Source organism: Setaria viridis, chromosome 6 (assembly GCF_005286985.2).
Source record: "Setaria viridis chromosome 6, Setaria_viridis_v4.0, whole genome shotgun sequence".
NCBI classification, from domain to species: domain Eukaryota; kingdom Viridiplantae; phylum Streptophyta; class Magnoliopsida; order Poales; family Poaceae; genus Setaria; species Setaria viridis.
In genome coordinates, this window is record NC_048268.2 from 16,822,171 (window position 1) to 16,894,259 (window position 72,089).

General features: G+C 45.5%; 2 protein-coding genes and 1 pseudogene across 5 annotated transcripts in view; 2 read left to right on the forward strand and 1 right to left on the reverse strand.

Moving 5' to 3' along the window:
- The window catches only part of LOC117861610 (aberrant root formation protein 4), a 6,422-nt gene extending 2,179 nt beyond the window's left edge, over window positions 1-4,243 (forward strand). The window contains exons 7-14 of the mRNA XM_034745184.2: window positions 79-232; window positions 337-396; window positions 486-754; window positions 828-899; window positions 1,479-1,556; window positions 1,816-2,013; window positions 2,786-2,837; window positions 3,898-4,243. Of these exons, the coding sequence (XP_034601075.1) occupies window positions 79-232; window positions 337-396; window positions 486-754; window positions 828-899; window positions 1,479-1,556; window positions 1,816-2,013; window positions 2,786-2,837; window positions 3,898-4,112 (1,098 nt within the window). The 3' untranslated portion in view covers window positions 4,113-4,243. The remainder of the gene's footprint in view (window positions 1-78; window positions 233-336; window positions 397-485; window positions 755-827; window positions 900-1,478; window positions 1,557-1,815; window positions 2,014-2,785; window positions 2,838-3,897) is intronic.
- A 6,943-nt stretch (window positions 4,244-11,186) lies between these two features.
- LOC117861082 (uncharacterized) lies at window positions 11,187-17,054 on the forward strand. 4 transcript variants are annotated; one of them, XM_034744552.2, is made up of 4 exons: window positions 11,187-13,915; window positions 14,250-14,332; window positions 15,968-16,201; window positions 16,314-17,054. In XM_034744552.2, exon 1 carries the CDS (start codon window positions 11,203-11,205, stop codon window positions 13,621-13,623), a length of 2,421 nt encoding a protein of 806 aa, XP_034600443.1. In that variant the 5' UTR covers window positions 11,187-11,202; the 3' UTR covers window positions 13,624-13,915; window positions 14,250-14,332; window positions 15,968-16,201; window positions 16,314-17,054. The 4 variants fall into 4 exon arrangements, with proteins under 4 accessions (XP_034600443.1, XP_034600444.1, XP_034600447.1 ...); XM_034744553.2 differs by lacking the exon at window positions 14,250-14,332; XM_034744556.2 differs by lacking the exons at window positions 14,250-14,332; window positions 15,968-16,201; window positions 16,314-17,054 and adding an exon at window positions 15,078-15,961.
- A 32,681-nt stretch (window positions 17,055-49,735) lies between these two features.
- LOC140223191 (protein FAR1-RELATED SEQUENCE 5-like) lies at window positions 49,736-64,946 on the reverse strand (annotated as a pseudogene).
- Window positions 64,947-72,089: the final 7,143 nt, after the last annotated feature.

Genomic DNA, 72,089 nt, shown 5'->3' on the forward strand with positions numbered 1-72,089 from the left:
CTTTTTTTACAATTTACTTTCTTTTCTTTTCCTTAATATGCTCTGTAATGGTGCAACGCATGCCTCTCTTATTTGCAGGCTCTTGTATCACGAAGCAGACAGCAGGATATTCTCTCTGCTTGCGGTTCAGTTGTTCTTCAGCATTTCAGATTTCTTAAATCTAGTGGGTTCACCTATCTCGGTCTACTAACTGGTAGTGATGCCTCAACAGCCACTGATAAGCTTTCCAAAGGTGTCTAACTCATCCAACTAATTTCCAGTTTTCTTTTCTGTTCAATCATCTGCGTTTAGTTTGCTTAATTCTCTACTGATGCATTAATTTGCAAAGTGATGTAGAGGAAGATGCTGATTTTTTGGAGTGTTTTTCCTTTGCTATGGATGGTGCTGCGCTTACAGGTGTGATGATAGTTACTAGCACAACAATTTCTTTTGACCATGTGTATTGTTCATATGCTCCTCGGCTACATGTTTCACCTGTTTTACAGTTGTGTGGACATATATGTTTGATGATATGTCAAAGTATGCTGGAGAAGAGTTGGAATTAGCACTGAAGGAAGTTCAGAGCAACCATATGAAGAAATGGGAATCAATTAACATGCTTAAATCTGTCCTATCCTCAATTAGCTACCCATGGATAATCAAATCCCACAGTATAAACTTATTGCTCAGTCTAGCTGGTGAAAATCATGTTGAAGAAACTGATAATCATGTAGATTTCACCTCTTATGCTCCTCGTATTTTTGCAACACTCAAGGTATCATTCTGACATTTCTAAAAATGTGGTAATTTTTTAATCTACTGTATAAACATTTCAAGGACATTGGTAGGCCATTGAAAGCGTCATGATGGCTGCTCCTGAGGCATTGATGCGTAAAAAAGCATTTGCTGCTTTGAAAAAGGCAAGTACCCTGTATTCCTTTATTCTATACGTGGAGATTTTTCTTTTAGTTTGCTCCTCAATTTTGGTCATATTTTTGTAACAAGTGCGGATAGTATAAGGGGGTGTTTGGATACTACGTGCTAAACTTTAGCAGTGTCACATCGGATGTTCGGATGCTAATTAGAAGGACTAAACATGAGCTAATTACAAAACTAAATCCACAGATGGAGTCTAATTCGCGAGATGAATCTATTAAGCCTAATTAATCCATCATTAGCAAATGGTTACTGTAGCACCACATTGTCAAATCATGGACTAATTAGGCTTAATAGATTCGTCTCTCGAATTAGACTCTATTTGTGCAATTAGTTTTGTAATTAGACTATATTTAATACTCCTAATTAGTATTCAAACATCCGATGTGACAGGTGCTAAAGTTTAGCACGGTGTTCCCAAACACCCCCTAAAGCTATGATTGGGACATAAAAAATCATATGGATGTAGCTTGATTTTGAATGTTATCTATACGTTCTATTTACTGTGGCATTGCCTAGTTTCCTTTTTTATATATATTTGCCCTTAACACTAATTTTCTCAGGTTATTTCAATGGTGCCCTCATCTCAGAGATTTGACATCTTACAAGCTCTTGTAAACAATAGCATGTCGCCATCCTTGGTAAGGACACTATTTATGTCCTCTGACACTAAGTTGAAGTGTTACATTCTTTATGTTTTGTAACTCCATCTTATTGATGCCATAATCTAGGAAGACAAAAAAAATTATAAGAATATCGTGGACCTTACTTAATCATTGACGTTAATCTTAATATTTTCTGATGGACAATGTGCTAGGAATGACAGAAACACTACTGTTGAAAATTTTAGCTTCTTTTTTAACTTCATCAATAAAATTCTGACTTCTGCTTCCTGTTCAGACTGCGATTCTCCTAGATATAGTGAGGGAAGAAGTTTCAAGAGAAAGTTGTCAAGCGAACAATGATCGTGTTGAATCTGATGGATTTCAAGATCATGGGGAATCGCCACCTTGGACTTCTCATGTGCTTGAGTTACTCGAGCTGATTTTGAGGCCTCCACAAGGTGGCCCTCCTTGCCTTCCTGATCACTGTGAACAGGTACGTTTCCTTTTAAGAAAATCCCTTCGACTGGGGAAGTAATCATTTCCTCTCTTAATGTAAAAGGATAGGATCTGATCCAACTCATCCAAACAAACCCTTAAACTTCTACGCAGATACAATTAGTTTCGCTCTTTGATTGCTTGTGCTTCAGTAGTTGCGGGTTTAAATCAGCAATTTTGCTTAGTTTCTTGATTGCACAAACTAAAATAGTTATGGAGCTTTTACCTTAAATTTCTCTGCTACTGTGCATATGCTTCACTTATTCTACTTCCTTCATAATGCATTAGGATGTATGCTGCAATATTTTACCTAGTGCACAAAATCCATGTTACTGAGCTAAAATATGCTATTTGAGAGCTGCAAGGACCAGATTGAAAGGTCCATAGTAGACAAGAAGGCAAGCATGCAAAGCTGCTGCCAGTTCATTTTGTCCTGAATTAAGTCGTGCCACACTGTTGGTTGTGCAGTTTTAGTAGTTATATATTTGTGAAAGAAATATGACACTTACTTGGTAATTTGCTGCTGCTTATCTTCGTAGTTGCCTTGTTTCCTTGCATGTGTTCAAGCAAGGTGGTATTCTGGTGCTATATGCTGGCCACTTTTTGGTTACTGGGGCGCGGGCTCAGTGGTTTATATTTAGAGCGCTCTGTTCTTGTAAATTTATACCTGTCTGCACTACTAATTGTGTTTTCAGTTTTGACAGCAAGGTGCGGTTTATGCCTAGAAAATAATCTGCTATGATATTTCACATTTTCCTTTTTGTATGCAGGTAATATCAGCTCTGAACTTGCTCAGATTTATTCTGATAATAGATTCAAGAGGTAACATCCAAAAGCATAATGATAAAACAATCTATCTTCAAATACTGATAAATTTGTCACAACCATGATTTGACCTTTGTTGTTTCAAAAGTCATGCTATGCCTATATTGCATCCACTACATTTCAGCTCATGCAGCAACTATCATTTCTTTATTGGAAAATGTCCAAATTACTACCCTCAAGTATAGCCAAAGTCTGGATAACCCCCTAAAGTATTATTTGGTTCAATATACCCCTAAACTATGCTATTTAGTTCAATTTACCCCTTAACACAATTTGTCTTTTTTGTTTCTCCACACACAAGTTGAATTTCAATTTGAAATTTTGCAGGGTGGTAGTGAACACCACATATATCAAAAAAATGTAGTATGAATTTTCATCATTATTTTTTGTATAATTTTGTGTCCTAAGAATTAATTTATTATTAAATATCATACCCTATCAAAATAATGATAAAAAATTCATGATGAATTTTTCTAACATGTGTTCTGATGTCTGCTATTATCTCCCAAAATTTTAACTTAAAACTCTGCTTCAGATTTTTCCAGGTTTTTTTATGTCAATGTAAATTTCTTATTTTGTGATTCTCAATTCTGGTTTTGTTTTCAACATGCCAAGTTCAGCAAATGCTGTGAACTTTAGCTTGCCAGGTTACTTGCCAAGTTGTGGCCAATTAACGAAATCATTGCATCATGCAAGTTCGTAATTTTTGCATACCAGATGTCCAAACCAACAGCTTGGTCCAAGTGTCCAACATAGGTTCCTTCCTAATTTTTGTTCTTGCACATACTTGTCCTATATCCACATTCGTGTCTGAAAGGTGGTAACAAACATATTTTGTGGCCACATACAGTACGAGTACGGGTCCCAAATAGGGTGTGCAATCAATTATAAACCTTTGAAGTTTTTCCATTGTGCTAAACTCACATAATGAAAGGATGTTGTTTTGACTTTGGAGATACCTGATAAGTGGATTGAAGTTTACATGCGGCAGAGTGAATCATGGAATATTTATGAATTGTGTGTTTGATCATCTTTTTTTTCTTCCTATTTTTGTCAGGACCAAGATCAGGAAAATTGTTCCAGAAAGAGACTTTGCACAAGGTGCACTCGGAGTGGCTGATCCCATTAAGACCAATTGTCACAGGGATTCAGTCAGAAAACGAAAAGGATGATAGTGAGATTGCAAATCAGATCGTGTGCTCAGTAAATCCTGTTCAACTGGTGTTGTACCGCTGCATTGAGTTGGTGGAGGAAAAGATGAAAAGTTTCTAATGTTTTCGGTTTCCACTCTTTCCTTACAGTACCAACCGCAGTATTGAGTAGGTGGTGAGGATGAAAAGATCTTGAGGGTTCAAACTCCATCATTTGTCTTGTGGTCTCAGTGCTTTTCAGGCCCTTTGCTAGCATGGTTTTCCTTGAAAATTTATTTAATATGCGTTTGGCAGAGCTCCCAGAGTTCTGCCAAACAGTTTTTTTAGAGAGAAGTGATCTTTTGTTGCTTCTGTGAAATGATTCTCTGAAATGAACTAAGAAGCTAGGAGTTGAAAAAAATAGTTTATCCTAATTCTGTGAAGTGATTTTTCATCCTGATTTTAAAAGTTTATGCTAAATAATCAAAGAGAATCACTTAATCACAGTATTACTCTCCTATTGAGAATTAGAATTGGATAAAGCTCTATCAAACAGACCCTAGGCTCTAGTTCTAGTATGTACGCACGAATATGTTATTATGGTCTATCCACGTGAAGCTCCATGCACTCGTGCTATACAGCAATCATGTGCTTCGTCTAGGGTTGCTGTAGGATTGCAACATGTTGTAGGCCATGATGAGCAGACACGGCATACCTCGTTAAAGGATTTGCATATTTGTTTAAAATCTAAGTCTATGCGCTGATGTAAAGCAAAGCTAACACTCGATGCATTAAAGTATAAAAAAAAACGTGTGCAAGATCCACCCATCATGTTCTCATTCTAGATAAGCATATATGGCAGGCTCGCTACACCCACGGGTAAGAACTGACTTTCGATATGCCCCCTTTTAATCTCAGTTTAATGTAGGTCCAAGAGAAAAGGGGTGTGCGGCGCTTTACTCCCGGTTGGTATTTGCAATCGAAACTAAAGGCGTCCTTTTATCGTGGCTCAAAAATCAGCCAAAAAGGGGTCCCCCACAGGTGGCTAAAGCCCTCGGACCCTTTTTATCCCAGTTTGTAATACCAACCGGGATAAAGGGGGGTTTTTAATCCTGGTTGGTGTTTCAAATCAGGATAAAAGAATCCCTCCACGAGTGGCTAAAAAAGAACTATATCTCTCAAAAATTTTTATCTCGATTTGTAATACCAACCGCGATAAAAGGGGGTCTTTTATCCCGGTTGGTATTACAAACTGGGATAAAAGGATCCCCAAGATTTAGTACAAAATGATTGCATCTCCTATATAGTTAGATGTGGTGTGTAGGTGGGATAGGAAGCTACGCGCGAGGCTTGAGGTTGTGAGTTTGAATCCCACGGACCGTGCACGCGCATATTTCGCGTGACTTGTGACTTGCGCGTGAAGGAGACCCCCTGAGGATTTAATTTTTTTTTGCTTTTTTTTTGCAAAATCATTTATCCTGATTGGTATTACTAACCGGGATAAAAAGGAGGCATGTCTTGCGCCTGGCGTGGCAGCCCCTTCATTCCCGGTTCGTATTACCAACCGGGACTAAAGGAAGTCTTTTTGTCCCGGTTTAGGGACCTGGAACAAAAGTTAGCCCCTTTTGTCTCGATTGCGTTATTTCGGATTGGATTTTGGGAGATTTTCACCCTACCAACCGGGACTAATACGAGTTTTCTACCGGTAGTGACCGCGCCACGCCAGTACAATAGAGCACATGAGATGACGTGATACTGTTCGGTGTACGCATCCACCTGCTTACAATTATGCCCAAAAAATTTTATTTTTTGTTGTGAATAATTAAAAATGTGAAGCAAAGGATCTTACATGTTAGTAATAATGATGTTATACTCATGTACAGTACTAACACATAGGAAAAGACATAAAATGATGATGTATTCTATTTGGTAAACTCATAAAAAGAGAAAACATAAAAAAGTTGTAATGATTGCATTCTCTTGAGTACAAATACTTAGGTAGACTTCGAATGGAAGTGATCAAATAATTTTTTTATCGAAGTCAGCAGCGAAAATCCTAACATATATTTTTTTATAATTTTTTATTCTAAACCCCTTTAATTCATTTCCACGGGAAATTGAACCTAGGCCTGTTGGATGCTTTGCTCTAACCTCTAACCTCTAAGCTAGAGATCTTTTCACCAAACAAATTTTTTATGGACATCTGTCAGGAGAGAGGGCACAAAAGAACTTGTGGTATCAAATGCACCATCGGGGCTGAAGTTATAGTGGTGTGAGGGGTGGGCGTGCCAGTGCTTAGGCCTAATTTGGTTTCTTTGCTTATTTTTAGCACCCATATTTAGATACTAATTAGAAGTTTAATAGAAGTATTAAATATAGACTATTTACAAAACCCATTACATAAGTGGAGGCTAAACGACGAGACGAATCTATTAAGCCTAATTAGTCCATGATTTGACAATGTGTTGCTACAGTAAATATTTGCTAATGATGGATTAATTAGGTTTAATTAGGCTTAATAGATTCGTCTCACCGTTTAGCCTCCACTTATGTAATGAATTTTGTAAATAGTCTACGTTTAATACTCCTAATTAGTATCTAAACATTTGATGTGACACGTGCTAAGGGGGCGTTTGGTTCCCCTGACTTATTTTTAGCACCTGTCGCATCGATGTTTAGATACTAATTAGGAGTATTAAACGTAGACTATTTATAAAACCCATTACATAAGTGGAGGCTAAACGGCGAGACGAATCTATTAAGCCTAATTAGTCCATGATTTGATAATGTGTTGCTACAGTAAACATTTGCTAATGATGGATTAATTAGGCTTAATAGATTCATCTCGTCGTTTAGCCTCCACTTATGTAATGGGTTTTGTATATTTAAACATTCGATGTGACACGTGCTAAAAATAAACAAAAGTAACCAAACGACCCTCGGTGGCATTAGGGCGGAGGCGGTCCCTGCTTAGTGGCATCAGGGCGGAGGTAGCGAGACCGCCAGAGAGGCTTAGGCCTTGTTTAGTCCAATTTGGGAGTGCCAAAGTTGGGAGTTTGCTATAAATACGCAACTGTAGCTATTTCGTTTGTATTTGTGAATTATTATCCAAACATTGACTAATTAGGCTCAAAAGATTCGTCTCGCAAAGTACAACAAAACTGTGCAATTAGTTTTTGATTTCATCTACATTTAGTATTCCATGCATATATCGTAAGTTTGATGTGATAGGGAATCTTCTTTTTCATAATGTCAAAGTTGGAGTTTTGGGGGAAACTAAACATGGCCTTAGAGGAACGACGAACGGAAATCACACCGAGACATCGAGACATCGATTTAATTTCATCGGGAGGCAAGGACAACGGCGCGGCATACGTGGCAGGTAATTTTTTTTCGAAATACGTGGCGGGTAATTAGGAGAGGCACGACCAGCCTACGTGTTCTCACCGCATAAACAGAAGGGCAACGTGGCATAGAGATATTGTGCGTATTCGCAAACAGTAGCATATAGTTTGGTATGGCAAATCTAGCGCTACGGAAGCAAGGCACGGCACAGAGGACGACACGTGGCGCAACACCATAGGGGAGACGAACGAAGTGGAGACGATTTTCATCATCGGTGAAGGATGGCACAAACGGACCCACCGCCCGCCGGGTGAGCCTCCCGCGTAGGGCGGACGCGAGCTATCGATGGCCGCCAGCGCTGCGACGAAGCCACGCGCCCAGGCAGCAGGCGGCGAGCGCTGGATGGCCTGCAATACTTTGCGCCATATGGATCTTACTATTACCATGTAGAAGAGTTTTCTCTGCACACCATTATATTTGAAATCTAACAAAATATGTGCGGAATTTAGCCAATTGCTACATTTTGGATTTAGCCAAATGTTATTTTCTGCGCGAAACCTAAAATAAAATGTGCACGTTGAAATGATCAAATGATTAGTGCAATATAAGATAAACAAAGCCCATATTTGTGACCCTTAATCCTACTTCAAGGGTCATTGGACAAAAAATTTTTTGCAAGGTGATATATACTTACTCTCAGTCTCTCGTCTCTCCTCTGTCCTCTCTCACTCTCCAGCTCTCAGCTCTCCTAGTCTCCTCCAGTTCTCCCGCCACTAGCCGCCGAAGACCCCCGCCCGACCATCCCCACTTCCCACACGGCCACACTCCCCAGGTGCCCAGGCCCCTCCACCGCCTGCTGGGTGCTGGGCTGCTGGCCGTGGCTGGTCGCCACCAGGCGCGCACCGGGCAGGAGTCTGCGCGCGCACAGGCACATGCCCCTCCACCGATCGTGTCACCGGCTGCTTCTCACGGACTCTCGGCTCTCGGGATCTTAGCATCTCAAAGGGTGCTAGAGGTTCCCCTTCTGCTGCTAGCTCGTCGGCAACGAAGAACAAGGGCCGTCTTATCCTAGAGCTGCCACTGCCATAGAATCTGTAGAACATCAGTACTTACTTGAAACATCGAACATCAGAAGCTTCAGCAGTAGAACCTGTAATTACTAGCTAGTGTTAGTACATGTAGTTGTAGTCGTGTAGATGCATAGATATGTTATCTGTACATGTAGTCCTCCTGCTATGAATCTGTGTTGCTTATTCACTTGCATGTGTTTTGCGTTGAACATGTAGTATGTGCTCTTTGTCTCTATGCTCTGTTTCGAATTCTCTCTACATTGCAATATGTTTGATTGCTTGAAAGATGTAGTTTGAATATTGAATCTGAATATGTCTTCGTGTGTTTGAATTTTTCTCTTGGCAGGATATAAGAGGTCAAGGTCAAGATGTAGTTTGAATATTGAACCTGAATTTTAATTTGGACTTATGAGTTGTGATCTGTTGGCTGCCTAAACTCTTGTCATTGCTTCACTGGAACTAGAACTGGAAGGCTGTGCGCCTGTGCTTAAGTGTTGTACTGATGTGCTTCACTGAATCACTGTAGTCATGTGTATCTATGAGACTTACTATGTATTGTTCATTTGTTTGCATATGAATTATGCATGGTTGCAATTGTTGCGTCGAGCTAACTGTTTGAAGTGGTTACATGTGTCGATGTTCCCATTTTGTGTTATCGATTCCCTATCATAATCGACATGTTCCTGATCGAAATATTCCATTCCCAATATCTCATAATATCGAATTCATTTTCTGTCCGGCTTTCTAGTTCCCGGCCAAAAAATACAAGAGCAGGAATGGTTAAGGCATTTTCCCGACTGTTCCCGACCGCTTTCATCCCTATATATCCTATCCTTCAAGGGCAGACTATGATTAATGACAACATAGTCATTGGATGAATGTGTTTTGCAAGATGTGCATTTGTAGGTGTTTTATAGATTCCAAGAATGAATTCCAAAGCTATGAAAATGAGAAGGAAAAGAAAGGTTTAGAAGAATTTATAGCATCCAAATGATAATTAAAATCTAGAGATAGTATTTTTCTAAGGCGTAGAGATGATGGTATTGAAACCACGATAAAGACACGTGAAGACTTGAAGCGAATCCACCGACACAATCCACCAATTCATACAATGATGACTAGCGAAGTCACTGAATCAGCTAGTAACCATGGGCGGCAGTAGGGCCAAGACAGCATGCACTATGTGCTCCGATTCATTTAGTGCGTACACGGAGTCACCACCAAATCAGTCGGTGTGATCAGCTCGGCTCGCGATCGGCTCAAAATCGGTTCTAAAAGTTTTCATATATATCACCGACCCCGGTGGTAGCACAGTCAGAGCGTCGGATCAGTCGGTGATGGGAGGCTATTGATGACAATGACTTAGGGGCTTCACTGATTGACACGATGATTGTCAAGAAGGGACACCGAATTAGTCAGTGACCATGGGGTATGGGCGTCAACTGCATAAGGTTACTTAGAACAGTATCATCGATTCATGCGGTGATGAGCATCTAGGGAGCACCGAATCAGTCGGTGATCACGGATTCTGTGACAGTTGGAGCAACGGCTAATTTAGGTTGAGGCTACAAATACCTATTGCCTGACAATTTGATGATTACAATTTATAGTTCAAACGAATATTACTATAATCTAGTCGCTTCATTTTCAATATCCAGATCAATGTAAAATTGTAATTTATAGTTTAAAGGAGGCAACTACGCAGAGGACCCTCTTGCATTAGCATTACGCAGAGAGCCCCTGGCACGCACTGATGGGCACGAAATCCACCCTGTGCCGCAGTGCCTTATCCATTCGCTATCCTCGCGACTTTTGTCTTCCTCGTGACTTCGCGACCCGCACGACTCTTTCCTCGCACACATTACCTGCGCCGATCCGCTTGCGACCAGCCTCCACCTCGCTGGCACCGGCGAGGTCTGCCCTACTCCTCCACCGCCCCTCCCCTTCTCCCACGCCTCACCAAATTCCCAGCTCCCCTGCGTCATCCCCACCGGACACGCCACCCACGCGGCTGCTGCCGCCACTAACCACTGTGGACACGACGCCCTTGGCACCGACCTAGCCCAACCGGCCTCCTCCACCACCGTGGCGGGTGGCGGCAGCACCGCCCGCCGTTCCGCCCACACCCCACCACTACCGCTGGTCCGGCAAGCCGCCCCCGGCCATCCCTCTAGGTCCAACGAGCATGGAGTTCATCCCACCCCAAAACCCCAAATTCGAACCCCAACCCTAACCTCGCCAGCCTCCACCGCCGGCCGCTCCGGAGCCCACCAACCACCGGAGATGGAGGAGATCGCTGGAGAAAATGAGGCGCTTGATGGAGGAAGTGTTACTTCCTCCTCTTGATTTGTTACTTTTCTTGTTCTTTTTCCTTTTTTATCTTCCTCTCTCCCTCTGATTGTTAAATTGGAAAGGCTGTCGTGATAAGCTTAAATCGAAAGACCTCTTCATTTAGGATTCGCGTAGTTCACAATATGACTCACTTCAAAGTTCAACCAACCCAAAACGTTATATAGCTGTCGAGAGGTAGGCCTTTTGAATCTTGATGACGCGCAAGCCTAAACCACTTCGGATCCGTCTTCTCTCTCTCAAATAAAAAAAATTCGGATCCGTCTCCAACTCAAGTCGCCACGCGCCACCGATCCCCGCCCACGGCACCACCACGCCCTCACGAGACTCGGACGCGGCCCTCTTCCCAGCCTACCGCGCCACGATCCAATCGGCTCCGTCCGTCCTCCCGCGCGCGTAATCTTAACCCTCCATTCGACCTCCCCTTAATTTCTCAAGGGCCTCGCCGCCCACCGTCCGCATCACACCATGAAACCACCACCGCGCCTCCACCCCCGCCGCCTCCTCCTCCTCCTCCGCCGCCGCTTCTCATCCACCGCCGACGCCGCCGCAGATGCTGCAGAGCTCGCCGGCGCGCTCGCTGCTGCGCCCTCGCTCGACGCGAAGCGAGACCTCTCCGCCGTTCTCCGCCGCCTCGGCGGCCGCGGCCTCGCCTCCGCCCTCTCGTCACTCCCGGCGCCGCTCCCCGCCACCTTCGCTCACCGCCTCCTCCAACACGTCCTCTCCGACTCCCCTGCACGTGCCTCCCCCGGCGAGGACCTCCTCACTCCTCGCGTCTCGGCGCTCCTCATCCCCTCGCTCGTCGCCGATCGCGCCGCGCTCCCATCCGCGCGCCGCCTCCTGTCGCGCCTCATCCGCCTCCACCCTCTTCCCATCGCCGCGGCGGCTGTAGCCGACGTCGCCTGCACTGCCACTTCGGACCTACTCATCCATGCCTGCCTCAACTCGCCCGCCCCTCGGCCCCTGTCCCACGCAACTGACGCCTTCCTCGTGCTCTCCACGCGGGGGGCCTCGCCCTCCATCAAGACCTGCAATATCCTTGTCGAAGCCCTGGGCTGTGCTGGCCAACTTGACGCTGCCCGCAAGGTGTTCGACAAAATGCGGGATGGCAAGGCTGTCGGTCCTGATGAGTACACGTACACGGCGATGATTAAGGCACTCTGCAGGGCTGGAGAGGTTGATGCCGCTTTTGTGATGCTTGCAGAGTTGCGGAGAGCTGGGCTGCAGCCAACTGTGGTGACTTACAATGTGCTAATGAATGCACTGTGCAAGAGCGGGAGGGTGGAGGAGGCCTTTCGGTTGAAGGGGAGAATGGTCAAAGGCAGGGTGAGGCCAAGCGTGGTCACATTTGGCATCCTGATCTACGGTCTCGCAAGGGGTGAGCGGTTTGGGGAGGTCGGGGCAGTGTTACAGGAGATGGAAGGTTTTGGGATCACCCCTAATGAGGTTATTTACAATGAGCTAATTGGTTGGCATTGTAGGAAAGGGCACTGCTCAGAGGCGCTTAGGCTGTTTGATGAAATGGTCTCAAAGGGGATGAAACCTACAGCTGTGACTTTCAACTTGATTGCGAAAGCTCTATGCAAGGAAGGGGAGATGGAGCGTGCTGAGCAGATATTGGATGAGATGTTGTTGTCTGGGATGACAGTTCATTGTGGCTTGTTCAATACTGTTATTGCATGGCTTCTTCGAAGGACTGCAAGACCGGACTCGGTGCTAAGACTTATAAGAGAAATGGTTGCCAGATTTGTGAAACCAAATGATGCTTTGATGACAGCTTGTACCCAGGAGCTTTGCAATAGGGGGAAACACTTAGAAGCAGCTGAAATTTGGTTCAAAGTGTTGGAAAAAGGTTTAGGTGTCAGTATTGCAACATCCAATGCGTTGATTCATGGCCTTTGCGAAGGAAATAATATGAAAGAAGCCACGAAGGTTCTAAGAGCCATGATGAATAACAGGGTTGAATTGGATAACATCACATATAACATAATGATCCAAGGTTGCTGCAAAGATGGTAAAATGGAGGAGGCGATACAACTTCGTGATGACATGATCAAAAGAGGGTTTAAGCCTGATCTTTTCACATATAATACTTTCCTATGTGCTTATTGCAATTTGGGTAAAATGGAAAAGGCCCTTGATCTGTTGGATCAGATGAAAAGTGAGGGCCTTAAGCCAGATATTGTGACATATGGCACCTTAATAAATGGTTATTGCAAAGCAAAGGATATTGAGAAGGGAAAGGAATATTTGACTGAATTGACGAAAGTTGGGTTAAAACCAAATGTAATCATCTATAATGCTCTTATTGGTGGTCACTGTAGGAATGGTAACATTTCTGATGCAATTGGTGTTCTTGGCACTATGAAGTCTAATGGTGTACAACCAACTGCTGTAACTTACGGCAGCCTTATGCATTGGATGTGTCATTCTGGTCTTGTTAAAGAGGCCAAGGCCATTTTTGCACAATGTATAATAAAGAACATTGAGCTTGGAGTAATTGGCTATACAATTATGATTCAAGGTTTATGCAAAATAGGAAAAATTGATGAAGCTGTTATCTGCTTTAAGGATATGCGTTCTAGGGATATACCTCCAAATAAATTGACATACACCACTCTGATGTTTGCCTATTGCAAATCTGGCAACAATGAAGAAGCATCCAAGCTTTTTGATGAGATGGTGAGCTCAGGCATTGTTCCTGATAGTGTTTCCTACAATACACTAATTTCAGGGTGTTGTGAGGCGGATTCATTGGATAAGGTGATAGCAATGCCTGCTGAAATGCCCTCAAGAGTTTTCAAACAGGATGGTTGTTCGTACAATCCATTGGTTAATGGAATAACTACACCCTGGTGCCAAAAAGAAGCTGCTTCCAGTGCTGAATGATGTGTAACAGAGGTACCATTGGGCATGACTGCTTTCTGAGACAGGTGTTAAAGTCCAAGTATGAACAGGAAGAACTTGGGAGAATATGTGGGCTCCCAACTTGCCTTCGGTTGTATGGCCTATGCATCTAGGAAACATGCCACTCATGGTTTTTCAACCTTTTACCGTCGAGGACAGTCCAACAGAAGCAGAAGGTTGAACAAAGTTTTGGAAGTGGTAGTATGCATGGTCAACAACCATACTGGTGAGCCATCCGAGGGCACCCACAGAATGCACTTCAGGTTTATAACTGGTATGTACACTCATATCTTTTAAATTTTAATTAGTTATTTGTTTATATTTCTTGTCTAGATCAACCCTGAACTGATAAATTTTGGTTTTATGAAAGACAAACTATTTTTCTGCTGAATAATCATGGCCTGTTTGCTGTTCATGCTAGTGAGTAACTGAAACAGGCTAAATCTTTTCTAGGTAAGTAATTGTTTTGTTTGTGTAGCTTGAGAAAATATTGGAATAATCTTTTTGTCGGCGGGAAATCTTTTTGTGGCTGTCAAGGGTAGAAGTAAAACAAGCATTCAGTCTTAACAGTATTTATATAGTTTGCTTATTGGCACCCATTTATACAGGCCAACATTGGTGAACTAAAACAGCAAGATATCCATGCAGGGATGACAATTAAATAAAATTACTAGGTGCAGGTGATCAAAAAGTAAGAGAATTGTTTCTTCCACGCAATGTTTAGACTATTATTGAAAAAGTAACTGTATTCCATTTTCGTAGGACTGCACCAAATTTGTATTCTGTACTATCATCCATATAAACAACCGAGACGATTCTTGTTGGTTATTCAACCTGTATTATTTAAACTTACACAATTTATAGGACTGTTGCACTTGTTTGCCATACTTACATGTCAGCTCCTTTCACTTGACTGGTACAAACTTTGTTCTGCTATTTTCTTTAGTAAGTTTGAGAGAAGCTCTGCTTGCTATATTCTGGCCAGGGCACAGTTCATACAGGCACCATATGTCTGGCAATTCTTTCATGTGCCACGGCCATGCACATGTTCACTTGGTTACTACCTGTCTTCAGGGGCGGGCTCAGGATTTTGGGAATGGGTATTCAAAATTTTCGAAGGGTGAATTTTTTTACAGCTTAAAGTGCAGATTCATAACACATAATCTAGAAATTGACATCAATATAGATGTACTAAATGATCAATACGACAACATCTCAAATCAGTACTTGCACTATTCTTTCTCTTCATGTTTCAGACTAAAATAAAAATACACAAATTTTAGAGAGTGCTCACTGCCTGCTACTGCCATCACATTGTCATAAATTTCACAAACAATCGCAAATGCTCATCTCAATATGTTGCTGAAGTCGCGTAGTCTGTACAAGTGTTGATGGTTCGATGCCGTGACTTGCTTTGCCAAATTGCCGAAACTCAGAGAGGAGAGGGGAGGTGTAGATCAGCAAAGGAATGGAGCGCTGTGTGTGTGGCTGTGAGCCTGTGATCCAGTGGAGGAAGGGGAATGACCAAATTGAGCTTGTGAGAAAATGAGCTGTTGGGCCAAGACTGCGGTAGAGGAGGGAAGGAGCGGACCAGGCAGGTTCCTATGGGCTTTTTGTAATGTCCTTGGGAATAAATACAGTTTCAGTTGCATAAACTATCTTTATCTGCTTATTTATCTAACATTGTGCTCTATGTGTTTCACTCCCTGACCTTTAATAATCCAAATTTTATTCTGATTGCTTTCTGTTACTGATTTGCTATTCCATTTGTGCTGTCTGCACTACCCCATGAAGCTGCTCTTTCAGCATACATATGGCACTATAGAAATATATTTGGTAGTTTAATCAGCAGTTCCTATGTTAACAGTTCATTAACATGATGCACATGAAGATCTTGAAGAGGTCTAAGATATATGTCAGAAAGTAAAACTAAAACAGAAAAGAACCTTTTTCATGTCATCTTTAGTTGTTAAACAGACAGGAATGCAGAATGGTTTTTCATTATTCAAGAATGAAAACTGAAATAACAGGGCTCAGTCGTCTTTCAACTTCACAATATATTTAGTGATATTGTGCAGCCATTCTCAATCAAACTTTGCATATTGGGTTTATTACCTGTTCACATGAGCTATATGTGTGTATCTTCTTGTTACCAACAACTTGATATGCCTTTGGAGAAAAATGAACTTGTGGCCTCATTAGTGCATGATATCTCTTTTGGTAATCTGTTGTCTGATGAAAACTTCTTATGATGCTTAATTTCATAATAGCAAAGTGATGAGAAGTAAAAACAAGGCTAATATATATTTTTTGTTTGCATGGTCAGGTTTTGAGATTCGTTGATGTATTTCATTCATTAACCTGGAGTATAGCGTGGGCTGTTATGGTCCCACCTATTGCATTGGAGAGGCCAGCTCTTAGTGCTGAACTGCAGAAACATCAGTTCATGTTTGCTACTGAAACCAAGCGTCCAATTTCTCGGGTATCTGCTTCTGTTGTTATTTGGGAGCATCTTAGTGCTAGTGATGCTGTGCAAATTGTCTTAAAGAATTCTGTAACTGTAAGTTCTGATAGGACATCAAAATCTTTTAATTGTTCCTTCATGGAGTACTATGTTTCAATTGCTTACTATAGGTAATTAACTAACACAAACCTTATTCAAATTCGTGCAGGAAATGCCTAATAGATTACTAAAGATTGCCTGTGAAGAAGCCATAGCGAAGAGGCAGTTCAGGTGGCATAAAGCCATTAGAATTATTGTGATTTCAATTTCACAGCAGGGACCAGGGTTAAGTAGCAACTATTCTTTGTCAACATCTAATCCTCCAACCTCGACCAATCTGAGCCTTGGGCCTTGGCAAGCTTATCATACCTCAAGGTTAAAATACCAGATCACTTGGTGTGGGCAGCACTGGTTGCTACTGTAATGCGATGTAACTATTCATGCGCTACTGTAGCAACCGGTATTTTTTGTCTGCCGTCCTGCCAAAGTAGTTTCAGTTGATAGCTAGGCATAAGGATAGTTTCCTTGTTACTCGAGTTTACTTCTTTATAGAATTCAATATGTTGAAGATAAGTAGAGATAGAGTGTGAGGTAAAGTCAAGCAATCCCTATGAAAAGGGACAAGATGTATCCTGTTATTCGTTATGCATCAAGAAGAAATAATTATCTCCAAATCCAGAATTCTCTCAACCCATTCTATACTCTTATATTGACCATCCAATGTTGTAATTCAAGTACGGCCATTCTGTCTGACCATCTTCAGCATGGTAGCATGACATCTTACTAGTCTTTTTGTTGGTAAATTGTAGAGTTGCATATCAGTACAATGTTGTAATAAGATCTCAAAGTTTTGAGAATTAGGGTGAGTTTGTGGTACTATGATTTTTGAGAAACTTATTTGGTTCTGGCTTGTGTGCCTCTGATGGCAGCATTTTTCGTTTCTATTTTTTTTTTGTCCAATTGCTTAACCAGCAACATGTCCATGTCTGACTTAGTATGTCACATGGAAATGTTGTGAAATAGTTCATGATGAACTAAGGAAAAGGATGAAACTGGAATATATACCACAGTACCACACTCACAAACTGAAAGTTAGTTGTGACAAGTCGGGAACTGGGAATATATAATACTCTTTGCAAATGCGATGCATTATTTTCGTCTAACATTACCTTTTATCCAGAAACTTTACTTTCTTCAATATGCTCTCTGTAGTCACAAAAGAGTCATCAACGTGTCACTAACACGTCATTTTGACCACTAATTACTAGTGCACAAAATATTTGCTATGTATAGCAAAGTTGTAATCTGATTAAACTACTTGTCAAGAAAAATCTAGCTATATAATTTTCAGAAGTTTAATTGGATTGACGATCAAAGATTAAACATGTTGACTGAATGCGACCCAAAATAACATTGCCTACTTTGTGACTGGAGGGAGACTCTTTGTGGCTTTTTTCTTTTGGAAAAATGGTGTGCAGTTGTACAGGCCATCAACTACAGCGACGTGTGAGCTCAGGTTTCATGTGATGATGTGAAGAACAGGGATCCCTTAAGGTAATTCATTTTTTGTGGTTGTGAAATTTCTAACTTGTTGTATAGTATAAGCATTTATGTTAGAATTTTGCTCCAACTAGTAAAGTGCACGTGCGGCACACACTTAGGAAAATCATGCTCCATTCACATTAAGTCAAAGACAGGTGCTGTGTGTTGAGCAACACAGTGAGAGCATTGCACAATTGTGGGGAGCTGAACAAAAGGTTTTTTTGTGATTGTATCGTTTTTTGTGATAATTTCAATCCGTAGATTATCAGGTCTTAATTAAAAACAATGTTGAATATATATTTTTTCCCTGATAAATAATTTACATAGCTTCTAATCTTGGTTGCATCAAACAGCTATCAGCACATCAGACCTTGCTAATCTTGTGTTACATTTGGATCTTCCCTATTCATCATATGACTGTGCTGAATTTCTTCCGGGATAAACTGTACAACAAGTACAGTAAGTGTCCTGAAAAAACACTAAAATACAGTTGTTATATACCTGAACTATCAGGTCAAATAGATGTTTGGATCTAATTTTCCATATTGGACTGTCGGGGGTATAAAGAATCAACTGAAAGAGTAACATATAGGAAAATTATGTAAACAATTAAAGTGTGGCAATAACCATGAAACAATTCGCTTCAAAAAAAAAACCATGACACAATTGAACATGCATGCGCGGCACGTGTGGGCTTTATGTTGCTATAGTAGTGAGATAATTTCAAAGAAATAGCCGACGTGCATAGATTCATCTTACCTTTTAGCTATGGTAACGATGTAGCGAGATAAATTCTATCAATGAAATCACATAAACCCATGATTTAAGAAAATCTAAAAAAAATAGCAATACTCAGGAACAAAGGTAGCTGCGTGTTTTAAAAGTGCTGCACGTGTTTTGAAAAAACCTTAAATATTTATGGATCCACCATAGTTGTTGTTCTTAAAAAAACTAATAAGTAAGATTTTTTAATAAATCTAATAAAAAAGTTTATTTTTGTCTTAATATGTGAAATAGCTTCGTGCTAAAGTGTCTCAACTTGCAAAAAGCAGGTAATGACTCATGCAATACGGTTGGGTTCAACCACATGCCGGCCGAACATGCGCTTGTCCCGTAGCCACTTGCATCGCCTGTGACCATGCACTGCTTCGTCGAGGTTGAGGCAGCGGGGATGGAAAGGGCTGCCCTGCTCGGTAGGGAGAGGCGGGTGGCAGTGTAAGCCGCGTTCATCGAACTAGGATGTTTGATACGAGATGCTAAATTTAACGGTGTCGTGTTGGATGTTTAGATGCTAATTAAGAGAACTAATCATGAGTTAATTATGAAACTAATTGCAGAACCCTGTGCTAATTCGCGAGATGAATCTATTAAGTCAATTAATCCATCATTAGTAAATGGTTACTGTAGCACCACATTGTCAAATCATGGACTAATTAGGCTTAATAGATTCATCTCGCGAATTACACTCCACCCGTGCAATTAGTTTTGTAATTAGTTTATGTTTAATACACCTAATTAGCATATAAACATCCGATGTGACGGGTGTTAAACTTTAACACCCTGAAGCCAAATAGACCCTTAGTGAGAGGGAAGGGAGCTAGGGATTGCATGGGCGCCAGCAAGACAGACGGAGACATAGGGTCCTCACTGAGGGCTCCCATATAGGATTTTCTTTGATTGTTTAGTACCATTTACTTGAATTGAAGATTGTAAAATCAGGAGTAAAATTCTAGATGACACTATTAATTATTTACGTACAGTTCGATAATTTAATTTAAAAAGCATATCAAAAATCATTTTCGTTCTCACTTGAGATCTACCCTTCCGTGGTCTATCTCTTCTACTCCAGTCTCTCCTGCCCTATTTACAATGGGTAAATATTGGGTGCAAACCGGGTTTCCGGTGCAAACGTAGAAACCGGATTTTCATCCGTCAAATGCAAAACGTACCGTCCACATGAGATCCCTAGATCCGTAACGTGCGATTAACCCCCACACCCAATTCGGATATTTCACATGTAACATCCTATTTGATAGAACACTTTCACGTCAACCCCTCCTCCCCTCTCTTTACCTTTCTCTTCTGAACGATTCTTCTTCCTATCAAATAAGAAAAATTGGATTCATAGCATCCAAAGGATCAACCTTTGAATATATACCATCAAAATGTTGGCCTCCATCAGCTTTGGTGCCACCGCCATCACCGAGTATTAACGAGTGCCACCACCCTCTGGTTCCGCCCGATGGACGTGCCGCCGCCGCCGGCAGCCTAGCCGCCGTGAGTCCCGACCGCAACTCCTGGAATCAGAGGCATTTCACGGTTCATTTTAATTTAAAATATATAATAAAACATGACAATTAAGATAGTGTAAACCAGACCCGTATATCACCCAGTGCAACTGGGCCGACCGCACCAGGCTCCCAATTTTTTGGAGCCCTATGTAGTCAACGTTTCTTGGTAATTAATTACCGATTGGAATTGCTGCTGATCCCTCCAATATGTCATTTTGCTTGGTAATTTTTGGGGCTGGAGATCTTGATTTGTTTGGTACTCATTTCTAATATACTCACTCCTCGCATCAGGTTCAACCACGAGCATTTTTTTAAGCAATACACGAGCAAAAGTTCCCCCTTTATTGGTTGCCATGAACTTTATCTCATCTTTATTGGTCACCGACAGCCTATTAATTTGTCATGTCTTCTAGAATTAGAAAATATGATTCTGATGATGAAATGTTCAAGAAGAAAAAAGCTCAAATTATTCGCTTAGACTCAAAAGGTTACTCTTGACAGATTTGTTGTTAAAACAATGTAAAACTAACAATATATCGGTAAGGAAGAATCGTCCTTTAGTCCTCCTAACACTTGTGGTAGTTATAGGATGAAGACTATATATACTTTGGTTATTTGCGTATTATAAACCTTCATTGTGCGTTTCGCACCAGGACCTCCAAAACTTAGGTACGGTGTAAACAGGAACATGATGTATCATTGTATTTGCAATGAACATAAAGCATACAAAGCATACAGTAGTATTATGAAACATAAGAATTGAACAATAAAGTTCAAAAAGATATACCCTAAGGCGGGACCAGTTCCGGAGGAACCGAATGCGCCGTTACCTGACATTGATAGTCGAGCTTGTTTGATGTAGTCGTTCAAGAGTTGACGCAGTGTAGAGCTGAAGCAGTGCAGATGCGTCTCCGGGAAGTTGTCGTAGACGAACAGTGAGCAGTCGCGCAGACGCGCTCCCCAAAAACTTGATTGCCCTTCTACTCCTCGGGTGTAGAGTCTCTGGTGAAGAGCGCAGCTTTGGAGGCCTGCTCTTCCGGCAAAGTCTGTGCACACAGATCGCCGGAACGGAGATGACAAAAGCGCAGCACAGCAGTGGACAAACGCTCTGGTGGTCAGTGTTTTCGCGCACGAAAGAATGAGAGGCAGTGAAGCGTCCCCACATTAGCGGAGACTAAATGTGACACAAATATCAGTCCTAGAAGGCTGATAACACATTTATTCAACAGATGGTTCAAAAACCGTACAACTCTCGAAGGAGCGGGCGGGCAAGCCACACCCAAAGGAGAAATAAACCAAGAACGATACAGATCCAAGTTGCAGTCTAGTCGGACTTTAGGTTGCAATCGGAACTAAGCGACAACGGAAGCATTCTGCAAAGACCAACACCACAGGAAGCATTGGGTGCGAAAGAGACCTTCTACTCAAAATCCTCGGCGACGAAGTCCGGGTCTTTCTCTGAAGCAACAAAACAAGGGTGAGTACAAAAGTACTCAACAAGTCCAACCCCATCCACGGAGGGGGATACAATCAAGAATATGCATAGGATATATCAAGGATAAGGCTAAGGTTTATTTGCCATAAAGTTAGGTTTATCAAAACATGAGGGGTTCATTTTTAAAAGGGTTTTCACAAAATATTTTCTTTGGTAACCGAACTAATAAGAGGGGTTGATCCTACACAAAGGATCTAATTTTTAATGCTACTGGACTCCCAGTCCATGGTAGCTGACGGCACAACTACCGAACACCTTTCAGAATTCAACTCACACCATGGAAACCATTCATCACCCAAACACTAGTTATGTGTCCAAGTTGTAACTTGTCCAATGTCGTGGACACGGCTATCCGGATAGGTTTTAACTCTATAGAGGTTGTACACTTTACCCACAAGTAGGGTACCACAGCACGATCACCTTAGTGTCGGTGCAGATCCTAACAAAGCCATTACCCACCTTAGCTAAGACTGACTAGCCAACATAGAAGCAACCAAGGGGTTAACGACCTTCCAACGAGGTCCTAACCGGGATCTAAGTTCACAAAGTTTTTAATCCTTCTCCATGGCCTCCCATTGCTCACCAGCTCTCCTGATGGCTAACAAACCAGCTAGTGGGATTTATGCTAAGCCATCGCCCACACAACGGTCGAGTGGTTGCACGATAGTGGGTTAGGCAAGATGGCACATCAACTCGGTCCTTAACTGTGATAAGATGGATATCTCCCAACCTTGCTCAACCACAAAGGTACAAGCCCAACTGATTGGCATTTCACACAAGAAACACCCATCCATCTCATCTAAGCATTTCCTTCCTTTATTTCTAAAAACCCATTTTCTCATTTGAAAACACTCACACATTTATCCTTTAAATAAACCATTGTAGTCATGATTGAATTGAGTAACAAGGTCCTAAGCATTGTAGCAGTGATTATCATACAAACAGAGCAAATCATATTTAGAGATAATTATAGGACAATCAAGGAATGTTCATAACAATCAAGGGGTGGCTATCCAACCGTGTTTCAACAATAAAACAATATGCAATTTTGTAAAATAGGCCAATAGATTATGTTTGAAAAACTAGGAATAAATATGCATCAAAGGGTAAGATTGGACTTGCCGTCCTCGTAGTTGGCTGGGAGTTCTTGCTCGTGGTGTTGGTCCTTGGGCTCGGGCTCGCTGTCAAATTCCTCCTTGTGCTCTTCCTCGGGTACTCCGCGATCTACAACACACATAATCGGGCACACAATAAATAAAAGAAAATTAAAGTTTTACCCGTTGAGCTTCGAACAGAGAACGCGAACGGAAAATAGAAGGAATGAGTATTTTCATGAAATTTGGATATGACTTGGTGGAAGTATATTGGAGGATGACGTGGTCGAATTTGGGATTAATTGGAGGAAATTTGGCGCGTGAAATGACGAGATAACCGTGTATTTAGGGGTTAAAACAAAGCTTTAGGACTAAACTGCGAGAACCAGAGACTTGTTTGTAACGATTCTTTGGGAGGTGGAAGGGTATATCTGTGAGACATCTTTGAGAGAGGTGGGAGGGTTATTCCGCGAATAAAAAGAAGTAGGGGGTTAGATCAAAATTGGGGGGAGGGTTTCTTCTTCTTCTTCCTTTGAACCGTGACTTAGAGAGGAGAGAGGAGGGGCAACCGGTGGCGGGCGGCCGGCCATGGCTCGCCGACAGCGAGATTGGGCGGCGGGGGAAGGTTGCCCCTTACCTTGGGCGGGTGGTGACGGGATAGGGGCGCCGGCGACAGCTTGGCGAACTGGAGGCGGCGGTGGTGTTGGCAGCGCTTCTGGTAGCGGTGGAGATGGCGTTTGGCGCGGGGAGCGGGTGAGCTTCGTGGTGGAGTTGAGGCTCAGGCACTGGCCCTTTTATAGTGGCGAGGGGGAGGAAATGATGAACGACCAACGATGTGGGGGCCGAGTCCGGCGAGCTCGTGGTGGCTGGTGGAGGTAGGGGCTGAGGTGCCGCCACGGCGAGCAGCGCCGGCGTCGGTGCCGGGCGCGCTACCGCGTGTGCAGGGGGGCCGGCGTGGTGGCAGGGGGGGCGCGGCAGCGAGGCAAGGAGGGGCCCTGGGGGCGCTGGCCGTTGCGGCTAGGAGGGAGGAGGCAAGCGCCGGCCAGGGGCCAGGGGCTTGCGTGCGGTGCAGAGAGAGAAGGTCGGTGTGCCCAGCCAGGAAGGAGAGGAAGGAAGAAAGAAGAAGGAAGAAAGGAAGAAGAAAGAAGGAAGAAAGAGAAGGAAGAAAAAGAAAATTGGAGAAAGAGAAAAAAAGAAAGGGAGAGTCGGTGGTGATTGCGTAATGTGGTTGGAGCACGCGCGGCGGTTTGTCGACCGGCACACAGCGAGATTTGCGGAGAGGATAAAAAGGAGGGTCGTCAGCTTTGGGTGCCGAGATGGCAAAATCGCTGGGGAAGATTAGATTTTCAGGAGCTCAACGGTTGAAAGATTTTGAAAATAATTTTTAGTGGGTGATTTAAGTTGGTGATTTTTACGAATGTTACAGTCAGTCTCTCTCTTATAGGTAGCATAAGACCTTTGGACACCCAGGTTAATGCAGCAAATAAAATTGTCAGTTTCTAGTAACTGCCAGCCCTTAGTAGTCGTCTGTTATTGGTCATTTGAATCGTCAGTTACTAGTCACTGGATGAGTCTTCAGTTACTGGTCATCATCGCTCGCTCGCTTCGGCGAGCGAGCGCGCGCGTGGCATCCTACTATCCCTCTATCAACTTCTCAACAGGTGCAGCACAGCTTCACCATATAAGTTGGTTAGGGACCCTCTTAACTTCCAAGTTAGTTTTATTTTTTTTAACTACCACCACTAACGAGCTTTGGAATTTATTTGATTAATTAATCAATTGGACCTGCCCAATTATTACAACTCCCCCGCCTGCTCCTCACTTCCTGTTCTACACCTCTATGTCTTCGCTTCTCTCCGTTTCCCACCTCACCAGCCGGTCCCTGATCCTGCTCATGCCGCCCCGTTGATTCGCCCTTGCACTTGCTGGTACCATCTCCCTGGCCGCGAGTACCTCTTGCATACTCACTTGCAAGATTGACTCTTTTGCTTGCTGCTTCTATTTTAGTTTTTCATTGACCTTGCAAGCATTAATCTGCTGCTCCTTCATGCTCTTCCTCCCTGGCCTTCCCTCGTCGCCCTTCCCAGGTACACGTCCGCCATAGCTGAGGTGCCCCGACCCCTGTCTTCTCGGCGAGCAATGGAGCAAGCACGCACAAGCAGCACCACCATTCCTCTGTGCTTAATCCCCCTCACGCAACGCAAGCATCAATCTCCTCCCGGCCCTCCCTCTCTCCTACCTGTCCATTTTTTCCCCAGCGAGATGCAAAGAAGCTGCAAGCCATGTGGTGAAGCGGTGGGGAGCGCACGACACTCAGATAGCGACGGCGGCAGCAAAGCTAATGGAAAACAAAACAGAGTGCTGCATAGCTAACGTGGCCATCTTTTGATGGTAAATATCTGAACTAGAATCTTTTGATGGTATATATCTAAAGGTTCTTCGGATGCTATGAATCCATTTTCTCATCCAAATATTGTTGCTCCTCTCCATTCACCGCCCGCCATGCCTCGCACCCACCGCCAAGTCATACCACTCTTGAGTCCAAGGCAGCAGCCGCACACAAGGCGGTGCGGGGGCAGTGTGAGTCGGCCATCACGCTCATTGCGACATGCAGAAGCTGCGGAAGAAGACACGCTTCTTTGCCGTGCTGTCGCGCTCGACGAGGACATCCGGCGCCTATAGGCAGGCCCATCCCTGAGGGGGCCGCGGGGCGGGGATTTGCCGCTGGCGTCTCGAAGATGTCCGTCACCCGAATGCCATCACACCGGGATGCCGATTCACCGAGCCCACCCTCGTCAGTCCTTGAGACTACGACTCCGTGAGTTCTTCGTCATTGCCTCGTTGGCTTTTTTATCATCGATCCGCGACGATCACCATCTATCAATCAACAGTCTCGACCCTCTCTCTACTGATCAGTTCAATCATAACTATACTGTTATACAATTTTATTAATTTTTGGCACCATCAAATAGGATATTTAACTATTTGTCATTCTTACTATTGGCGCTAAAAGTTAGCCGATTGACTCTGAGCGTCGGACACACGACCCGGGAGAATCTGCTTAGCTCCTGTTCGGGTGATCGTCCTGGTACAGTTCGCATGGCGTGCCAGCCAATCTGACCTGTTGATTGGCAAGGAAGAAACGTGTCAAATTCCAGGGGTTGCGATCAGCTAAGGTTCCGATCTCGAGGTAGCGTATCAGCGAATCGGCCGATTTGCTATAACAAGATAATCGGCTATGATACAGCCGATAACTACACAACAATTATAAAGAAAACTACTGGAGTAAACTAGACAACGCTACAAGAGCAACACTTGAGAATAGGTCTAATCGGCTATGCAAGAATAATAGATGAAGATAATGACAATCAAGCAGAAAGTTCTAATCTCAAGCTGGATAACTGGTGATAAAACTAGAACGACAGGTAAAACCTAGGATTCTAGTAAATATCGATAACTGGTGAATAAATCTAAATAAAACGACAACGATGCGCCCGAAGTTAAAGCTTAGATATTACTCGATAAACAGAACTTACAGAATCGGTCGGAGATTGTGTCGATGCAGCCCTGCCAATCCGTATGAACTCGTGAAAGAAGAAAAGTATTGGCGAAGTCGCCGACTTGAAAGTAAAGTAGGAGGAAATAATAGATTGTTGTATTGATTGATGTCTTGTTTACAGATCTCTATAGGTGGCTATTTATAGCCTGTTACAACCAACTTCTTAACCGACTAGGATCTATCTCTAATTCTAAACAAAAACAAATATTTACAAGTACAACTCGTATCGGATTTGGTCATTGCACTCCCACGGGCCAATCCCCCTTCATCTTCTCTTTCTGATCCACTTTAAGCCCATATTGGTCCAACTGCTCCAACCTTCCAATTGGCCGATCTCTACCAACTCTATCGACCAGAACACTGTAGCGCTAAATCGGCCGATCTCCAACTGTAGCACCAATAGGCCGATTTCCAATAGTGACTTCTCATCTTGCCACATCAGCCAATCCTTTCCTTCTTGACGCCGATTCCATACGTGTCAAAATCTGGCGTCAACACATGCCCCCCAGTTTCGGAGTAAAACATAATCTTTACTTCAAAATTCCTTTCAGCTTCCCTTCTGAAACAAACGCATTAAAGATATCCTTCCGTTTCGCGGTCTTATGCCTGATGATTGCAATCTTTTCGAAACGGGCGCCTGAGACAACCACTCCCCCAAAAATCGTGTAGACGGCACGGTAAAAATCCCGCCTTTACCCTCTTCTCGGACCATCCTTAAATACCAGCACGTCCCGCACTTTTCTTCACAAGCCAATAACTTCCTTTCTTGGCGCACTAGTTTCATCTCCTCCAGCGCCTCCTTAGTTTCCAATCTCCTCCTCCGGCGACTCGTTTTCATCCACATTCCACACCATCTCCCCAATGGCGACGCCATCAGGAACTTCACCAACACCAGAGATCCCGGCGGCGGCTCCAGGGGTGGCGGAAGCAGCTCCATCGGCGGTGGCAGCAGCTTCGTCGGTGACAGAGGTCCCACTAACATCTTCGGCGATTGTAGCTCCACCAGTAGTTCCGCCAGTCACGATGACCTTCATCCCAGAGGTATTTATTGGAACTTTTCCTTTTTACCGTCCAAACATCTTTTTAGATCTATTCTTAGCTCTTCTCTCTTTACCTTTTTAGGCGGTTAGGCACCAAATCACCATTCGCCTTACCAAAACTCCCGGTCTCATCTGTCTAGGCCCTATGGGAAACCCAGATCCAACTGATTTAATCAACTTGGAAACCCATAGGATTCCATTTAAGCAGTCGACCATGGATTTAGATCATTGGTCAGGCACTTTTAGATCATGGCCGAATGAAACCCCCGGCTGGAAAGAGTGGTATCAAAGGATAGCCAATTCTAAGAGGGTTCAATGGGATGAACGAAAAATCGGCTAGTGCATCGACTTGTCCTTGTCCTAGATGGAAAGGAATGAACCCTTACTGATGGCGTCTTCCTATTTTTGGTCCGACGCCCTCAACGCGTTTCTCTTCGGACATGGGCCCATGAGCCCCACTCTGGCCGATGTCGTAGTGTTGACCGTCCTTGACATCTCTTCTCTTGATACCCCTTTCCGCTATTTGATCAAGCCGACCCATGGGATAGAAACAAAAGGAATCGGCGGGTGGAAGGGGTTCATCAGAAACAACATGAGGATCGGGACAGTCACGGAGAGGGAGTACGCAACCTTCTTGATGATGTGGCTGGAGAAACACCTCTTCTGCGGCAGAGTAGTTGGTCCATCTTCCAACACACAGGCTTTAGCCCAAGCATTATCAATAGGAGCTTCTATTCCTCTCGGGAAACACCTGCTGGGATCAGCCTATCACATGCTGCATCAAATCGGAGTCAAATTATCCAAGGGAGAGCCGATTGGAAATCCAGGTGGCCCCTAGTGGTTCATCAATCTATGGCTCAATTTGTACATGAGCAAGATCTCGCAGCAACGGGTGGAGCACATGGCTTTCCCCAACATTGAATCGGCGGAAAACCCCACCGTATGGCGTCGGTGCACCTCCTTCGGTGAAGCAGCATCGGCTTTCTCTGGTTGCCAGTTCTCCGCCACCAAGGTAGCCGAATACTTCAGATGTTTCTATGACAGCTTCAGTGAGGAGACCACCAGCTGGTTCCCGTACCAGAGATCAGAACCACTTTTTGAGCTCCCCCTTGCTTTGACTCGATGACCAACACTTTTGACGATGAGCTCACGGATGATTTGATTAAGCTAGGGATCTTACCGGCAAATTTTTTCTCAGGGAAGGACGCCCCTACTTATAAGTTTTAGAATCCATCCGTTGCGGCACGTCATTTCGGCTTGGGTCAGCTGCTGATTTATGCTTTCTTCGCCGGTCGTGCAAAATTCCGGGACGAGCTCACTAAAGGTCTCAACTATAGTCGGCTGTACGACCGGGTGCCTGATTCCAGTACCATTGACTTGACCAATTGGATAGTGGCCCCTTTTACTGTCCAACAGTTCAAGCTATGGTGGGTAGAATGGAAATAGCGGGCCTGTTCGCTTCAGCTTATTCAGCTAGCTTATCAGCCACAAAACAGTATTTTCCTCTCACAACAAATCAGCCGTTTCGGCTTTTCAGCCGGCTTATAAGCTGAAGCAAACAGGCCAAGCATCTCTTCTGTGCCTCCCCTGCGATATACTGCAACATCCTGGACCTCGACAACATTGACCCGAACGCAGAGGTACCATTTTTTCTCAGCCGATTTTGATGCCTTTTCCTTTTTCATACCACTAACTCTCATTTTTCTTACAGTCTGAGAGTCGAATCCCTCCAAGACGCAGCTGGAGCGGTCGGCTGATAGAGGATTGTTATCCGTACACAAAATTCCCCCTTATTGGCTATCACGTTGTGGCGGAACCGCCCAACTTAAGCTGGTTTAAGTGCGCCTAATCGCTGTCGGAACAGCAATTATCCGAAACGCACCTAAAACAGCATAAGTCCGGTAGTCCGTCGAGTGTCCCTAGGACTCCTCGAAGGATCCACGGCATGTCTCATAACCATACATCAGGATAATATCCGCGATGGGATAATATCAACAAACATTACATTTTTACATATATATAAAAGGTACGAGTTATTACAGGACATAAGTTGAAACAAACTTAGTGATGCAGTGTTAGACAAGCTCTAAGATTTAAACATAAATAGTTCAGGAGAAGATGCGCAAGTAGAACTTTTCTCTAGGGTATTGTGAGACTCAGGTCAATACCCTAGGGCTTCGGGGTCTCCTCCTCTGTAGACTCCTATGGAGCTTCTGAAAGATAGCCACAAGGGGAAAACCCTGAGTACGGGGTACTCAGCAAGTCTTACCCGACTAACCAATATAATAGTTTTCTTTGGAATGCATGCTAGCATTTGGGGTGTTTGGCTAACATAGCTTTTGCTGAAAAGCTTACTATGAGTAATGCCTTAGTTTTATCTTTTATTTGGGTTAAGTCATTACCTAACCATTCTAAATGATAACAGAAGTAAAAACAACCATAGTTGTGAAATCATACATTAATTGATAACAGAAGAATACATATTGCATGAATTAATACTACGATGCTCAACAGTGATCAAGTGCATTCATAACCGAGAATTGCGGCGATCCGGATCTAATTACATCCTGCAGGAGAGTACCCTGATCACCAGCGTTATACGACTGTCCAGGTCGTATTTAACAACCTCTCGATTAGCAAAACTCAATGACTAGGAATACAACTACCCGGACCCAGGGATGCACCCCCACATGGGACCCCACGTCTGGCCCGATCAACATGTGAGTTTCAGGCTACACCCCTGCCACTCTCCAGCACGTCAAGCGCGGGTACGAAGTATTCCTGATCATAGATTTTACTAACCTACTGGGCTTTACTGGTCCCATACCCATTAAGTGATCAGATGCTTATCACTTGATCAAAGGTTAAGACAACGAATCGGGCCTTAACCAAATTAATCTAGCAGACAGAACTATATCTCTAGCTTCTGTCCGTTTTCACTTTCCAAGTTATCTTCCATAAGCAACATGTATGAAAAAGTTTTCCTTAAGGTTGGTAAACCAAGCATGTAAGCAAGTAAGCAATTCTAGACTTGGGTATCTTCTAAGGTTTGAACAAGTGGCAAAGATGTCCTTAAAATAAGGTATGATCATACACAAGAATAGGTTTCAAGCAACTCCTAGACTTAGTGCATACATAAAGCAAATAACCTATAATAAGTCACATGAAATAACGACTCCAAAATAGATAGGTATAAATGCACCGGGGCTTGCCTTGTTCGCTAAAAAGATTAGTAGACTCTGACGGGTTGGCTTCACAGGGAACTAACTCAAACACTTCTTCGGACTCCGAAGGTCCTTCTGAAAATTCCCAATATACTCCTTCCGGTGCTTCGGGATCTATGGCATAATATATGCAGGGGTTAGAAATGCAAAATTTTGAATAACAGACTATACAACTTTCCTTCATGATAAAGTTGCAAGCCAACAAGGACTATATGACTTATCATGATAAAGTTGCAAGCCAACACACAAAAATCCAAAAAGATTAACCTACAATTTTATTTTTCTTATTTAACCCTCCTTATAGCTTTTTCTTTTATTTTTAGAAAAAGTTATAATTATTTTCTAACTTAAAAATCTAATTTCCTATGAGTTAAGAATTATTTGTGATTAAGAAGGTGTTATTCATATTTTATTCATTTTATAAATATTAAGTATTTATTTAATTACCTTAAAAGGAAGGCATTAAATAAATACCCGAATTTTTATTATTTTTCTAGGGTGTAAAAATTTTAATGCATAAAGGAAAATAAAACAAGCCAAACAAAATTGGTTTTACTAATTTTGGACACTCCTATAAATTTCTGTGATTAAAATGGTGTAAAACGGATTTAAACTAATTATTTTTCTAAAGGAATCTAAATTTTTCCCGAAAATCACCCGGGAAACTTTTCTTACTCAGCCCCTCTCTACCTTTTCTCACGCGCACTGGGCCCCACGGTGCGGACCCACCGAAACACTGCTCCACTGACCCGCCGGCCTTATTCTCCCCTTAACGGGCCCCGTGGGCCGTTTTCTTTTTCTTTTTTCTCCTCCGGCCCGACACCGGCCCAACGGCCTTCTTTCTTTTTCCTCCTTTCTTACGCGAACGCGGCCTGCTTCACTGGGCCTCCGGCCCTTTTCTTTTACGGTCGACCGCGCGTGCGTCACTGGGCCTCAAGGCCGCGGCCCAGCAACCGCCCGCGCCCGGCCTGCCTGCTTCTGCTTCCCCCCTTCTCTCGACTGACGCGCGGGCCCAGCTCCAGCGCCTTCTCCTTCCTCCCGCCAAAACGCACCCGTGACAGGGGGCGGCGCGGCTCGCCGGACGGTGCCCTCCCGGCGGCGGGACTAGGCCAAGACACCACCTCTACACCTTTACGCACCCGTGCGCGGTGATAGCTCCCCGGGGGATGACCGGAGCCATCTCCTCCACGTCGACGGGCGGCGACTCCCTCGGTCAGTCGTGGTTACTCACGACGACGGCTCACCCGACTCAAACAGCTACCCTTACACCATCCTAGGACCCTAAGGACTCGACTACGACTACTCAAGAAGGAAGAGAAGCAGCACGAGGTGGTGCTCACCGTGAGCGGGCGGCGCGACGGCGGCGGACAGAAGCAACGGTGAGCACGGTTACTTTGGCATGGATGTTGGACAACAACTGGTTTGGAGTGTAGCTGGGGTGTCTGTGGGGGAGTGGACGAGAGGAATCGACGGGAGGCGAGACGTGGCTGTGGAATTTTGCTCGGCGGCGGTGCTTGACAGAGGAGGTGCTGGCGGCGGTAAAAAGGACGGCGGTGAAACGGCGGCGCGGGAGCAGTAAATATATGAACGGTTTACCGTGCGCATGGATGCCACCGTGGTCTACCCCTAGGCTTGCGTGGTGAGGAGGTGGCCTAGTCGTCGTGCTGGCGGGCGACCGAGAGCGGCGGCGGCGACACGTCAAGCTCGGTTCTGCTGTTCATCCCTTCGCTGACTTCTGACGCCCAAAGTTCAGAGCCTCCCCACGGTAGAATTTCAATCCAACGGTGCTCCGGTGTCCTAATCAATGTTGTAGATAATCTCGAGCTTTTCAATCTGTCTATAAACCTTTGTCCGAGATAATCATCAAAAAGTCTTCGAATTTTAAATTTTCTCGGGCAAATGTCTGAACCCCTTTTATCCTTTCATTCAGTTTCGTCAGTTACCGACAGTGACATTAGTCTCACTTGGTGATTTGATTTAGTGATCTAATTCCTCTTCTTCCAGTCCAACTTCTCTCCATTGATGTTCTACAACATCCCAGGGTTCCATTTTGCTCATGAACATGTACACCTTTTAATCTACATTCCTCTGAAATCAACCCCAAAGTCGACCATATAGTGTCATCTTCAGACTTAGTCATTTTCAGTATGGCAGTCACCTGTGACAATGTGCTGACTTTGAGCTCAAATTCGAAATTGTTCCCTTCCATGTTCCTGGCCAACAACACCCAAATCTTGTAGTCCAAAGTTCATACTTCAATATGGTATAGTTGTCCTGGTGCACTTATTTGGAAATCTTGCAGAATTCAATTTTGAAAACAGACTCTGCTGCTGTTTTTCTGAACTCCTATTTTCAGACGGTGAACAGTAAACACCCTTTTCTTTTTCTTTTCTCTGATTCCTTTGAGATAATTAGCACCATTTCAGTTCCGAATTTTTGATACTTAAGTTCTAAACACTCTTACACTTGTATTCCATATTTTTGACAGATTTTTCTGAATTTCAAATTTGAAATTCAAATTTCGACCAAATTTGACCCGAATTTGATTTTCGGCCAATTTCTTTTCCTTTTCTTCTTAATTTGCTTTTAATTCTTTGAAGTCATTTAGATGACTAGATTGGCAGCTATTACACACGCCCCCTCCGTTGATGACATCACTGGCCGATTGAAGTAGACGCCGAGGAAAATCGTAAAGAAGACAAGCCGCCGAGTGCGTGCCCGTATGGAATCGGCCGATCCACCGACGGCTGCATCAGTGGAAACTTTGGCTGCGCTGACTCTCCCGGTCATCGAGGAGGTTGACCCTCAAGTTGCTACAGAAGCTGGAACAGCTGCCGCATCTCTGCTATTAGAAGCCTTTCAGGTAACCTTATATTCACGTCCTCTTGAGTATACTCCCGATACTGAATTTTTCCTTATATTAGGCTACACAAATTGGCCCGGTGGCTTCAGAGCAATCGGCAGCGCCCCAAGTAGAAACCGGAGCACTAGTGCTTCCTCCCACTGAGGTACAAAATCTCTTAACTCAACTTTTTAATACTTGATCAAAAGCTTGACTGATGCTGATGTAGGCCCTTGAGACGCCAACTGCACCTTCTCAACAGCCATCGGCTAGGGAGACTTCTCGAGAGGCCGGCCCGAGCAGAGCGCTAATAATTGTCGAGTCCTCCTCCTCTGATGAGCCAGTAGCACCAGCTCCTGAACCAAGGGCAGCACTCCCGCAAGTACAAGTGGAAGAAATCCGCCTCAAAGAAGTAAGAGATCTGTCACCCGAATCGGCCGATTTCCTATTACCATCGGCTAACTTATTTTTCTTATACTCACTCCTTTGCAGGAACAGGACACTCCCAATAACAGCCTCTTCTCTTTTGCGGTCGTGCTTTCTGATGATGAGGAGGTTGCTTCACATCAAGTTACCCTGAGCTCAGTCCCTGATGATGTCCGCGCCAAGCTTGAGAGCATACGGACCCTCCTTCAAGAAGACATCGGTCGATTGGTGGAGGACGCCTCGCTGATTCGGCAGCTCTTCAGTGATGTCAGCGGCCGAGTCCCAGAAGAGGTGGAAGAAGCCCTGGCGCCCACCGCATATATTGAGTCGATGCGGATCCCAGTGTCAGGGCTCTGCGCCATATGGTCGATCGTGCCAAGCTGACCAAAGCTCGTGAGGAGGAAGACACGTACAAGCACCGGGCCCAAGAGGTACACCACCGGATCCATTTCCTTGAGAATTCCTGCTCGGATATTGTTGGTACTATAGATCGCCTCAAGTGCCGAAGGGCGAAACTTGCCAAGGAGATGGAGTGGGTGACCAAGGAGATAGCCATTGAAGAGAAGAAACTCCAAGATCTCCCCTCCGTTATCGCCGATCTAAAGCAAGAGAGGCAACACTTTGCCCATGAGGCCCTCAGACTTCATCGCCACATGCCAGAGGTCTCGGGATCGGTGGACGACCACCGGCGAGTTCTAGACTCGGCTGATCAAGTTAGGCGACGAGCGATTGTGGCCATTAATGCCCTTCTGGGATGAACTATAAAAGTACTGGCCGTTTTGTAAGAACATTAATATCTTTTGACCGTTTGACGTACGAATTCAATCTTGACCCGTCCTTCGTGGCGCCCTTTCATTTATTACCCTTTTTATTCTGATGGGATGCGTCTTACCCAACCTTCACCCTCTTTTCTTTCTATAAGTACCAGGACCCGTATTGCTTCCAAGGGCACTCGCCTTATTCACCCTTTTTCCCCTCTGATAGTTTTTCCCATCAGGCTATTTACCAAGATGTCTTATTCATCCTCCTCCTTCTCTTCCTCTTCCGTCAACCAGGTACGGGATTTTTCCTATATTCTTTCTTCTCCGATCTGATCCTTTAACCCTTTTGACGTTAAACGGTTATATGTTAATTTTTTTAGCCGAGACATCTTAGCCCCGAACTGGAACGGGCAATCGAAATCATGCACTCCGATGAACCGCTATCGCAGGAAGACAAAGATTTGATCAAAGCCCATCGTGAAGAACATAGAGATCATATCCCTGCCGAAGTCCAGTGGATCTGGGATCACATTGACGGCAACTGCCAAAGGCAGCCGCCAGTCGAAAGGAGCCATCCACTCCCTCGCCCGGTCGCCCTTGAAGACGCTGCGGTGGGAACGTCTCGACCGCTGCTGGATCGGAGCCACCCTCTTGCATGCCAGATTGAGGCTGAAGCCGCGATGAAACATGTGGAGGAAAGAAGCACCCGCGTCCTGATAGAATTAGGTCGGATTGAGAGGGAACTCAAGAAAAAGCATGGTTAGTATTTTTTGTTCTAAGGACGACTTGTACTGTGTCGGCCATGTACCTTGTCGTTCGTTTGGAATAACAAATCAGCCAGCCTGAACGATTATTTTCACCTTGAGGCGATTTTATTTTTTACATCGGTTGCATGATTATCCAGGAGCTAGTCGTGTCATCTTGATATGCCCCGCAACCACTTATGCATCGACCCATATACTGGGATAGTATCTTTTTAGGTACCTCCCATTCAAGGCCGTTGTGAATTCTTCTCCTTCGATCGTCTCCAGAATGTATGCGTTTCCCGGAGCGCATCGGCCGATTTTATACGACCCTTCCCAAGTGGGAGACCACTTACCGAACTTAGGATCTTTAGACCCAATCAGCAGCACCAACTTCCAGACCGGATCCCCTTGGGAAAATTGCTTGACTTTAACCTTCTTGTCGTACCACCTGGCCACTCTCCTTTTATTTTCCTCAATGCTGATCAGGGCCCTCAGTCGTTGACCTGCCAAATCGTCGAGTTCCCTTTTCATGAGTGAGGAGTAGTCATCAGCCGCCAACTGATCCAGAAGCGATGTACGTCTTGACCCCGTTCTCAACTCCTAAGGCAATACTGCTTCGTGACCATACACTAATTGATAAGGGGATATCTTGGTAGCCCCGTGGCAGGCCATCCTGTACGCCCATAATGCTTCAGTCAAACATAAGTGCCACTTTTTAGGTTGTTCCTCAATCTTCCTTTTGATCAACTTTATTATCCTCTTATTGGAAGATTTTGCCTGGCCATTATCTTGAGCATAATATGGAGATGAATTTAGCAATTTGATTCGCATATCGGCAGTGAATTCCTCGAACTCTTCCGAAGTGAACATTGTCCTCTGATCGGTTGTGATAGTCTGAGGGATGCCGAAGCGATAGACAATGTGGTCTCTCACGAAATCGACCATAGCGGCCGATGTTACGACCTTTAATGGAATCACCTCCACCCATTTGGTGAAATAGTCTGTGGCTTCTAAAATGAACTTATGTCCCTTGCTTGATGGAGGATAAATTTGTTCGATGAGGTCTATTCCCCAACCTCTGAACGGCCATGGCTTGATTATCGGATTCATGGCTGATGTGGGCGCACGTTGCACGTTTCCAAATTTTTGACAATCCTAACACCCTTTATAATATTTGAAGCAGTCTTCAAGAACCGTTGGACAATAATATCTGTTATTCCTAATCATCCACTTCATCTTATGGGTCGATTGGTGAGCTCCGCACACGCCTTTGTGGATTTCTCCCATCAGGATTTTTGCCTCCTCTGTTCCCAGGCATTTGAGCAGAACCCCATCAATTGTTTGGTAGAACAAATCATCTTCTAGTATTACATACTTTGTGGCTTGAAAACGCACTCACCGATCCACTTTCTTGGAAGGGTCCTTCAAGTAATCGGCAATCTCTTTCCGCCAGTCATCGGCTGCGAGTTCCAGAGTCATGGCGCCTTGAATCGGCCGATACCCAGATGTGTGTTGGGTGTTGGGGATACATCAACAACATCTCCGAAGACGAGTCTACAGCCGACGCCCCTCACGGTGAAACCTCCGAGCAGCGCAACCAAAGAAGGGCGCGCAATGCTACTCGAGCCGAGCGACGACAGTTGATGGCTACAAATATCCCCATTACAAATCTTGAAATGGCTTTCAACGCAGTCCAGGCCTAGGAGCACAATACTCCACTCGCGGCTATCACCTCAATCAATCTTTTAACAACATTGATGCCTCAGGATAAGGATAACGCAGCCACAGCTCAACTCGTGCAGCGCGGCAACGGACTGATCGCACAGCTCGTGGAGCAAGCTTACAAGTTACTTGACAAAGAATTGCCAATCCCATCTATTCCTTCCATCACAGCTCATCAAGAAGGTAGCAGGGGAGCTGCAGATAATAACACCCCCCAAGAAACGACGACGCAGTCAACCAACCTCGGCAACACAGCCAAGGTCCAAGCAAGCATAAAGCCCCTGCTCAACATAAGGATGTTGGTGAGGTCAGTTGCACCAACTTGGTTAAAAACATCCGCCCTACTCGGAAGAACCACGAAATGTCAAACTTCAGTAATTTGCGAGAAATTCTTAACAGTCGGCGCGAACGGGAAGTGGACAGCTACAACCATTTTCCTGCTTTCACAAACCGGGTAATGAAAACAAAATTACCCGATAAGTTGAAGCCAACCGGAATCACCAAGTATGATGGCAAGCAAGACCCAGTTCAATGGCTACGATGTTACTCGCTAGCCATCCAAGCAGCCGGGGGCAATAACGACACCAAAGTTATCCATTTCCCCATATGCATGGAACCCGCACCACTGACCTGGCTCGAGTCACTCAAACCCAAGTCCATTAACTCTTGAGTAGACTTGACAAAGGCTTTCACCAACAACTTTGCTGGCTCCATGGCTAGACCAGGCAACAAGATTGACTTAAGTCAAATTAAGCAAAAAGAAGGTGAGACCCTACGCGATTATCTGCGACGGTTCTTCGAAAAGAAGGCTACCATAGTCGACATCTCCGAAACAGACGTCATTGAGTGCTTCCAGAATGGACTCTATGATCGATGAACATACCAAGACTTTGGTCGCCGACGACCAGCTGATGTCAAAGAACTCAAAGTCATGGTGCAACAGTGGGCGGATGAAGAAGACAAAGAGCGAGAACGGTTCGGCTCCCACCGTAACAGCAAACGCAACAACAACCACAACAATGACCCAGATAGAACTCGGGGGCTAAGCACCAATCAATACTTGGAATATCTCCAATGGCTCAGCTAGCTCCCAGGCTCGGGGGCTGGACGCTACAAAACCACTCGACGTGGCTCCAACGACTTACCTGGCGCATAAGCACGGGGGCTGGACGCCGCAAGACTACTCGAATGATGACCTGAGTGAAGATTCAAGACCCTCGGATTGATTATTCAATCAATTCAAGGCTCGGGGGCTGATAAGCTACACCCAACAATCGATTTTTTCAAGTCGAAAGAGGAAGATTCAAGATTTTGACCCTCAGCCTGATTCTACGATTCAACCTAAGGCTCGGGGGCTACTCCTTCTAGAGTGCGACTTTCGCTGCCCTCCATACATGAAGACTACAATATCATGTTTATCAAGACTTTGAGCACACCATAGCCTCATGGCAGCTTTGAGAAGCATTGAAAGATTCAGCCTGACAAAGTACTCGAAGAGCACCAAGACTACTCGGCGAATATCTCAAGACTACTCGAAGACTGCTGCATTCGACTATGAAGCGCTCGGGGGCTTGTCGAGGATACATCCCCAATACCCGCAAGGAAGGAAGAACTCGGACTCCTACTAGGATTCCCCTGTAATCCGACTAGGACTAGTCCCGTGTACTCCTATTAGGACTCCTCCTTGTAATCCGACTAGTACTCTGCCCCCTGGAGTATATAAAGGAGGGCAGGGGTACCTAGCTCGGCAGGACACACAAGGACAACTCCGGTTCATCAAATACAAACCAAGACACAGGATGTAGGGTATTACGCGATCTAGTGGCCCGAACCTGTCTAAATCGTGTTCCTTGTGTCACCATTGATTCCTTGATTCTCGACGACCCTTACTGCACAAAAGACCACCTAGGGTACCCCCTAGGCGGGTTGGCGGTCTAAAACACTGACATTGGGCGAGCCTATTAGCCTCCTGATTATAGTTTCTAGGAATATGCTCAATAACTGCGGACTTGAATTCCTTCAAAAGTTGGAGGCAATCTTCGTAGTAAATTCTCAAAACATCATCTTTACATTCGAACCTCCCTGTCAATTGGTCTATGATGAGCATGGAATCCCCAAAAATTTCCACGGCGTCGACCTTGATCTCTCTCAACAATTGTATCCCTTTCAGGACGGCTCGGTATTCCGCCTGGTTATTTGTAGCTGATGCTTCTATCAACAGAGAGAAATCATAACTTGCCCCTGAGGTGATATGATAATGATGCCGATTCCTGATCCGGCCCCGCATGATGAACCATCAAAGTATAGAGGCCACGGAACCGGTTCCACGACAGCGACTTCTGGTCCGCAGTGCTGAGCGACGAAATTGGCCATGACTTGACCTTTGACAGCTTTGGTCGATTCATATCTTAGGTCAAACTCTGACAAAGCCAAGATCCACTTTCCAATCCGCCCTTTCAAAATCGGCAACGATAGCATGTATTTCACCACATCATCTTTGCATACAACTATGCACTCTGCCGATAATAGGTAGTGCCTGAGCTTGGTGCATGAGAAGTAAAGACACAGGCACAGTCGCTCTACTAGGGAATATCTTGTTTCGGCATCCAGAAGTCTTCTGCTAACATAATATATCACCCGTTCTTTTCCTTCGAACTCCTGTATCAGCGCCGATCCGATAGCTCGTTCATCAGCCGATAAGTATAGTTTGAACGGCTTGTCAGCCTGCGATGGGACCAATACAGGTGGTAAGATTAGGTATTGCTTGATGTCTTCCAGTGCCTTGCGTTGTTCTTCTCCCCATACGAACTCTTGGTCGGATTTCAACTTCAGTAACGGCGTGAAGGCTTGAATACGCCCGGACAGGTTGGATATGAATCTTCTGATGAAATTGACTTTGCCGATTAAGTACTGCAACTCGGTTTTATTCTATGGGGCCATGACTTTATTGATAGCTGCTATGATTTTCCGGTTGACCTCTACCCCACGCTCATGAACCATGAATCCCAAAAACTGCCCGGCGGATACGCCGAAAGCGCACTTGTTCTTGTTCATTTTCAACCCATGCTTCCTCGTGCATTCCAATACTTCCCGCAAATCGGCCAGATGTTCCCGGTGTCCTTTTGACTTGACCACAACGTCGTCGATGTAAATCTCTACCACTACGCCGATAAGCTTGTGAAATATATAATTCATGGCTCGTTGATATGTAGCGCCGGCGTTCTTCAACCCAAAGGTCATTACTACCCACTCGAATAAACTGAGGTGGCCCGAGCATCTGAAAGCCATTTTCGCAATGTCTTCTTCGGCCATTAATATTTGATTGTACCCGGCGTTTCCATCCATAAAACTGATGACTTTATATCTTGCGGCGGCATCTATTAACACATCGGCTGTCGGCATTGGATATCCGTCCATCGGTGTAGCCTGATTAAGGTTCCTGAAGTCAATGCATACGCGCAACTTTCCATTTTTCTTGTATACAGGCACAATATTGGAGATCCACTCGGCATAACGGCACTGCCGAATAAATTTTGCTTCAATCAGCCTTGTAATCTCGACCTTAAATATCAGGTAGAATTTTAGGATTGCACCATCGTGCGGGCTGCTGATACGGCCGATATCCCGACTTTATGGGCAACCGGTGTTCAACAATGGACCGGTCCAGACCAGGCATCTCATGATATTCCCAAGCAAAACAATCTTTAAATTCCTTCAATAAATTTGTCAATTTACATTTATATTCTGCGTCCAAGTTAGCACTAATGTACGTCGGCCTTGGCTTGGTGCCATCACCTAAATCTATCATTTCTAATGAATCGGCCGATGTAAACCCGTGCCCCAGCTTCCCGTCTTTTTGAACGAACTGATCCATTTAATCTGAATCTTCAGAGCCGACTGCTCGGATCGGCTGTAGGCCAAAATCGGACACTTTCAGGAAATCGGTGTCCCAAGTTCTTCTGGATATGCACTTGACGTGTTCACAGCTCCATTATTGTGCATCGGCCGCAGCAACGTTGTAGGCGGAATCGGCGGTGACTATTTTGATGTTATCGCTGACCCATTGTACGAGGCATTGATGCATTGTGGACGGGATGCACAATTTGCGTGTATCCAGTCGCGACCGAGCAACATATTGTAGGACCCTTTGCCATTAATAATAAAGAAAGTGGTGGGAAGGGTCTTACTGCCGATGATAAGGTCAACGCAGAGCGCGCCACGGGCGGGAGACACGTTGCCTTCGAAGTCTTTGAGCATCATATCCATCTTGGTCAGATCTTCGTCGCTTTTACCCAATTTTCTGAACATGGCATATGGCATGATGTTGACTGCAGCGCCTCCGTCCACTAGTAGTTTCGTGACTGGTCGGCCGTCGACGTGCCCTTTGAGGAACAACACCTTGAGGTGTTGTCATTTTCATCTTCGGGTTTCTCAAAGGTGGCTGCCATTGGCTCCAAAGCCAATTGTGCCATCTGTTCCTTCGCCTCCGACGTGTCGTGCTGATCAGCGGGAGCCATGAACTCCATCGGCAAGATGAACACCATGCTGACGTCAGCTGCCGATTCCTAGTTGCCGTTTTCTTCCTTATCGCTTCTTTTAGGGCGCCAAACTCGAGGTCTGTCACTTTTCTTATCCATCATCTGTTGTTGCTCTTCTTCCTGTTGTTCCTACTGGCGCAGGCGTTGGATCCTTCGCTTTTGGGATTTGGTCAACCCATCGGGGCACCACATGGGGTTCACAGGTTTTGCCGGTAGTCTGGCACGTTCCCATTCTGGTTCCCGCCCCAGGGGATTTTCATCTGACACCCGAGCATCAGCCATCTCTTCCAGCCGATCGTGTGCGCTGACTCTGCCCCCTAGTCGGTCGTGCTGGTCAGTTCTGCACCCCGGCCTATCGTGTCGCTCACGTCTGTCCTTGGGCTGATCATATCGATCACTTCTGCCCCCCAGCCGATCACGCACTGAAAGGCGCCGATCCTCTTGCTCGCGCCAGTTTCTGCTGATTGGCTCTGATTCTCTATCCCTGGAACGAGACCTTCTGAATGGGCGATTGTTGTTATATGGACCGTTGCACTCTGGGCAATTATCGGCCGATGGCAACCTAAGGTTATTTTCCCAGCAATGGATGAAGATCGGGCATCGCCAATGATCCTCGTGTCGTCGCATCATCTTTTCGCGAAATTTTGAATTCTCCTATTGCCGGTGGTATTTGCTGAGCAAAAATTGGGAAGTGATGGGTCTGCGTGGTCCTTCCGATCCTTCACCTTCATCATCCATCCATCTCTTCCCTTTGATGTCTTCGGGCGTAGCTTGATTCCTGGGGTCCATAATGCCGCTCTTTTTAGCCGATTCCGATGTCAACACTTTGGTTTGAAGCACATTTCTTACCGTATCAACCATGTTGGTGGGGAAAGGGTGCTGATCAATGTTCATTGGCTTTGCTGGCTTTGTCGGGACCTCGAACTTGAGCCTGCCCTGTTCGATGGCCGATTGTATCTGCTGACGAAAGATATTGCACTCGTTTGTGTCGTGGGACGTGGCATTGTGCCATTTGCAATATTTCATCTTTTTCAGCTGCTCGGCCGATGGGATGGAATGATAGGGTGAGAGCTTGATTTGTCCTTCTTGGAGGAGTAGGTCGAAAATTTTGTCGGCCTTTTACGTGTAAAAATCGAATGCCTCCGGTTCCTTTTTTCCGAAAGGGCATGATATCGGCTTCTTTCCTTTAACCCACTCTGCTAGGCTGATTTCCGCCTCCTCCTCGGATTCAGACCCCTCCAAATACGCCACCTTCTTCTGAAAGTTTCTCCACTAATCAAAAGGGTGTATCTCTTGACCAGATAATCGGTGCACGATTTGACTCAGGCTTTCGAACTCCTGGGAAGCGTACTTCTCTTTGATGTGCGGTAGGAGCCCCTAGAAGGCAATATCGGCCAGCTGCGCATCAGTCAGGACCAGGGTGTAGCACTTGTTCTGGACCTCTCTGAACCTCTGCACATAAGTGGACACTGGCTCGTTGCTTCTCTGCCTGAGGCTCGTCAGATCTAAGAGCTTCATCTCATGCACTCCCGCATAGAAGTACTTATGGAATTGCTTCTCCAAATCGGCCCAAGTAACTATGGAGTTGGGTGGCAGCGTAGTGAACCACTGGAAGGCTGACCCGGATAGGGATGATGAGAAAAGACGCACCCGCAGAGCATCCTGTGTAGCCGTCTCTCCGCATTGGATGATGAATCTATTCACGTGTTCCACAGTTGAGGTGTCGTCGAGCTCCGAAAACTTGGTGAAGTCAGGAACTTTGTACCGATGGGGAAACGGCAGTAGATCATAGGCTGGCGGGTATGGCGTTCTATACGTGTAAGTCTGTACTTGCGGCAGGTTTTGCAGTAACGTGGCCGGCTGAGTGATTGGCGACTGGTGCTTCAGCAAACCGGCCGCCTCATCGTATAGTATTATCGGCGCCGCACCCTGTAGCGCCTCAGCAGTATCTGCCCTCCTGCTGACTTCTGACGTGGCTGGTTGATACTGTGAGATTGTCAGCCTAACGGTCGATTGGAATGGTGCTTGGATCGGGGAGCCTCCATAACTGGCCGATTGATCTTGGACGGCCGCTGTTGATGGTCCCCCCAAGGCACTGAATTTAATGGTAATGATTGCGCGGAGGAAATCTGAGCAGTTTGAGGTGGCGCTTGTGACTGGAGGTATGGCGCACCGTTGTACCCTGGGTGCACTGGTGGCAAGGAAGTGCCGGGTCCTCCATGTTGAGCTTGGATCGGCTGAGGAGCCGAGTGAGATGTGCTTGGGAAACTCCTGACCGGGGCTGCGATAGGTGGGGCGTACGCCGGCTCCTGATATCCTTGAGATACGCCATTGGCTAGGGAGCTGATGACGGCATTGTATACCATGTTGGTTATCACCGAGGATTGATTGATGAAAGCCTGGTAGACAGACTGCTGAACCATCTCGGACATCTTACCCGAGTCCTCGGCGATTGTGATTTGGCAGGGAGTTGGAAAAGGAGCTTTCTTGATGGTTTCCCCGCTCCTGGTACGACTGAAAGATTGCAGGCATGTTTTCCAGTATTGTTCTATCTGCCTTTCCAACTCTTCCTTCTGGTCGTCCTTGAGGTCTGCTTCCGTCACCTCGATGACGTTGTGTTCGGAGATTTCGGCAGCTTTCGACATAGTAGAGGTTGAAGTGGTCCCACCGGGCGTGCCAAAAGTGTGTTGGCGCTAAAAGTCAGCCGATTGACTCTCAGCGTCGGACACACAACCCGGGAGAATCTGCTTAGCTCCTGTTCAGGTGATCGCCCTGGTGTAGTTCGCACGACGTGCCAGCCAATCTGACCTGTTGATTGGCAAGGAAGAAACGTGTCAAATTCTAGGGGTTGCGATCGGCTAAGGTTCCGATCTCGAGGTAGCGTATCAGCGAATCGGCCGATTTGCTATAACAAGATAATCGGCTATGATACAGCCGATAACTACACAACGATTATAAAGAAAACTACTGGAGCAAACTAGACAACGCTATAGGAGCAACACTTGAGAATAGGTCTAATCGGCTATGCAAGAATAATAGATGAAGATAATGACAATCAAGCCAAAAGTTCTAATCTCAAGCTGGATAACTGGTGATAAAACTAGAACGACATGTAAAACCTAGAATTCTAGTAAATATCGATAACTGGTGAATAAATCTAAATGAAACGACAGCGATGCGCTCGAAGTTAAAACTTAGATATTACTTGATATACAGAACTTACAGAATCGGCCGAAGATTGTGTCGATGCAGCCCTGCCAACCCGTATGAACTCGTGAAAGAAGAAAAGTATTGGCGAAGTCGTCGACTTGAAAGTAAAGTACGAGGAAATAATAGATTGTTGTATTGATTGATGTCTTGTTTACAGATCTCTATAGGTGGCTATTTATAGCCTGTTACAACCAACTTCTTAACCGACTAGGATCTATCTCTAATTTTAAACGAAAATGAATATTTACAAGTACAACTCGTATCGGATTTGATCATTGCACTCCCATGGGCCAATCCCCCTTCATCTTCTCTTTCTGATCCACTTTAAGCCCATATTGGCCCAACTGCTCCAACCTTCCAATCGGCCGATCTCTACCAACTCTATCCACCAGAACACTGTAGCGCTAAATCGACCGATCTCCAACTGTAGCACCAATCGGCCGCTTCCTTAAGAATGGCAAATAATTAAATATTCTCACAAAACTTTCTAGTAGCAAATATGTAGGAGCTTTCTTAAGAATAGGAAACGCAGAGGTGATATTCGTAAGGACAAGGATTGGAGATCAGGGCATTTTTTTTCAGGGAATCCAGTCTCCTGTCCATGAATCATCCAATCAGAACCAGGTATTGATTAAGGTTTAAACTCATAGGTTTTTTCCTAAAATCAGTGGCACTCAGACTAAATTATGTCATTGTGTTTTTCTTTGATTTTGAACCACAACATGTCATCTAAAAAATATCTATCCGGGAGTGAGTAAAGGAAGAAGAGAAAACAAGGATATGAGATTATAGAATTCCAATATTGTCTCCTTACGCTTTTTGACCTTTTCGTAGTGACAATATTATGCTAGCTAGTCTAATGATTGTGCATAATTGCGTCAAATCTTAATTTTGTGATCATTGTGATAGATACTGATATAATATGTCACCTTTAATTCGCCACTGGTTACAAAATTTAAGAGTGACTGAAATCGTCAGGGCAAACATGGAAATTTAGAAAGCGTTGCAGGGAAACATCTAGCCTTTTCTTTGTACAGTTAAGTTTTGCAAACCTCTAGTGACTTCAGAAACATATTTAATTGCAGGTTCGGTGGAGGAGAGATCATTGATGCAATTATTTTATACTTTGAAAAATTAGGTTAAAGAGCACACTTCAGCTCCACAGTGCCATGAAGAAACAGATCACTGCTGGCTACTTTCATCCTGGTTTTACTCAAGCAAGTTACTCAAGTCAAGAAGCGTAATTAGATCTGCTCGCCAAGCATCTACGTATTTAGACACATTATAGATTTTACATATATCTAGTCAAACTCACACCAAAAAACATACTGAAGCAATACATCGCGATAAAGAAAAATGAAATGATAATTGACAGATGTATGGGTGTAACACAAGATATTCAAATTTTCATGATGTATGAGTTGGTCAATTATGTATTACAATGTGGCAGATTGTAAATCCGATTGCAGTGTGTAAATTGGTGCAATTTATACAACATTTTTCCTTATCTATACCTAATATTAAAGAGAGGATGTTTCTTTCAATCCTTCAACCGTCGTGATCATTTTGCGAAACCCCCCCCTCAAGTTTTCAGTAATCAACCCGCAGTCCAATTTTGAGGGGGTTAAATGAGATCAAGCTCAGGTGGAAAAAGAAGAGAAGAGAGGGGGTTAAATGAGAAAAAGCTTCTCCTTTCTTAAGAGGCGACGGAGGGGATTGGGCGCGGGTAGCGGCTGGAGCGGGACGCCCCGCCGCTGCCCCGCGCTGCCCCTACGCGCGGCCTCGGCGATGAGGTCGGTCGGGCGCTTGGCGGTGCGGGAGGGGGCGGAGAACAAATACGAGGCTTGCGGGCAGCAACGCTGGGGCACGGGCTGACGGCGTGCGCTGAGGAGCAGACTCGAGGGGACCAGCAGCATGGACGAGGCCGGCCGGCCTGGGGTGTATGGCAACAACGACGCGGGACGGAGGTACGGGCTGCCGTGCGGTTTTGGGGCCATGGGACGTGAGGTGGAGGGAGGCGGTGGTGGGGCCGGCGGACTACGGCGTCGGGAGCGGAAGCAGTGGGGGCTGGTGGAGGGAGGAAGCTCTGGAGGTGGCGGTTGAGCAGAGACGCTAGCGGTGGACTGCCGCCTCTCCTCCCATCGCAGCGCTACCCTACCATCTCTCCCTCACGTGCGTCCTCTATGATGCTCTTCTCAGTGCTCCCAGTAAGGGAGATGGCAGCGCAAGGGCAAGATGCGGCGCGACTGCAGCATCTCCTCACATCCATGGGCCGCACCTTCCGGCATCCTCATCTCCCAGAGCCCTCCCTTGCAGGTTATCGCAGCCCCCTCAATTTGATGCATCCATAGATTGATTTGGTTGATCTGCAGTTCGATTTTGTGCATATGTATTCCATTTTGGTTTGTTTTGTTTCGATTTGGTCATTGTAGGTGCTTGATTTGGTGATGAGAAAGCTGATTCGTCAAGTTTATCCTAAGACAATGAGATTTATCGGGTGAACTAAGGGTATCAGGATGATCCTACCATGGAGAAAGCTCATAGGTCCATGCCCTTCCTTCTACTTCAGCTCTGATGCACACCAGTTGCTTGTTGTATTGCCTGAACAAAAGATTAACTACCTATTTCTTGTTTTAACTGCTTTTTTTGTGTTAAGCAAATTCTGATATTGATATTTTCTGCATTTGCAAAGTTCATTTGAGTTCAGCAATTTATCTATGCTTGATGCATAAGAGCAGCAGTGTAAGGTAGAACAAGTGACTGCATCTAGATCAGCGGTGTGCAAAGTGGTGACCTGTGGAGACGCAATTGCAGCTGTTGCAAAATCAATGTCCCCTGCATTGCCTTCTATAGACAAAAACAAAGTTGTTTCCAGCTATGACAAGGTGAAAGTGATATATGAACCAGAGAAAAATAAGTTCCTGGCTATACAGGCTTCCACAATAAGGTGTAGCATATTTCCTAGTACAATTTTGAAGCATAACTATGAGAGGAAGTCATAGTTGAGAAAAAAGAGCATAAGCAAAAATACTAAATGTTAAAGGGATCAGTTAGAAGTAACATGCTTTAATAGAGGAACTATTTTTGGAATAACTTATTCCCACTTTTCAGATTAGATAGAACAACTGCTGCTTTCAATAAACAGAAGGCAATATTGTGCTGCCAATTAAGTTGCCTAGTGATGTTTCTAACATGCATTCTATGCTATCTGTCATTTAGATTTCAGGCTGCTGTCATATTTGGTTTGTGACTATATTTTCTACCAATCAAGTTGCCATGTTTTTTCATGTTTCCCCCTAGATCTTTATTTTTACCTGCAGTGTGATGCTACCAGTAGTGAGTTCATGTGTCACAAACAGTTGTTGCTGGATAGGTGGTTCCCGAGGTAACAAATTTGGTGTTAAGTGGTTGTATATGTAGGAATGATGTACTGTGCTCCACCAAAGAAGCCACGGCCAGAGTCATTTCAACCACAGCTACAACACTGCCAAACGAGCCCTATATACTTAGAAAAGCTATAATGACCTACAATTTGAAACGAAGGGAGCACTTGTACTTTACACCTGAGCCCATGATTTGTTTAACTTACTACTAACTTGGTGTTTGTTCCCGTTGCAACGCACGGGCATATTTACTAGTGAATAAAAATAAACCATTTATTTCCCTATCAATCCTTATTGCTACATCTATTTTTGATTATCTACAAGGTTGTGTACAGTTTCCTACCTCCTTGGGATCGAACCTGATCAATCATAATAGGTTTTGTACACATATTGTCCCCCTAATGAAGCAAATTTGGCCTAGAGTTGCACCACGAAGCTCGCGATCAGATAAGTTCCATTGGCATGACTAGTCCACCATTGACATAACCCTCTGAGCAAACACACTTGTCATAGGTAAACAAAATTAGATTTCATAGGAAGAAAACCCAGTTCAATGTCAACCTAATATTGTGTGAGCTTGCAACGATTAACAATTAGTGGAACATTCATATATAAAGTAGTCAATCACATGAATCTGGGAATCATAGAGTGTTATTTTGGCCCAAAGTTACAAATAAAATGGTACGGTTTCCAGTACATCATTGGCACACCTTAATTAGATTAATTATCTACAATGAGCAATTTGTCTTGCATGGGGTGCACTTTTAGTGCATCATCAATACCAAAGTTAGCCAACTTCATAGCAGCAGTACTTTTCACATAACAGCATCCAGAATACCTTGCTCCCTCCAACCAGGAAGACTGCAAGCATCGTTTCACATTACTAGCAGCAGATAATGTGTCAAGTAGTTGAAACATGAAATGAACCTAGCTCATTCGTTGTTCGCTTTCTCAGGACATGTTCTACGATCATGCAATCCGACCTTCTTGCATGCACTACACCTTCGTGGCTGTAGCACATTCTTCTTTCTTTGCTCGTTATTATTTTGTTGTTGCCCCTTGTCAGCATGCCCCTTGATTCGTTTGATTCTCCCCTTTGAGCGGATATCGTTTGGGGGATGGATGTCAACTTGCATTGGAATTGGACATCCTAAAAACTGTTCAAACTCTTCAATTCTAGTTAGTTCTTTGGTTGGAACCATGTTACTTATTCTATCTGCAAGTGCAAATACACTATCCCTCAAAACTTGCATAGCATCAGGTGAATTCTTAGCTTGATCGAATACAAATTCAATCTTATTGCTTGTTTCTGGAATTAACTTTTGCAGCATTGGGTTCACTAGATTGTTGGCCCTTTCCTCGAACAAGATACCATCATGATTCAATACAGATTCTTTCTTCCAGTCCTTCCTTAACCTTTTCAGCACATAGATGCTTGGGAGTTCATCAATCTTGGCACTTCTAAGGGCATGGATAACATGCTGACAAGGAATACCTTGTGTTTCAAAGAGCATGCATGAGCATGAAGCAAGCATCGTGGATGTGTTGAGTTGTACTACCCTTACTTTCTTGGAATTATAAGCTACCCTCATGGTTTTAAAATCTCCATCCTTTTGCATGCTTTCAAAGACATAGTACTCTTTAGCAGCCAGCAGCTGCTGCTGGAATTCTCCAAAGACCTTATGGGTGAAGAGCTCATGACCATGCTTTTCCATTCCCTATGACGACTTCAACACAGGGGTTGTGTGGAGGGTCATATTATCAGCTTCTAGCTCCTTGTAATGTTGGTGTTCCAAGGCATCAAACCTAAGCCAAAACTCAACCAAAGCATGCGTAAATCCAATGAAACAAAGAGAAGTAAGAGTTGACACTTTCCAACCTAAATGTGGTCCTCAAAAGTCCTAACAAGGGAATGTCTCTATAGTAAACTGGTACCCATGACAACCTTATATCAAACTTCCGAACAAACCACTCATGGTGTTCCAAGCCATATTGTATCATAATTCTTGACTATCGTCCTTCAAATTCCTCCAGAGTTTCAGATGACCATACACATAAACTCAAAGTCTTCATCCTCCTTGAGGTCAGGACCAACCTTATCATGAACCTTCCTCAATATGTGCCACATGCATAGTCTATGGATTGATATTAGGAAAACATTTTGTATCGCAACCTTCATGCTAGCATCTTCACCAGTTATAATTACAGCAGGTTCCACACTACCTGTTGACGCTAGATTTCGTCACTAGTAAAATCGGCGCCAAGAAGAGAGGGAATCAAAGAAGCACAGTTGGGAATCGGTCGAATGGTGCTACAGTGCGAGATCGGCCGATGACTTCTGTCTCGCTTCGGGTCGAACGTGCCGGAGTTCTAATCGGTTGCCTTTCGCCGATAAGGAATCGGCCGATTAGGAGGATGGGTTAGTTGGGCCTGTATGGGCTTGGAAAGGAATAAAAGGATGAGGGGGAGATCAGCCCATGAAGCGTGGAGTAACCAACCTAGCACGAATCGTGCTTGTAGATATTCGTTTTCTGTTTGAATTAGGGATAGAATTCTAGTCGGTTAAGAAGTTATCTGTGCGGGGCTATAAATAGCTACCTTTGTAAATCTGTAATCATCAACAAATCAATACAACATACCACTTTTTCCTCGTATTTACTTTCAAGCAGACGACTTCGTCAGTACTTTTCTCTTTTTCACGAGTTCGTGCGGGTTGGCAGGGCTGCATCAGCTTGATCTCCGGCCGATTCTGTAAGTTCCGTTTATCGAGTAATATCTAAGCTTTAACTTCGGGCGTATCGCTGTTGTTTCATTTAGATTTATTCACTAGTTATCGATATTTACTAGAATCATAGGGTTTTGCCTGTTGTTCTAGTTTTATCACCAGTTATCCAGCTAGGAATCGGTAGTTTCGGCTTCATTCATGTTCTGCTATTAAATTCATCTATTGCCGATTAGATCTGTTCCTAGTGTTGTTATCATAGCTTTGTATCGATTACTTTAGTAATTTTCCGTCTACAAGGCTACAGTGATCGGCTGGCCTATAGCCGATTTCTTTATTACAGCAAATCGGCCAATTCGCTGATAGGCTCTCTCGAGATCGGAAACTTAGCCGATCGTGATTTCTGGACCTGACACGTATTCTTCCTTGCCAATCAACAGGTCAGATTGGCTGGCACGCCACGCGAACCGCACCAGGGCAATCACCCGAACAGGAGCTAAGTAGATTCTCCTGGGTCGTGTGTTGGACGCTGGGATTCGGTTGACCGATTTCTAGCGCCAACACACTTTTGGCACGCCCGATGGGACCAGCACAACCGCCATCATGTCGAAAGCTGCTGAAGTCTCCGAAGACAACGTCATCGAGGTGACGGAAGCAGATCTGAAGGACGACCAGAAGGAAGAACTGGACAAGTATACGGCACAGTTCCGGAAAGCTTGCCTACAGTCTTTCAGTCGCTCCAGAAGCGGGGAGACTATCAAAAAGACTCTGTTCCCTGCTCCTCGCCAGATCACGATTTCTGAGGACTCGGACAAAATGGCCGATATGATTCAACAGTCCATTTATCACGCCTTCGTTGATCAGTCCCCGGTACTTTCAAACATGGTGCACAACGCCGTTGTCAATTCCTTCGCTGGTGGAATACCTCAAGAATCCAGGGGACCAACCTATTTTCAGCCGATTCCGCCAAACCAGAATTATTCGAATTCGGTTTCACAGCCGATCCAATTTTCTGTCGGCGGTTCAGGTGCTTCTTCGTCATCAGCTCCTATGGGGTATAACTCCATCCAACTGTCTTCTGCGCCGTTCCCTCCAGTTAGCCCATCACCCTGGGGGGCACCTTCAGCTACGGTCGGTCAGAATCAATTGGCCAGTCAAGGAAACCCTCCATTCCAGGCATCTTTCCAGGCGGCCACTCGGCCGACCGTACCGCCATACCAGCCTGTCGCTCCGGAGGTCAACAAGACAGCAGAGCTCATGCTATATGATGAAACGAGTGGCTCATTCAAGCAGCCGATGTTCAATATGCAACCGGCTTTCAATCAGATGCCACCTGCTTTCACCCAGCCTCAGATTATTCCGCCTCTAGTTTACCAACACGTGCCAATACCTCAGCCAACGGTTCACCAGCAACAGCCAGATTGGTCTGCACGTATTGCGGAGGTGATGCAAGAACAATTCAGCTTAAAGCCGAAAGTACAAAATTACACCTACAGAACACCATACCCGTCTACATATGACCTATTGCCGTTTCCCCATCGGTATAAAGTTCCTGACTTCACTAAGGTTTCAGGGATGGATGACACTTCGACCGTAGAGCACGTGAACAGATTCATCATCCAATGCGGGGAGGCAGCTACGCAGGATGCCCTACGGGTGCGATTGTTCTCTTCATCTCTGTCTGGTTCGGCCTTTCAATGGTTCACGACATTGCCGCCAAACTCGATTATCACATGGGCCGATTTAGAAAGACAGTTCCACAAATACTTCTACGCCGGGGTGCATGAGATGAAACTGTCCGATTTGACCAGCTTCAGGCAAAGAAGTGATGAGCCGATATCCTCGTATGTACAGAGGTTTCGGGAAATCAGGAACAAGTGCTATTCCCTGGCTCTAAACGACGCACAGTTGGCCGATATAGCTTTTCAAGGCCTTCTGCCCCACATCAAAGAAAAATACGCCTCACAGGAGTTCAAGAGTTTGAGCCAGATTGTCCACCGATTGTCTGGACAGGAGGTACGTTCCTTCGATCCACGAAGGAATTTTCAGAAGAAAGTGGCGTTCCTGGAAGAGTTAGAGGACGAGGAAGACGGTGAAGTCGGACTTGTGGAGTGGATCAAGGGAAAGAAGCCGATATCATGCCCATTCGGCAAAAAGGAGCCAGAGGTATTCGGTTTTGACACGACGAAGGCCGATAAAATATTCGACCTTCTCCTCCAGGAAGGACAGATTAAACTCTCGCCGTACCATACAATACCTTCTGCCGAACAACTAAAAAAGATGAAATACTGCAAGTGGCACAATGCCACATCCCATGATACTAATGAGTGCAAAATTTTCAGGCAACAGATACAGTCGGCCATTGAGCAGGGCAGACTTAAATTTGAAGTGCCGACAAAATCGGCCAAGCCAATGAAGATCGACCAGCACCCTTTCCCCACCAACATGGTTGATACGGGAAAGAATTCACTCCAGACAAAAGTGCTGACGTCTGAATCGGCTAAAAAGAGTGGCGCCGTTGACCCCAGAAATCAAGCTACGCCTGAAGATGTCAAGGGGAAGCGGCGGATGGAGGATGACGATGGCGAATCAGAAGAGCCACGCATTACTTCCCAGTTCCTACTTCAGAAGTATCAATGTCAGCATGAACGCTCAAGGTCCCGGGAAGAAGCAATGCGACGGCACGAAGATCACTGGAGGTGCCCTTTCTTCATCCACTGTTGGGAAAACAACCTAAGGCTACCTTCGGCCGATAATTGCCCAGAATGCAACGGTCCATATCGTGGCAATCTGCCGTTCAACAGGTCTCACTCCAGAGACGGAAGGCCAGAACCGATCAGCAGGAATTGGCGCAATCAAGATGACCAGTGCCTTCCCGTGCGTGATCGGCTGGGGGGCAGAAGTGACCGATATGATCGGTCGGAAGATAGACGCCATGACAGGCAGGGGGGCAGGACTGATCGGCATGACCGGGTAGAAAACAAGGCCAACGTTCATAGCCGGCTCGAAGAGATGGCAGATGCTAGGGTGACAGACGAAAACCCGTTAGGACGCGAACCGGAGTGGGAACGTGCCAAATCAGGGGGTAGACCAATAAACCCCAGGTGGTGTCCCGACGGATTGACCAAGTCGCAAAAACGAAGAATCCAACATCTCCGCCAATGGGAACAGCAAGAAGAGGAACAATAGAGCACGTCGGACAGGAAGGAAGGAAAGCCTCAGGTGTGGCGCCCCAAAAGAAATGATAAAGGAGACGACGGGTCGGCGGGTGACGAATCGGCAGCCGAGATCGGCATGGTTTTCATACTGCTGATGGAATTCATGACTCCCGCCGATCAATAGGATATATCGGCGATAGAAGACCAAACGGCACAGTTGGCTTTGGAGCCAATGATGGCCACGTTCGAGAAGCCCGAAGATGACGAACGACAACACATGAAGGCGCTGTTCCTTAAAGGGCATGTGGACGGTCGTCCCCTCACTAGACTGATGGTAGACGGAGGAGCCGCAGTCAACATCATGCCATACGCCGTGCTCCGGAAGCTTGGAAAAAGCGACGACGACTTGACCAAGACGGACATGATGCTCAAAGACTTCGAGGGCAACGTGTCAAACGCTCGCGGCGCTCTCTGCGTTGACCTCACCATCGGCAGTAAGACCCTTCCTACCACCTTCTTTATTATTAATGGCAAGGGATCCTACAACATGCTACTCGGCTGGGATTGGATACACGCAAATTGCTGTATTCCGTCAACAATGCATCAATGTCTCGTACAATGGGTCGGCGATAACATCGAGGTAGTCAAAGCTGATTCCGCATACAGCATTGCGACAGCCGACACGCAGCAATGGAGCAGAGAAACCGTCAGGTGCATATCCGGCAGAGTATGGGAGACCGATTTCCTGAAGGTCACTGATTTTGGCCTACAGCCGATCCGAGCAGTCGGCTCCGAAGACTCAGAATAGATGGATCAGTTCGCCCGAGAAGATGGGAAGCTAGGGCACGGGTTCACGTCGGCCGATTCATTAGAGATGATAGACTTAGGCGATGGTACCAAACCAAGGCCGACTTATATTAGTGCAAATTTAGACCCAGAGTACAAATGTAAATTAACAAATTTGTTAAAGGAATTTAAGGATTATTTTGCTTGGGAGTATCATGAGATGCCCGGTTTAGACTGATCTATTGTTGAACATCGGCTACCCATAAAACCAGGGTATCGGCCATACCAACAGCCCGCACGGCGCTGCAATCCTAAGATTCTACCAGACATAAAAGCCGAAATAACTCGGCTAATCGAAGCAAAATTTATTCGACAATGCCGTTATGCCGAGTGGATCTCCAACATTGTACCAGTATACAAGAAGAATGGAAAGCTACGCGTTTGCGTTGATTTCAGGAATCTTAATCAGGCCACACCGATGGATGGTTACCCCATGCCGACGGCCGATGTACTGATCGACGCTGCCGCGGGGCACAAGATTATTAGCTTCATGGACGGAAACGCTGGGTACAATCAAATACTTATGGCCGAAGAGGACATACCCAAAACGGCCTTCAGATGTCCAGGCCACCTTGGCTTGTTCGAGTGGGTAGTGATGACTTTTGGCTTGAAGAACGCTGGCGCTACGTATCAGAGAGCCATGAATTACATATTTCATAAGCTCATTGGCATTCTGGTGGAGATCTACATCGATGACGTCGTAGTCAAGTCCAAAGGACATGAAGAGCATCTGGCCGATTTGCGAAAAGTGCTAGAGTGCACCAAGAAACACGGGCTTAAGATGAACCCCAATAAATGTGTTTTCGGCGTATCCGCCAGATAGTTCTTAGGATTCATGGTGCACGAACGAGGGATTGAAATCAATCGGAAGACTATAGCGGCCATCAACAAAGTCGTGGCCCCATAGAACAAAACCGAATTGCAGTCTTTAATCGGCAAGGTGAATTTTATCAGAAGATTCATATCTAATCTATCTGGGCGGATTCAGGCGTTCACGCCACTGTTGAAGTTAAAGCCTGACCAGGAATTCATATGGGGGGAGGAGCAGCGCAAAGCATTGGAAGATATCAAGCAATACTTGGTCTCACCACCGGTATTGGTTCCTCCTCAGACTGGTAAGCCGTTTAAGCTATACTTGTCAGCTGATGAAAAAGCTATTGGGTCGGCTCTAGTCCAGGAGTTCGAAGGCAAGGAACGGGTAATTTATTATGTCAGTAGAAGACTTCTGGACGCTGAAACAAGATATCCTCCAGTGGAGCGGTTGTGCCTATGTCTTTACTTCTCATGCACTAAACTCAGGCACTATTTACTATCGGCAGAATGCGTGGTCGTATGCAAAGAGGATGTAGTGAAATACATGCTATCACTGCCGATCTTGAAAGGACGAATCGGCAAATGGATCTTAGCATTGTCAGAGTTTGACCTACGGTATGAAACAGCAAAAGCCGTCAAGGGTCAGATCATGGCCGATTTCGTCGCCCAACACTGCGGACCAGAGATTGCCCTCGTAGAGCCGGCACCTTGGACTTTATATTTTGATGGGTCGTCATGTGGGGTCGGATTAGGAATCGGCATTGTTCTCATATCTCCTCGGGGGGCAAGCTATGATTTTTCTCTGCCGATAGAAGCTACCGCTACTAACAATCAAGTAGAATACCGAGCTGTATTGAACTTGCAACTATTAAGAGAGATCAAGGCCGAGTCTGTTGAAGTCTACGGGGATTCCATGCTTATAGCAGATCAGCTGACCGGAAGATCCGAATGCAAGGACGACGTGTTAAGAATTTATTACGAAGATTGTTTACAGCTCTTAAAAGAATTTAGATCGGCAGTAATCGAGCACATCCCAAGGGATCACAACGAGGGTGCCAACAAGCTCGCCCAGCACGCATCTGGGTATCGGCCAATTCTGGGCGCTATGGCTCTAGATTTTTCGGCCGATGACTGGCGAAAAGAAATTGCCGATTACCTGAAAGATCCGTCTAAAAAGGTGGAACGACGAGTACGTTTTCATGCTACTAAATACGTACTGCTCGAAGACGACCTGTTCTACCGAACGATCGATGGTGTTCTACTCAAATGCCTTGGAACAGAGGAGGCCAAGACTCTGATGGGAGAAATCCATGAAGGGGTATGTGGAGCACACCAATCGGCCCATAAGATGAAGTGGATGATCAGGAATAATGGGTACTACTGGCCAACTATCCTCAAAGACTGTTTCAAATATTATAAGGGGTGCCAGGATTGTCAAAAGTTCGGGAATGTCCAGCGTGCACCCGCATCGGCTATGAATCCCATTATCAAGCCGTGGCCGTTCAGGGGATGGGGAATAGACCTTATCGGCCAAATTTACCCACCATCAAGCAAAGGGCATAAATTTATTCTGGTGGCTACTGATTACTTTACCAAATGGGTAGAGGCAATTCCGTTAAGAGCCGTGACATCGGCTATCATGGCCGACTTCGTAAGGGATCACATCGTCTACCGATTCGGCATCCCTCAGACTATAACAACCGATCAAGGTACAATGTTCACATCGAGGGAATTTGAGGAATTTACAACCGATATGGGAATCAAATTGTTAAATTCTTCTCCGTATTACGCCCAAGCCAATGGTCAGGCAGAATCCTCCAACAAAGGGATAATCAAGTTGATTAAAAGGAAAATTGAGGAACAACCAAAGAAGTGGCACCTATGTTTGACTGAGGCCCTATGGGCGTACAGGATGGCTTGTCATGGGGCTACCAAGTTATCTCCCTATCAGTTGGTGTACAGTCACGACGCAGTACTACCATGGGAATCGAGGGCGGGATCGAGGCGTATTTCGCTCCAGGACCAGTTAACGGTCGATGACTACTCGTCACTTATGAAAAGGGAACTTGATGATTTGGCTGGCCAACGATTGAGAGCTCTGATAAGTATTGAAGAAAACAAAAAGAAAGTAGCCAGGTGGTACGATAAGAAGGTCAAAGTCAAACAATTCTCCCCTGGGGACTTAGTATGGAAGTTAGTATTGCCGATTGGGTCGAAAGATCCTAAATTCGGAAAATGGTCCCCTACATGGGAAGGGCCGTATAAAATCGGCAGATGTGCTCCAGGGAATGCTTACATTTTGGAAACAATAGAGGGAGAAGAATTTACTAGAGCTCTGAACGGAAGGTACTTAAAAAGATACTACCCCAGTATATGGGTCGGAGCATGAGGAATTAACCGTAACACGATCACACATAGCCGATACAAAACGGTTCAAACACATAGTCGTCCAAATCGGCCGATTGTATTCATTCGGTACGGGCGATGGGTTACACGGCCGACAAAACACTAGTCGCCATTAGAACAAAAAATACAAATAACTAATTATTTTTCTTCTTGCGCTCGCTCCCAGTCCGGTCCAACTCATTCATGATGCGGAGGTATTCTTCTTCTATTTCTTTCATTGAAGCCTCCGCTTCAACTTGACGAGGGAGAGGATGACTCCGATCCATGGGCGGGCGGGAAGTTCCTGCCGCCGCCTCTTCAAGAACGACTCGCTGAGGAAGCGGATGGCTCCTGTCGGTTGAAGATTGCCGGCTACCATTACTCTCCAAAAACTCCAAGACCACACGAGCCTCCGCGGTAACGTTGTCTCGAAGTTCGTCACGATGGGCCCTGATCAGCTCCTTATCCTCTGACGACAGTGGGTCCTCAGAATGTATGAGCTCAATGGCGCGTATGAGCTTAGGGCTAAGACGTTGAGGCTGAAACAAAGAAAGATTAAAAAAGAGGCATCCTCTTCCTAAGATCTAAAAGGAGAAAGGGGAGTCAAAGCCAAGTTTTCACCTGGTTGACAGAGGAGGAAGAAGTCGACGAAGACATGACGGAAAGCCGCGCCGACGAGAGGAGTAAGAGAGTAGAACCGAAAGCCAAACTGGTACTATCGGGAGGAAGTGCCTAGGCCGGTACTTATAGGAAAAAGAGGCATGGAAATTTGGTAAGGATACGTCCCATCAGAAATAAGAAAGGCAATAAATAGAAAGGGCATCGCGAAGGACGGTCAAAGCAGATAGTAAATGTTCATACAAAACAGTCACTGTTTTACAGGTTACCCAGAAGGGTATCGATAGCCGTGATTGCCCGGCGCCGGATCTGATCGGCAGAGTCCAGGACCCGTTGGTCGTCATCCGCCGATCTGGGGACTTCTGATGCGCTGCGGTGGAGTTTCAGGGCCTCGTGGGCCAGGTGCTGCCTCTCCCGCTTCAAATCGGCAATGACAGACGGGAGTTCTTGGAGCCTTTTCTCTTCGGCACTGATTGCCTTGGTCACTTGCTCCATCTCCTTGGCGAGCTCCGCCCTCCGACGCTTGAGGCGGTCTATCTCGCCGATGATCCCCAGGCGGGAGTCCTCCAGAAAATGGATACGCCGATGCGCCTCTTGAGCTTGACGCTTGAACGCATCCTCCTCTTCACGAGCCTTGGCCAGCTTGGTGCGATCGGCCATGTGACGAAGGGCTCTGAAGACCGGGATCCTCATGGACTCGATGAAGGCCGCCGACGCCAGGGCCTCCTCCGCCTCTTCTGGTACTCGTCCGCTGACGTCACTGAAGAGCTGCCGAATTGGTGAAGCATCTTCTACTAATCGGCCGATGTCCCCTTGAAGGAGGGATCGGATACTAGCAAGTTTGGCTCGGACGTCATCAGGAATGGAACTCAAGGCAACTTGGCGGGAAGTGACTTCTTCATCGTCGGAGAGGGCAACCGCAAAAGAGAAAAGGCTGTTGTCGGGGGTGTCTTGTTCCTGGAAATAATAAAAAGGGAAAATAAATCGGCTGGGAGTGGAAGCAAATCGGTTGAGTAAAGCCGGAGTATAACTTACCACTAACGGATTTCTTCATGTTGCAATTGGGAAGCCGTCACGCCTTGCTCAGGGGCTTGCGCCATGGGTTCATCAGAAGAAGAGGACTCCACAATGATCGGCGCGGTGCTTGGACCAGCTCCCTGAGAAAAGACCGGTGGTTGAGGAGCGCTTGGTGTGCCGATGGCCTATGTCAGAGAATTGAATAAGTACATTATGCAAATACAAAGGAAAATCGGTGAAATAGTACTATACCTCAATGGATGGAAGCGGGGGCGCGTCGATGGCCGATTGGGCTGCTGCCGATTGTTGGGTGTCCATGGGAGTGCTCTGCGCAGTCTGAGTTAAGAAGAGTTAATATTAGAACAACAATCGGGAGGAATGAAACTTGGGATTACCTGAATGGCCTCTAATAGCAGCGACGCGGCGGCTGCCCCAACTTGAGCGACGACTTGGGTATCGGCATCTTTAATGGCTTGAGAGGGGGGTGCAGCTGGAGTCTCTGCCGATACGAGCACAGGAGGATTCGCCGATTCTATACGGGCTCGGACTCGGCGAATGGTCTTCTTGGCAATCCTCTTCTGAACTTGTTTTGATCGGCCAGCAATCACGTCCACGGATGGAGCATCATAGCCGATGAGAGGGTAAGAGGTGTATGGATGATGACTCTCTATTAGCCGTCCGCTCCGGCTGTGTGTTGGAGGTGTACGATTCTCGGCCTGAAGAAATAGTAAAATCATTAGAGCTCAGTCACGTTAAGGGGAATAAAAATCGGCTAAGGAAAGTACCTCGGCATTCGGGTCGATGTTGGCTGGGTCCAGGAGGTTGCAGTATGCCGATGCCAAATTGCAGAAGAGAAATTGCTTCCAATCGGCCCACTAGAGTTTGAACGGCTGGACAGCAAAGGGAGCTGCTATCCAATTGCTCAGGTCAATGGTGCTGGAGTCTGGAATCCGGTCTCGTATCCGACTGTAATCCAGACCGGATGTGAGCTCGTCTCTGAATTTGATTCGGCCAGCAAAATACACTTGAATCGGCAGCTGACCCATGCCGAATTGATGTGCTGCAACAGAAGGGTTGTAGAACTCATACGTGGGGGCATCTTTCCCCGAGAAGAAGTTGGCTGGCAAGATTCCTGGCTTGATTAACTCTTCGTTGAGCTCTTCGTCAAAACGGCCAGTGGTCGAATCAAAGCAAGTTGGGAGTTCAAAGACCGGGTCGTCCCGCCGATAAGGAAACCAAATGGCTGCATCTTCATTAAAGCCATTATAAAAGCATCGGAAGTACTCGGCCACCTTTGTAGCAGAATATGTGCAACCTGGAAAGGCTGAGGCCGCTTCAGCAAAGGACATGCATCGGCGACGTTCGGTAGGGTCTTCCGCCGATTCGATGTTGGGGAACATCATACGGTCCACTCTCTGCTGAGTGATTTCACTCATGTAAAGGTTCAGCCACAAGTTGATGAACCACCAGGGTCCGCCTGGATTGCCGATCGGCTCTCCCTTGGATAGTCTGATGCCGATTTGATGAAGCATGTGGTACGTGGCCCCTAGCAGATGTTTCCCAAGAGGGACATGGTTTCCTCTAGACAGTGCTTCAGCTAAGGCCTGGGTATTGGTTGACGGGCCAGCGGCTCTTCCGCAAAAGAAATGTTTTTCTAACCACATCATCAAGAAGGCCGTATGCTCCCTATTCTCAACAGACCCGATTCTTTTATTACTTCTGATGAACCCCTTCCACCCGCCGATTCCTCTTGTGTCCAGCCGATGTGACGTTGCGGCTAGAAGGTGGAAGGGTGTGTCCGGGGAAGAAATGTCAAGGCTGGTCAACAGAACCACATCGGCCAGTGTTGGGGTCATAGGTCCGTGCCCAAATAAGAAAGCATTAAGTGCGTCAGACCAAAAGTAAGAAGCCGCTATTACCAACGGCTCATTTTTCTCCATCTGGGACAAGGATAGGTTGATGCACTGGCCGATTTTGAGCTCCTCCCATGAGACGCTCTTCGACGCGGCTACCCGTTGGTACCACTCCCTCCAACCTGGGGTTTCATTCGGCCAGGACCTAAAAGTACCCAACCATTGATCTAAGTCCATGTCGGACAGTTTGAAGGGTATCCTGTGGGTTTCCAAATTTATAAGCTCTATTGGATCTGGGTTCCCCATAGGTCCGAGACAAACAAGGCCGGGATTTCCCGTAAGGTGTATGGTAATGCGATGCCTAACTGCCTAAAAAAGGAAAGGGGGGTGTAAAAAAGTAAGAAACAGATCTAAAGTAAATGCGTTGCCGATAGAAGAAGGATTCGGTATTTACCTCTGGGATGAAGTTCTGTGTGGTCGGCGTGGTCGCCGGTGCAGATGCGGACGATGAGGCTGTGATGGGGATCGCCATTGGGATCTTCGATGAAGCTCCTTCTTCTGTGGATGGAGCAACGGCCGTCGCCACTACCGCCAGAGGCGCCACTTCCGGAACATCGCGCGCTGGAGAGCTGCCGGAGGGAGCCGCCATTGGGGAAGAAGGGGAGAAGTAACAGGAGGTTGGCGCTAGAAAGCTTCGGCGGCAAGGGAAGGATGCTGAAGAAAGAAGAGGGCGCGCGTGCTGGAAAAGAGAGACGTGAGCTTGAAGAAGAAGTGCGGGGTGAAGCGCTATTTAAAGGATGCCTGAAGGAGGGTAAAAATGGAATTTTCACCGCGCCGGCGTTTCGAGTTTTTCGGGAGTAGTGGCTGTCGTGGGCGCCCGTTTCGAAAAGATTGCAATCATCAGCTGGAAGACCGCGAAACGGAAGGATATTTTCATTGCGGCCGTTTCAGAGGAGAGGTTATAAAGAATTTCGAAGTAAAAGACTATGTTTTACTCCGAAACTGGGGGGCATGTGTTGACACCAGATTTCGTCACTAGTAAAATCGGCGCCAAGAAGAGAGGGAATCAGAGAAGCACAGTTGGGAATCGGTCGAATGGTGCTACAATGCGAGATCGGCCGATGACTTCTGTCTCGCTTCGGGTCGAACGTGCCGGAGTCCTAATCGGTTGCCTTTCGCCGATAAGGAATTGGCCGATTAGGAGGATGGGTTAGTTGGGCCTGTATGGGCTTGGAAAGGAATAAAAGGATGAGGGGGAGATCAGCCCATGAAGCATGGAGTAACCAACCTAGCACGAATCGTGCTTGTAGATATTCGTTTTCTGTTTGAATTAGGGATAGAATTCTAGTTGGTTAAGAAGTTATCTGTGCGGGGCTATAAATAGCTACCTTTGTAAATCTGTAATCATCAACAAATCAATACAACATACCACTTTTTCCTCGTATTTACTTTCAAGCAGACGACTTCGTCAGTACTTTTCTCTTTTTCACGAGTTCGTGCGGGTTGGCAGGGCTGCATCAGCTTGATCTCCGGCCGATTCTGTAAGTTCCGTTTATCGAGTAATATCTAAGCTTTAACTTCGGGCGTATCGCTGTTGTTTCGTTTAGATTTATTCACTAGTTATCGATATTTACTAGAATCATAGGGTTTTGCCTGTTGTTCTAGTTTTATCACCAGTTATCCAGCTAGGAATCGGTAGTTTCGGCTTCATTCACGTTCTGCTATTAAATTCATCTATTGCCGATTAGATCTGTTCCTAGTGTTGTTATCATAGCTTTGTATCGATTACTTTAGTAATTTTCCGTCTACAAGGCTACAGTGATCGGCTGGCCTATAGCCGATTTCTTTATTACAGCAAATCGGCCGATTCGCTGATAGGCTCTCTCGAGATCGGAAACTTAGCCGATCGTGATTTCTGGACCTGACACGTATTCTTCCTTGCCAATCAACAGGTCAGATTGGCTGGCACGCCGCGCGAACCGCACCAGGGCAATCACCCGAACAGGAGCTAAGTAGATTCTCCCGGATCGTGTGTCGGACGCTGGGATTCGGTTGACTGATTTCTAGCACCAACACTACCCATTGCATTCGAGAATGTCTTAAACAACCATGTGTAGGACTCTATCTTCTCATTAGATAACAATGCAGCCCCAAACAACACATTCACCTTATGATGATTAACTCCAATGAAGGGTGTGAATATCATGTTATACTCATTCGTGCTGTATGTAGAGTCAAAAGATACTAAGTCCCCGAAATGAGAGTAATTTTTTCTACTAGTTGCATCCGCCCAAAATGCATGGACTAACCTGCCCTTCTCATCGATGACATAATCAAAATAAAATGCTGGATTTGCAAGTGCCTTTCTGTTCAGTTGGTTAACAAACATTTGAGCATCCTATGACTTTATCAATCACCTTAACTTCCCATGGTAATGCTGTAGGTTCCTTAGTGTGCACCCAACATTCTCAAACCCACCAAGGCCGACACGAAGGAAACGATATGCATATGAGGTTCCAATGCTAGTGCTATGAAATCTGAACAACGTATTCTTCACCTTCTCGCCAACTTCTCTATTTGATCGTATGGGATGATGCTTATTAGGTGAGACAAGTGCATGTGTATGCTTTTCCACAAAAGTGGTTATGATATACTTACTTTCCTTTGTCTGCTTACAACAATCATTGCCAGACATCAATATCGAGTGATTTTCCTTTCAGATTTTCTTTTCCCACCGTATTCAGGTTCAGATTGTGTCTCATCTTTGTGCTTACGGAACCCTTCTCTTGAGCAGTAGAAACGCTTATTCGTCACCAAACCATTCTTTGCCTTGTGCTGACCCACATGTACTGGAAACCCAACATGTGTAGCATAGGCTTTGTAGAACTCTTTGGCTAAATCTAAGTCCTCAAATGTCATACCAACTGCTGGCTTTGAGGAGTCATCATATTCCGGTATGTAAGATGATCCCTACACAAAAACAACATTCCAATTATATCTTTTGTATAGATCAACTAAGGGGGTGTTTGGATCTCTGGGCTAAACTTTAGTCCTTGTCACATCGAATGTTTAGATACTAATTAGGAGTATTAAACATAGTATATTTATAAAACCCATTGCGCAGATGGAGGCTAAACGACGAGATGAATCTATTAAGCCTAATTAGTCCATGATTTGACAATGTGCTGCTACAGTAACCATTTGCTATTGATGAATTAATTAGGCCTAATAGATTCGTCTCACCGTTTAGCCTCCATCTATATAATTAGTTTTATAATTAACTCATATTTAATTCTCCTAATTAGCCTTCGAATATTCGATGTGACACAGACTAAACTTTAGCTCTAGGATCCAAACACCCCCTATGTTTTTGGAACAACACGTAATTGCTTACGCAGAATGGTATAGTCCATGATTTTTGTGGTGTTGTATACGCCACACCCAAAGTGACATTCTCACATTCCAACGCAAAGGACGATCCGTGCATAAGAAAGCATGAACATATTACATCGTACATGGTGCATAAGAAAGCATGAACATAGTACATGTTCTTACAGTGAATGGTGCCCTCCGAGATTTTTGTGGTGTTGTACATCCCACACCCAAAGTGGCTTCCACTTGGATTACTTTACTGATTCTGTATTAGACAACACACTAGGCAAATCAAGTGTCATAGCATTTCTCGTTTCAAGATTGAATTCCATCCTTTCTACAAGGTGAAGACATTAAGGGCCTGTTGGTTGCCTTGACGAGGGTAGCCTGGCTCGTACCAGCCAGCCAGGCTCCCTGGAGCCAGGTCGAGTGCATACAAGACCTCCTTGTTTGGTTGACTACGTGCAATGAGCCAGGCTCATAAGAGACGGTGTTTGGTTGCCTGAATGTACTCCAAATTTGAAAAACTAGATACAGGGAACGGTGTTTGGTTAGTCGCATGCAACAAGTTGAGGTTACCTCCTGCATACAGTGGTAAGAATACCACTGCCTTGTTGTTGACGCCAGATTTCGACACGTATGGAATCGTCATCGAGAAAGGAGAAGATTGGCTAATGTGGAAGATTGGAAGGTCATGATTGGGAACCGGCCGATTGGTGCTACAGTTGGGGATCGGCCGATTGACGCTACAGTGTTTTGGCAGACGGAGTTGATGGAGATCGGCCGATTGACAGGCTGGAGTGATTGGACCAATATGTTGGAGGTATGCCCTAGAGGCAATCATAGAGATGATGATATTCCATTTGTATCCATGATTTGTATATTGTGTTCATTGAATATCCATTAAAGGCTACTTGAATTGATTTGCAATTATGTGAATTGTATGTGAAACTCTTTACTTGTATGGTTATTCTAAAGTTGTCCCTAGTCGGTGTTCATGTGAGGACACACATGAATATTAGACTAGCACATGTATTAGTTGATGACTATGTTTCACAAGTCATGGACATGGAGATGTTGAACTAATAATGTGGACACATGTGGAGACATGTGTTAGGACTGACCCAACACGAGAAGTAGTTCTCTCTTTAAACAACATATACGCTTTGTCCTTAGACCTGAGATTGTCGCATGTATTCTAGATGTGGATTGACCTACTTAGGGGCTATCAAACGCTGCACCGTAACAGGGTAGTTATAAAGGTAGCTTTCGGGTTTGTCAAGAAGCATGCTATGAGACATGGTCAATCAAGATGGGATTTGCCCCTCTCTGATTGAGAGTGATATCTCTGGGCCCCTCGAGTGATTGGATCCGAAAATGCATGGCCATGCTACGTACGGTTAAGAGTTAACCTACAAAGGGATTCCGAATCACAGGATCGAGAAAGAGCGGTCGGCTTGAAGCTAGACCAAATATCGTGAGGCAAAGGGAATAGCATGTATATTATGTTGTGATGGTTCGTCTGATATGATCTTCGTATGCGTATAGGAGTTGGCACGTCTTGCTAGAGGCCGCTACCGACTATTGGGCCGAGTAAGAGTACTCGGGCCATGTCTATACGTATCCGAACCCATAGGGTCACACACTTAAGGGGCTGGAAGCCCAATTCGGATCTGATCCGAGTTGGATTAGGTTTAGGAGTACTAATGGGCCTCGGATCCAGAGGCCCATCAGGAACCCCTATAAATAGAGGGGTGGGGGCGCCCTAGGGTTTGACACCTTTTTGCTAAACACACTTGCCGCGCCTCCCACGCCCTCGCCTGTTGCAACTCGCGGATCTAGCAATCCGGCTTGCGACGCTTCCTCCCTGCACGTGTGGATACCTTGGAGGTGTTGCGCCTGCAGCACTTGGACGAGCCATCGACGAGCCGCCGACGAGCCACGACGAGCCGACGACGAGCCGCGGCACCGGAGGCGATCTTGCTGTGCACGTGGACGAGCTGCTGAGGAGCCGCTGGACGTGATCGACTACGTACGACTACGTTGTTCGACTACGTACGACTACGTGATCGTCTTCACTGCACCGACGCATATCTACATCTTCCGCACCAGTAGTGCGTCGAGTGGTAATCCCGCGATCCTTATACAGCAGTTCTTCCTGGTTATACGCGGTAGAAATTTTGATTTGCGCTAGCGTAGCCTACCTCGTATCCCAACAGTGGTATCAAGAGCCTTAGCTGCTTAGTTTTGGATTCGGGATGTGTGCATATGGAGATATGCGAGTTTTCTGTTTGATCTATGTCCTGATTTCGTGCCCTTGCTGCAATGGTAGTGTAACGATATACTCCTACCGGTCGGTTTCCGCCATCGGAGTTAAGTGATACACGTAAATCCAGTTGCAGTGAGGGAAGATCAATATGATTGGTCGAATCGAGATCCAGGGTCATACGCCAGGCGCATTAGATGTGCAATGGTAGATGGGTTGACACCTTTTTGCTAAACACACTTGCCGCGCCTCCCACGCCCTCGCCTGTTGCAACTCGCGGATCTAGCAATCCGGCTTGCGATGCTTCCTCCCTGCACGTGTGGATACCTTGGAGGTGTTGCGCCTGCAGCACTTGGACGAGCCATCGACGAGCCGCCGACGAGCCACGACGAGCCGACGACGAGCCGCGGCACCGGAGGCGATCTTGCTGTGCACGTGGACGAGCTGCTGAGGAGCCGCTGGACGTGATCGACTACGTACGACTACGTTGTTCGACTACGTACGACTACGTGATCGTCTTCACTGCACCGACGCATATCTACATCTTCCGCACCAGTAGTGCGTCGAGTGGTAATCCCGCGATCCTTATACAGCAGTTCTTCCTGGTTATACGCGGTAGAAATTTTGATTTGCGCTAGCGTAGCCTACCTCGTATCCCAACAGTGGTATCAAGAGCCTTAGCTGCTTAGTTTTGGATTCGGGATGTGTGCATATGGAGATATGCGAGTTTTCTGTTTGATCTATGTCCTGATTTCGTGCCCTTGCTGCAATGGTAGTGTAACGATATACTCCTACCGGTCGGTTTCCGCCATCGGAGTTAAGTGATACACGTAAATCCAGTTGCAGTGAGGGAAGATCAATATGATTGGTCGAATCGAGATCCAGGTTCATACGCCAGGCGCATTAGATGTGCAATGGTAGATGGGTTGACACCTTTTTGCTAAACACACTTGCCGCGCCTCCCACGCCCTCGCCTGTTGCAACTCGCGGATCTAGCAATCCGGCTTGCGACGCTTCCTCCCTGCACGTGTGGATACCTTGGAGGTGTTGCGCCTGCAGCACTTGGACGAGCCATCGACGAGCCGCCGACGAGCCACGACGAGCCGACGACGAGCCGCGGCACCGGAGGCGATCTTGCTGTGCACGTGGACGAGCTGCTGAGGAGCCGCTGGACGTGATCGACTACGTACGACTACGTTGTTCGACTACGTACGACTACGTGATCGTCTTCACTGCACCGACGCATATCTACATCTTCCGCACCAGTAGTGCGTCGAGTGGTAATCCCGCGATCCTTATACAGCAGTTCTTCCTGGTTATACGCGGTAGAAATTTTGATTTGCGCTAGCGTAGCCTACCTCGTATCCCAACAGTGGTATCAAGAGCCTTAGCTGCTTAGTTTTGGATTCGGGATGTGTGCATATGGAGATATGCGAGTTTTCTGTTTGATCTATGTCCTGATTTCGTGCCCTTGTTGCAATGGTAGTGTAACGATATACTCCTACCGGTCGGTTTCCGCCATCGGAGTTAAGTGATACACGTAAATCCAGTTGCAGTGAGGGAAGATCAATATGATTGGTCGAATCGAGATCCAGGGTCATACGCCAGGCGCATTAGATGTGCAATGGTAGATGGGATCTACTGCCGGGGTCGGGATTTTGCCGTATGCGCATGCTTCGGTAAATCAGCCGTAACTTTTCGGTACGATCTCGGATCGAGGCGATTTTTATACGAAAATTGATCTACAGAAAAAGTTACACGTGAATTTCAACCGCTTTGCCGTTTTCGGCGAAATTAGATTTGCCAAATTCGGCTTGGAAGATGGAGTTTCGGGCCTCCCAAGTTTGGAACGTTAGGACGCCTAACTCTCTTTTGCAGGATGTATCTTGTGATCAGTATGGCCCCCTTGTGTATGTGATGCATGTGTGTAACTAATTCGTGACCTGCGTGTCGCGCGTACGGCAACACGGCAGGAGCCATATGTGTTGTCACTTTATTGTATTTAATGGTCTGCGTACCAATCTGTGATGATCCAAGCAACTATGTAATCTTCATTACTAGATTCTTTACTAGCTATTAGGCGTAATAGCATGCTCTAGTTCTTGGAGGACTCATCACCAGGAGGATGGCGCACATGGAACATGGAGATGGAGATCACCATGGTGAACAGGTTCTATGGAGATGGAGATCACCATAAGAAAAACGGGCCATACTGTGTCACAACTGTGTGAATGCTATTCTGTTTTATGTTTTACTTTCTGCATGCTGTGATGTTAGAAGTAGAACGATCCCTCACAAAGTTTAAGTTAGTATGCCCTCCCAACTAAAACTTGCGCCGTCCCATGTCTTGTACAATCAGTGGTGGGTCTATGAAATTAGGGTGCCACTAGTTTTCCTTGACTAGACGGGTTTGTGTCGGACACTTACACGCATAAGGGTTGGTTTGCTTAACAAGGTTATCTTAACGGTTAAGGACCTTGGGGCATAAAGGTTGGGCGCCGAGACATAGAGATGTCACCCAACAACAGGAGTCATATGTGACATGATTAGCAAAAGTTGCTTACCGATCTACCTCGTTTGCTAGCGGTGATGCTAAAGCTCACTAGTAGACTTGTTAGTTGTGGATCCTGAATCACTAAGTTTCAATAGAGGGATATTGATTTTAGTGGGAGTAGATTCTGTTAAAATAGTTTAATGTAATTTGCTCTATCATGGATACATTTGTCTTATTGTATTTTGCATTACTTTTGTTGTAGATTAAATGGCACCTAGCAACACCACCGCATCGTTTGCTTTGCGTTCGGTCCTTGAGAAGGACAAGTTGAATGGAACAAACTACTCGGATTGGATCCGTAACCTGAGAATTGTTCTCAGGACTGAGAAAAAGGAAGATGTTCTAGACACCCCACTACCACCAGTACCTGCTGATGATGCATCTGCTGCCGTTAAGGCTGCTTACAAGAAGGCATTTGATGCTAATCTTGAGGTAAGCTGCCTTATGCTTGCTTGCATGGAACCCGAGCTGCAGATGCAGTTCGAAACAAATCATGAGGCTTACGATATGATCGTGGCGCTCAAGGACATGTTCCAGACACAGGCTAGGACCGAAAGGTTCAATGTGTCCAAAGCCTTTCTGGAGTGCAAGTTAGCAGAAGGCGCAGCAGTAGGACCACATGTAATCAAGATGGTTGGTTACACTCAGCGATTGGAGAAGCTGGGCTTCCCAATGGGCAAAGAGTTGGCCACTGACTTCATTCTCTCATCTCTTCCGCCTAGCTATGGGAACTTCATCTCGAACTACCATATGCATGGGACGGAGAAGGGTCTGAATGAGCTGTGTGGTATGCTCAAGACAGCAGAGGTAGACATTAAGAAAAGCGCTAGTACCAGCCATGTGATGGCTGTACAGAACAAGCCTACCTTCAAGAAGAAGGGCAATTCTTGGAAGAAGAAGGGTAAGGCTGGAGTGTCCAAGCCAAACCCAGCGCCCAAGGCTAAAGCTGGACCTGCTCCAGATAAAGAGTGCTTTTACTGTCATGAACTTGGTCACTGGAAGAGAAACTGCAAGCAGTACCTAGCTTCGTTGAAGAACGGCGGAAGTAAGAGTACTTCTACCTCAGGTACGCTTGTTGTTAATGTTATAGACAACATATTTCTCGCTGATACAGTTATTAATTCTTGGGTATTTCATACCGGATCGGTTGCTCATATTTGCAATTCGATGCAGGGAATGATAAGAAGTAGAAGCGTGGAAAGAGGAGAAGTTGATTTCCGCGTGGGCAATAATGCAAGAGTTGCTGCTTTGACCGTCGGGACGATGCAACTCCACCTCCCGTCAGGATTTATTATGGAGTTGAATAATTGTTATTTTGTTCCTAGTTTAAGTCGAAACATTTTGTCTCCTTCATGTTTGATGAGGGATGGTTATTCATTTGCGAGTGAAAACAATGGTTGTGTGATCTCTAAGAATAATATGTTTATGGCTTTTGCACCCATTGTGAATGGATTATTTGTTTTAAATCTTGATGGTTCACCTGTCTGTAATATAAGTGCTAAAAGGCCTCGGCCTAATGATTTGAGTCCTACCTACTTGTGGCATTGTCGTTTGGGTCATATAAGTGAAAAGCGCATGAAGAAGCTCCATTCTGATGGACTTCTAACTTCGTTTGATTTTGAATCATACGAGACATGTGAGGCTTGCTTGCTAGGCAAGATGACCAAGACGCCTTTCACAGGATTTCCTGAGAGAGCAGTAGACTTGTTGGAACTCGTACATAGTGATGTATGCGGACCAATGAGCACGACGGCTAGAGGAGGATTCCAATACTTCATAACTTTTACTGATGATTTTAGTAGATATGGCTATGTCTACTTAATGAGGCACAAGTCCGAAACCTTTGAAAAGTTCAAAGAATTTCAGAATGAAGTTGAAAATCAGCGTGGCAAGAAAATTAAGGCCTTACGATCTGATCGTGGAGGCGAGTATTTCAGCCACGAGTTTAGCAATCATCTAAAGAGTTGCGGAATTGTTCCACAACTTACGCCGCCTGGAACACCTCAGAGAAACGGTGTGTCCGAGCGACGTAATCGAACTTTGTTAGACATGGTTCGATCAATGATGAGCCAGTCGGACCTACCGTTGTCATTTTGGGGATACACTCTAGAAACAGCAGCTTTCACACTAAATAGGGTACCATCTAAATCCGTAGTTAAGACACCATATGAGATATGGACTGGAAAGGTTCCTAGTCTGTCTTTTCTAAAGATTTGGGGATGTGAAGTGTTTGTCAAGCGACTTCAGTCGGACAAGATCACACCCAAGTCGGATAAGTGCATTTTCGTGGGATATCCAAAGGAAACTTTGGGATATTATTTCTACAACCGATCAGAAGGCAAAGTGTTTGTCGCTCGGAACGGGGTTTTCCTAGAGAAAGAGTTTCTCAAAGGAGAAAAGAGTGGAAAGACAGTGCATCTTGAAGAAGTTCAAGATGAGCCAATCGGGCAAGAATCAATGAGTGATGC

Coding starts and splice junctions, on each gene's coding strand:
- LOC117861082 (XM_034744552.2), top strand. CDS start 11,203: ATGAAACCACCACCGCGCCTCCACCCCCGCCGCCTCCTCCTCCTCCTC.